Raw genomic sequence first — 67,844 nt, 5'->3', positions numbered from 1 at the left:
TCCCCCAACCCCTGAGTCCCCCCCCTGAGTCCCTCCCCCAACCCCTGAGTCCCTCCCCTGAGTCCCTCCCCCAACCCCTGAGTCCCTCCCCCAACCCCTGAGTCCCCCCCGAGTCCCTCCCCCCAACCCCTGAGTCCCTCCCCCAACCACTGAGTCCCTCCCCCAACCGCTGAGTCCCTCCCCCAACCCCCGAGTCCCTCCCCCAACCCCTGAGTCCCCCCCCAGTCCCTCCCCCAACCCCTGAGTCCCTCCCCCAACCCCGGAGTCCCTCCCCCAACCCCCGAGTCCCTCCCCCAACCCCTGAGTCCCCCCCCTGAGTCCCTCCCCCAACCCCCGAGTCCCTCCCCCAACCCCTGAGTCCCCCCCCTGAGTCCCTCCCCCAACCTCTGAGTCCCTCCCCTGAGTCCCTCCCCCAACCCCTGAGTCCCTCCCCCAACCCCGGAGTCCCTCCCCCAACCCCCGAGTCCCTCCCCCAACCCCTGAGTCCCTCCCCCAACCCCGGAGTCCCTCCCCCAACCCCTGAGTCCCTCCCCCAACCCCCGAGTCCCTCCCCCAACCCCTGAGTCCCCCCCCTGAGTCCCTCCCCCAACCTCTGAGTCCCTCCCCTGAGTCCCTCCCCCAACCCCGGAGTCCCTCCCCCAACCCCGGAGTCCCTCCCCCAACCCCCGAGTCCCTCCCCCAACACCCGAGTCCCTCCCCCCAACCCCCGAGTCCCTCCCCCAACCCCCGAGTCCCTCCCCCAACACCCGAGTCCCTCCCCCCAACCCCTGAGTCCCTCCCCCAACACCTGAGTCCCTCCCCCCAACCCCGGAGTCCCTCCTCCAACCCCCGAGTCCCTCCCCACAACACCCGAGTCCCTCCCCCAACCCCCGAGTCCCTCCCCCAACCCCCGAGTCCCTCCCCACAACACCCGAGTCCCTCCCCCAACCCCCGAGTCCCTCCCCCAACCCCTGAGTCCCCCCCCTGAGTCCCTCCCCCAACCCCTGAGTCCCTCCCCCCACCTCTGAGTCCCTCCCCCAACCTCTGAGTCCCTCCCCTGAGTCCCTCCCCCAACCCCTGAGTCCCTCCCCCAACCCCGGAGTCCCTCCCCCAACCCCTGAGTCATTCCCCCAACCCCTGAGTCCCTCCCCCAACCCCAGAGTCCCTCCCCCAACCTCGGAGTCCCTCCCCCAACCCCTGAGTCCCTCCCCCAACCTCCGAGTCCCTCCCCCAACCCCTGAGTCCCTCCCCTGAGTCCCTCCCCCAACCCCGGAGTCCCTCCCCCAACCCCGGAGTCCCTCCCCCAACCCCCGAGTCCCTCCCCCAACCCCCGAGTCCCTCCCCCAACCTCTCCCCCAACCCCCGAGTCCCTCCCCAAACGTCAGAGTCCCTCCCCCAACCCCTGAGTCCCTCCCCTGAGTCCCTCCCCCAACCTCTGAGTCCCTCCCCCAACCCCTGAGTCCCTCCCCCAACCTCCGAGTCCCTCCCCCAACCCCGGAGTCCCTCCCCCAACCCCCGAGTCCCTCCCCCAACCCCCGAGTCCCTCCCCCAACCCCCGAGTCCCTCCCCCGAACTTCCGAGTCCCTCCCCCCAAACCCCGAGTCCCTCCCCCCAAACCCCGAGTCCCTCCCCCAACCCCCGAGTCCCTCCCCCAACCCCCGAGTCCCTCCCCCAACCCCGGAGTCCCTCCCCCCAACCCCCGAGTCCCTCCCCCAACCCCCGAGTCCCTCCCCCCAACCCCCGAGTCCCTCCCCCAACCCCCGAGTCCCTCCCCCAACCCCCGAGTCCCTCCCCCCAACCCCCGAGTCCCTCCCCCAACCCCCGAGTCCCTCCCCACAACACCCGAGTCCCTCCCCCAACCCCTGAGTCCCTCCCCCAACCCCTGAGTCCCTCCCCCAACCCCTGAGTCCCTCCCCCAACCTCCAAGTCCCTCCCCCAACCCCTGAGTCCCTCCCCCCAACCCCAGGCATCCCTCCCCCAACCCTGGAAGCTGCTCTTTCCAGAATGCTGTGGTGGCATCACCTGATAGGCAGCCTCTCCAGCCTGGCCTTTCTCTTGGAAGTGGGTTTGACAGCTGGCTATCTTTCACTGTTGGGTGGGCCTGTGCGTGTGCCTGTTGTCTGTCCCCTACTGGGGGGCGCCTGGTTGCTCTGGGTTGTGGGGTCCTGCTGTGAACATTCATGCGCAGGTGTCATGTTCACCAAGTTTTCAGATCAGCTGGACGAGTGTCAAGGGGCAGGATGGCTGGATCTCAGGGTAGGAGAGTGCCCTGGGCACTGCCCTTCTGCCTCCCAGCCCCTGGGAGCTGGGGCAGCCCGGGAGCTCGGTGCTGCAGCCTCCCCAGCACTCCGTGGGCCCTGGGCTGTTCTGCTCACCTCACCTGTGTGCAGAGGCATCTCCTTGTTGGAATTAGCAATTCCCTGGTAGCAAGGGCCTGGGCTCTTTTCATATGCTTATCTGCCATCTGTCTGTCTTCTTCCTGGCGGCTGTCTCTTCAGATGTTTTCCATTGTTAATCAGGACATTTGTTTCCTTATTGCTGAGTCCTGAGATTTCTTTGTATATTTTGGACAAAAGTTGAGTGGTGAGTGTAAAAATGAACACAGCCCTATACAAAGAGAGCCTGACCCCCGGCCTGCAGCCGACCACCCGGACAGCAGCCTCGGAGGCTGACCTGCTGGACGCTGGAGCTGCAGAAGCCAGGCCATAGGCTGCAGCAGGCAGCCCAGTGGCCAGCACTGTGATGACCTTCCCTAACCCCTTCCCCTTCTCCCTCAGCCCAACCAGAGGAAGCCCACAGCAGCTGCGGCCACTTCCTGGGCCAGCAGCCCTGTCCACTTCCCTGGGCCACAGCCCTGTCTGGCACCCCAGCCTCTCCTTTGTGTGGTGTCTTGCACAGAGCAGGAGTTGTTGATTTCTTTCTTTCTTTCTTTTTTTTTTTTTTTGGTACTGGGAATTGAACTCAGGGGCACTCGACCACTGAGCCACACCCCCAGCCCTATTTTGTATTGTTTTATTTAGAGACAGGGTCTCACTGAGTTGCTTAGGGCCTCTCTAAGTTGCTGAGGCTGGCTTTGAACTTGCGATCCTCCTGCCCCAGCCTCCCAAGCTGCTGGGATGACAGGCAGCGCCACCACGCCCAGCGAGTCGTTGATTTCTGTGAAGTCCAGCTTCCCGTTTTCTTTCAGGCATCATGATTCTGTGTTGAGAGGCTCATTGCTGAACCTGATATTGGTTTGCGCCTCAACTCGCCGTGTTCCTGGAGTCTGTGGTATTGCACTTTCCGTCAGGCCCGGGGCCCTGGTGCACAGCTTCTGTGAAGGGTGAGGCCTGGGTGCCATCTGCTGGGAAGAGCCCCACCCCAGCCCGCCCTCCACCCCCCACCCCCCACCCTCCACCCTCACCCTCCACCCCTCCACCCTGGGCCTCTGTCAAGACCGCTGCCTGAGTCTGTGTGAGTCTATTTCTGGGATCTTTACTCTTTTCCATTTATAAGTTTTATACCTTGTTGAGTTTGATCAATGTTTTTCTAGAATTTTTGCATCTATGCTCTTGAGAGATTGGGGTCTGGTTTTCCGTCTGCCGTGGGGATCTGGGCAGTGGGGCCACAGAGTGAGTCCGGGAGCTCCTCTGCTTGGCTCTCTGGAGAGGGTGTAGGGATGGCACCACTCCTCCCTGAAGAGGCTGGGAGCTGGCCAGCGGACGCCAGGCCCGGCAGGTCCTCCAGGGAGTTATCACTAGTGGGTGCCGTCTCTTCAATACAGGAACCCCCTTGGCCACCGTCCCCCTTTCCACACTCAGCTCCCAGTCCCTGCAGTTTGAAAACAGTAAATGGAAAATTCCAGAAATAAACAACTTACAAGTTTAAAGTACGCGTCATTCTGAGCACTGTGAAAGCACCCTCAGGCCCTCTGAGTTCCCGCCCAGGGTGCAAAGCGCCCCTTCGTCCCGCGGACCCACACCGCAGACACTGCCTTCCCTTCATGGCCCGGTGGCCAGGGCCACCTGCGGTAGGTGCTCCTCTTCCCGATGCATCCTCAGAGGGGCCATCGCCTGAGCTAGGCCAGATGCCACCCTTCACCTCACCGCACCCCACACTAGCCACAGGAAGGTGAGTGCAGTGACATGGCTTTGCGCTGGGCTGCAGAATCACCTTGAGGCAGCGCGAGGAGGCGGCGGCCGAGCTGCAGCCCAGCACAGTCAGGCGCGGCTGGTGCTCAGCGCTGTCATGGGGGCGACTGCCACCACCTAGGCCTGTCGGGTGACCGTTTTCCCTGGTGCAGGCCTTTGCACCTGTGTCTTCTAAGGTATTGGCCATCTCATCTGAGTTATCTAATTCCAGGGCGCGGAGCTGCTCACGGGCTCCTTCCTGGTCCTCCCCGAGGCCCCAGAAAATGGTAGAGCGGGCGACTTGGCCTCCCGGGACAGCCACGAGAGAGCACCGGCCAGCAGAGGTGAGGCGCTGGGGATACCTTGCCTGCCCCCCGGAGGTGCTCCAGCCTCACCTGGTTGCTGGGTTTGTCCTGATCCTGGACCGCCCTGTCTCGGAGCAGCATCTGGCAGGGGTCTGGGTTAGACCCCCACCCCCGTCTGCTGTATGCAGATCAAGACCCACATTGGGGCCTGGGTCCCAGCACTCTGTGCACTAGGAGCAGAACTGTCCCCAGAGCATGGAGACTTGGGACCCTTGGCAGAGATGGCAAGACTCCTGTGCCCACCATAGTGGCAGGGGACAGACAGGCAGCTGCACTTCCCTGGGGTCCCTGGCCCATGGCAGGAGGTGGACATACAAGACCAGGAGACAGGGCGGCCACACTGGCAGGAACGACTGGAGCTTGGGGACAGTTCTGCAAATAGGAAACCCTGTGCCCAGCCCGGGGCCACCTACTCCGTCAGCTGGGGCAGGGCCCTCAGTTCAGGTCCAGCTCTGGCTCTGCCATGCCCGGCTATCCCACCTGCCCTTTCCCAAATGTGGGACTGTGGGGGTGGGGGTGGGGGGTCCTGCCTCTGAGGCCAGGGCCTCTCATCATGTGCCAACGCCACTGTGACCTGTGAAGCCACCACCTGTCACCCGACTCTGTGGTGTCACCACCACCATGAGGTCCAAGCTACATCATCCCACGCTGCAGAGAGCTGGGCCCCCCTGGCGGCCACTCCCTCTTAACAACAATGATGCCCACAAACCTCCCCTGGAGGCTAGAGGCAGCCTGAGGCCCAGGAGACGGAGGTGGATATCTTCACCGACCACCATCTTTGTTGACAGATCAGCCTCACACACAGGGAGGGGAGCTGTGGCCGGGGTGTTTACATGGGGCTTGAACGTGTCGGAAGGAACCAGGGGCCAGCTCGGGAGTGCCTCAGTGCAGCCAGGTAAGCAGAACCCTCTGACAGGCCTATCCCCCTGAAAAGCCCCAAGGCATGGTAGTAGCTTCAGGCACAGCTGAATCCAGGCACACCCTGCTCTGCCACCAATGTGCCCCATGCCCCCTTCCCTGCAGTGACACTTCCTCCCTCAGGCTTCCATTCAGGTGGAAAGGGTTCCTGTCCTGTCTTCCCAGCCCAGCCCCGGGGACGAGGCACATCAGTGACCTCCTGCCGGTCCATCTCCCTTCCCCACAGTGCAGGCCCCGGTTCCCAGGCGCCCAGCTCCTAGTGTAACAGGGGCCACACAGCAAGGGCCACTGCCTGGCATTAGGGCACCCCACCCAAACAGCCAAGCAGGCCAGGGATGAGCACCCAGGGCATCTGCCCCACCCGTGGACAGGCCGCTTCCTTTAAAGGGATCCTTGACATGTGCCTGAGGACCAAGGGGCCACCCTGTCCGCACGGCACCGCTGGTTGCCCTGTGCTCTGCCTGCCTCTCAGTTCCCGCCTCCCCTGCCCAATGCAGGCCCTGCCAGTGGGTGCCTCTGACAGGCTTCCCACGGGGATGCTGGACGGAGTCAGTCCCTCCACTGAGGACCTGCCCCAGGCGGGGACCCAGGAACGCTGGGGGACAGCGGGTGGGGCTCCTGGTGATGGCCTGGCGGCATCAGCTGGGCTTAGACAGGAGCCAGCGAGACTCCCACGGGGGGCCCTGGTCATGGGTCAGACACCTGGGCCTGGGGCCGCCCGCCAGGTGGAGGAAGTACACGGGGGCTCCTTCCTGTCCCTTGCCAGGACTGCCAGTGCCCTGGGGCTGGACCCAGGTGGCTGGACCCTCAGAGCACTTGGCCCACTGGGCCCCGCAGGGGCCCTTGAAACCCCCATGCTGTGCCTGTCCAGCCTGTGCTGTGCCAGGAGGCTGACCCGGCCCTGCCTCCTGCTAGGCCAGGGAGATGCTCTGGCAAGGAGCTGTGGTCACCTTGTCTAGTCCCTGCGCTGTTGCTGTCCCCCACCACCACGCGCTTCTGAAGGGCTACAGCCAGCCGCCTCTCCATCTGCTTCTCCCCTCCCCGTGGCTGACCCTGGGCAGTGACCAGCCCGAGGTTCCATCTCCTGCCACAGTTACGAGGTGCCACCTGGTTCTCACCTGGCGCTCGTGGGTGCTTCTGCATGGAATGCGATGAGGCCCTGGCCATGGGGGTGGGGGCGGGGGGCAGCTGAAATGACAGGAGAAGCCCGGGGCCCCACCCTGGCCCCTCACTGTGAGCTGATGCCTGGCAGTCAGCTTGGGCACACAGAAAAGAGCAGCGTCCAGGGGTCGGGGACAGTGAAGGCAGCAAGAGCCTGGGCCTCTGAAACTCTAGACCACGGCAGACGAGCCCAACGTTGGACAGGGAAACTCGGGGCCTGTCCCTGCAGCAGGACCCAGATTCCAGCCAGGCAGTGACCTCCTCCTCTCAAAAGCCCTTTCAAGGTCCCAGAATCGTCCCTCTGGGCTGGAGCCACCTTACCACTGTTGCCAGGGAAATGGACAGTCCTGAGTGAGCCCCGGGTCCTCCCAGGAGCTAGAGGGAGGTCATCAGGCCACCCTGCAGCTAGGTGCTAGGGTGGGGCAGCAGCTGGGAGGAGGGTCCGTGCAGGCTCTGCCAGGCACCGGCTCCTGGCACAGTTCTGGAGCTATGTTCTGTGACGCCCTCCAAGCCCTGGCACCTTCCACCCTGCGGCCCTCCTCTCAGCCTTCTGTCCAGGCCTCCTACGGCTATGCAGGCCCATGGGCCTGGCAGGGATGCCCGGGCGCGGGTTCTCATGCAGCTGTCATCTAGAGTGAACGGGCTGAGGTCGAGGAAGGCTCACGGGGCCAGCATCCAAGATGGCGGCCATCACAGGCACCTGCCAGCTGGAGTTGGGCAGGCCCACTGGGGACTAGCATGCCCACACGTGGCCTCTTCATGGGGTCTGTGCATCTGACAGAAAAAGGCTCCCTACGTCATCCCATTTCTCACATGACGGCTGCTTCCAAGAGCAGGAAGAGGAAGTTCTGCAGCCAAGAAGGGCTGTGTCCAGAGCTGGCATGGCCTCTCTTCCACCACATCTTTGGACAAAGCAGTCTCAGGTCACCAGTTTCAAGAGTGGTCAGAAATAGGGTCCTGAGTACAGGGGCAGTGGCCAGCTACACGGCAGAGCGTCGGAGGGCCCCTCTAAGTGTGCATGCTTGATTGCCTGTCAATCACACCTCAAAACACTGCTTAAAGTATGCTTTAAACTTAGAATTTGCCACCAGGAGGACAAACACGAGGACGCGGTCTTCTAGAACAGCAGGGAAACAAAAGTAAACAGCTCTGGAGCCAGAGAAGAAGGGAGGAAGCATAAATAACAGATGAGCCGCCAACACTCCTGCTGACAACAAACAGCGTCTAGAGCCCACGGTCCCCAGACGCTCTCTGCCCAGAGTCCCCTGGAGCAGGGAAGGCAAAGACACCTTGGACCAACCCAAACAGTGAAAACAGAGCTGATAGAATCAACACCGGGTAGCTGGAAGGGACTAAGAGGACCAAGGGTGATTGACATCGAGGAAAGACTGCAGACCCAGGATGACCTTGATCAAATCTTAAGCAGCAAATGCTTCGGCATCCAGATCTGTAAGGGTAAAGCTGCAGGAAATACCCAGCAGATCCTGACCGAAACACAGACGCCGCCCCAAGACTCGGTTATATAGATCACATTGTTGAACTCTGTCAGGTCTATTTTATTTTTATTTTTAGTTGTAGACAGACACGATACCTTTATTTTATCTATTTATTTTATGTGGTGCTGGGGATCAACCCAGGGCCTTGCACATCTAGGCGAGCGCTCCGCCACTGAGCCCCAGCGCCCGACTCTATCAATTCTTGACTTTGAACAGTAGGGTGGGTTTGAATGAGTGGGAACCGTGTATGTCCTCCAGCTGCGTCTGTGGAGTGTCAGGTTGACCTTGGTGTGGACCCTCATGGCCCCCCCACTGGGGTCCTGCACTGTCCCATTCTCCGGCAGGGGCAGCAGAGCAGAGTCAGCCAGTGTCCCTGGAGTGAGGTGGGTGGCATTGGAGCCCCCCTTTCCTCCCTGGAGCCCAGGTCTCTGGCGGAGACTGGGGTCCCCTGCGTCACCCAGGAGGGGCTGGTGGCCGCTTCCCTGCAGCTTCAGGCCCTGGTGACCAGAGCTCCCACACGCTCTGCAGCTCCAGGGCTTTGCCACCAACCCAGATGGCACCCAGCCTGGTTACAGGGTGACTAGACCTGACAGGGAGGCGCCAGACGCCCACCGGGCCCCACACTTCTCCTCCCATATGTCAGCAGAGATGAGTCATGGGCGCTAGAAGCCACCAGGTGCTCAGTCCCTACGCCCACCCCAGGGCACACTTCGAACCCACAGTGACCAGGGGCCTGCCTCGGCTCTCACCTGCCGTCTTCTCCAGAGCCCCAACCCAGACAGGAGCACCGCCTTCCCCTTGCTCTTCCTAGCACAGCCCCTTCCTCCACCCAGGTCTGCTGGGACCCTCCCTCCACCCGGGTCTGCTGGGACCCTCCACCCAGGTCTGCCTGCGCCCATCCCTCCACCCAGGTCTGCTGGGACCCTCCCTCCACCCAGGTCTGCCGCGCCCCTCCCTCCACCCAGGTCTGCCTGCGCCCCTCCCTCCACCCAGGCCTGCTGGGCCCCTCCACCACACGATGCGCCTGGCACAGACTTAAAGTGACACCCTCTCACTCTGCCCCAGGCCTCAGCCTGCCCCCGCCCAAGCCTCCTGCCTCCCTGACCTGCGACTGAACCAAGGCTCAGTGCGGGGGGCACGAGTCCCCAGCCGCCACCCCTACCAAGTGGGGAAACTGAGGCCGGAGAGGCTGAGGGGCTTGGCTGAGATCACAAAGGGAGGTGGATCCAGCATCCAAAGGGGTGTCCCTGGGACACCAATACCAAACGGGAGCCGGGGCTTAGATCCCTGGGCACCTCACACCAAGCCTGAGAACGCCCACTTGGGTCCTTCATTCCAGTTCGAAGAAAAGCAAAGTTCCCGCCCTGAGGGGGCGTCTGCACGGTGTGTGCCTGTGCTCGCGCATCCGTGGGCCCTGTCCTAGGCGTCCATGTAGGCTGTGTGTCTGTCTGTCTGTCTGACCTGGGCCTCCAAGCCGAGCTCCGCCCTCCCCTGAGGCGGCCTAAGGGATGGATCCCCCCACTTTGTCCCTGGCTTAGCTGCCCGTCCTGGGGTGAGGTCCCTCTCCTGCCCTTTCTCCCTCCCTCCTCGGCCCAGGGGAGAAGAGGGCCAGCAGGGGGGCAGCCCCAGCCGCAGGGCTCGGGTGCCAAGGCCTCTTGGAGGTTGTGGGAGGGAAGGGATCAATTTGAAACCTTAAGTATGGCTTTGGAACCAACTTGGCACCTCAGTGACAGCCTGCCTTGTTCCAGATGGTTCCGTGCAGCTCGTGGTTGTTAGCATGCTAATTTATTCTGACTCATCCTGCGGCTCAGTGGGGCTGGCGCTCGCTGGGTGCCAGAGCAGGGCCCGGGGCTGACTCCCAGCCGAGCACGTCCTCCCAGGACTGTCACAGCCGGTGGGGGCTGGCGGGGTGGCCCGGGTGGCACTCCAGCAGCAGAGCTGAAGCTTGCAGGGAGCTGCCGCCTGGGACAGAACTGTCACGCAAGGACAGGACACAGGGCTGGGGACATCCGAGCTGTGGAGTCCCTGGCAGATGCCTGTGCAGCGTCAACCAGCCTCAGAACAGGAGCCTGCGTGAGCCTCCGCTCTCCCCAGGTGTCCCAGGGCTGGTGGGGGCTCAGCACCACGTGGACAGCAGGAGGGGAAGGGCAGCCAGCCCAGTGGGCACCCTGCCCATATCCCCTGTGTCACCTCCCCTGGGCACACAGCCACATGGCTCCCCACAGCCAAGGCTGCAGCTCTCCCCAGGACATTTTCTGGCCACCAGAGTGGGCTTGCCTATGCCAGGGGGCTGGCAGTGCCAGGGAAGGCTGCAGGAAAGCCAGCCTGGAGAGATGGCTGGATACAGGGATCTGACCGCGCCTCCCCCCAGCAGACCAGGCTGAGCGCCCACTGCCTTCAGCAGACTGTCCAGCCCACCCCCAGGACAGCGGGAGGTCTCTGCCCACTGAACAAACTCCTCTTCCCTGTCCTGGACTGAGCTGGCAGACCCATCCCGCAGAGGGCAGGACACTGGCCCCTGACCTCAAGACCCCCCTAGACTGGGACTGCAGTGGCTGCAGCTGGCCGCCAGGAACCCTGGGGAGTGTCTGTGACCTGGCAAGGTTCCCATCCAGTCCCCCCTGGCTGTCCCTCCAGCCTTCAGAACTGGCCTTGGCCTGCACGCTCTCCCCGCCTCTGCCCTTCGCTGCCCCTCACTGCCCTTCCCGTGCCTTGGGCCAGACAAATGGCAGATCCCTGAGCCAGACAGATGGCAACCTGACTGCAGCATCCGCAGCGCCGCACTCACCTGCAAGGCCTCGCCGGCCCCGTTCAGGCAGCGGCCAAGTGCCGGTCAGCAGGGTGCAGGCCTGGACCCAGAGTGCTCGGCACCTGTCTGCACCTCCAGGGCCACTGACATGGAGTCTCTGTCCAGTCCTCGGGAGCCTCCGGGTGGGAGGAGGAAAGCAGGAGGAGGGGTGAAGGGACGGCCACTGTGCTGTACATCCGCATCACCTGGACAGAGCCGGCGCTTCCCTCCCCAGGTCAGGGCCTGCCTGGACAGAGCCGGCGCTCCCCTCCCTAGGACGAGGCCAGCTCAGGTCACCACCATGGGTCAGAGAAGGTGGCCTTCCATCCAGCTGGCCAGGAGGGGCTCGGGGTATGCCTATGGGTCTGGTTGAATATGTTCCACGTGACAGAGAGAAGCTATGTCCCCTGATTCTGAGGACCTACAGGACAAGCCCGTGAAGTGGCAAGGAGACCAATGTGAAGAGTGAGCGTGGGGGGTCAGGTCGGAGAGCAGCCTCGCTGGGCAGCCTTAGCAGGGCCTTGGGGAGAGGCACCGTGGGAGCCTCGCCTGCCAAGCTAAGGGGTGTGGGCCAGGGAGCCAGGGGAGGTCCTTGAGAAATGGCACAAAACCATCAGGGCGACTCTTGGTAAGGTGCATCGGGCAGCCATGGGGGCCTCCTCCAGGAGGGGCTGCCTGTGGTGGGGTCACCTGTTTTGGTCCTGGCCACCTGCCCCCTACCTGTGTGGAGGGATCTCCCATTTGACCAGCTGGGTGAGAAGCACGTGGGGGGGAGCCACGAAATCCCTGCACCAGCAGCAGCACCTCCCAGCTGGTCTCCCCATAACTGGACGGTTCCCCTGGCCAGACTGAGGACTGTTGTGCCACCACAGAACTCCTAGCTCCACGCATTTTCCCAAGCCTGGTTCCCCAACTCCCCGTCCATTCTGTGAGCCACCCGATCCCTTCTCTGCCTGAACAACCCACAGTGGGTGTCTGTCGCTCGCAGAGAGGACCCTTGAAAGCTCAGGTCTTGGTGGCAGGCGTGGAGGGCAGCGGGCTGGGTGAGTTCCCTGCCCAGCAGCGAGCAGGGCATGGAAACCCTGGCCCTCGGAGGGAGGTGCCCTGCCCACTGCGGTGCTGGGTGCCTAAATCACCCGGGGATGCCCAGGGAGGAGCCCTGAGGACATGCACCCTGGGGCGCTGACCAGGCAGGAAAGGGCCTGCAGGACGTGGGTGGCAGGGTGGCTGCAGCTGCCAGCAGGGTCACATGGGGCCAGAGGACACAGAGACCAACACCAAGCAGGGTGGACCCTGCAGGTTGCCACCTTGGTGCCAGCTCAGAACACTTCACATGTGTTGCCAACTCAGTGACCCTAAGAACTGGGGGCATATTGGAGGTCCAGCTCAGGGACCTGGGGATGAGTGGGGCTCTGCCCTGCATCAGCTCAGGGTCAGCCTGAGGCCCCTGCCAGGCCTTGCTAATTCCTGAGGGCAAAGGAAAGTGCATCCCCGGGACCCCCCACCGGCTTGACCCCAGCACTGAGCTGGCCCACGGGGGCCCAGGCCCCTGCCACCACTGCCCAGCGCCTCGCCACTGTCCTGGTGAGTGCACCCCAGCCCCAGCCCCGGCACGGCTTTGATGCGTCCCGGAGAGTGCGACCACAGCAAGCGGCACAGCTGCGCTGTCCAGATGGGGGTCCTCCCGGGAACACCAGGCACAGGGAACACTCAGCCGGCAGCCGCTTCCCTCCTCCTGAGAACCGGAGCCTGAACCCCGGCTTCCGAGCGGCTGTGCGGCCCACCTCTCCTCTAGGGCTCATTGCGGCGCCCCTCCCAGTGCCATAGGATTGGCATTTGCCTCACAGTCGCCCAGGCCACGTGCTGTCCCACGGCGCTCAGGCTGCAGGACCAGAGAGCACGACGTGTGGGCTGCCTGCTGAGGTGGGGATGAGCCTACCAGGTTCCGTGGCCTCCTAGTGAGCGCTGGCAACGGGGCTTTCTAGGCAGCCCCCCAGGAAGAGCCCCACTGTGAACGGCACCCTGGCCACCGAGACAGAGGCGCTGGCTCAGCTGGCCTTTGAGGGTGGGGGGCGGAGACTCCACCGCAGAGGAGCGCACCAGGCCCCACTTCCTGGGCAGACAACCCTGATGACCAGGGGCGTCACTGGTGCCCAAAGGGTGGGACAGAGGGGAATTCTGTGCAAGGGTCCTGTGGGAGAGTCCAGCAGGTGTCCATAGCAGGTAGCATCTTCACCTGGCTTACGTTGGGCACAGGGGTCTGTGACACCTGACATGGGACACAAGTGACCCAGAGGTCCAGGTGGCCCCAAGTAGCCTGAGAGCCACCTGACCCAGGCCGGCTCACCCTCAGGTGGGCAGGAAGGGCCTCCAGAATCTCTCAGGCTGGCTCTGAGCCTGTGGAAGGCAGGGGCTGGGCCCAGCTGCCCCACCACCCCACCTACCCTCCCATGTGGGGTCGGCAACCAGGCCCCCAGCCCCTCAGAGGGCTGAACAGTGTCGGGAGAGACTGTCCAGGGGCTTGCAGCATCCCAGGAACCACCAGGCCATGCCACCTGCCGGGAAGGCACTCTCTATCCAGGAGGACAACCCTGGGCTTCCGGACGGTATGAGAATGTCCACTGCTCCAAGTCACCATGCGTAAGCAGGGCAAGGGCTGAGTTCCGGGCACCCACTGATTGCCTGGAAGGCGCCCTTACTTAATAATAACGAAACCAGCCAGCCACCCAGCCGCTCCGCTGTTGATCACCAGGGCGCCCAGAGAGCGCCCCCCAGCTCCAAGCCTCACTCATCTCTGCGTCTTGGGTTCATGGCAGGCCAGGGGGCAGGTGGATGGTGCCTGCAGCCGAGAGGAGGCCCCAGCTCTGTCCCCTCCCAGGTGCCGGCTGTGCCATTGGTGGCTGGTGGCTCGGTACAGGCTCATCACTTCCCACCCACACCAGGGCCATTCCATGGCCATAGGAACTTGCTGGGAGAATGGGCCAAGGGCAAAGGTGGGCACCGGCCAAGACCAAGATCCTGCCCTGTGGCCCCAAAAGTAAGGGGAGGAGGCAAGGGCCCAGGAGCACAGCTCTCAGGAGGAGCAAGGCTCCAGGCACGTGCAGCAAGACCTCCAGACTGGGCGCCACCCTGACTGGCAACCGGTCACAACGCGCTCAGCTGACATGCGCAGCTGGGTGCGCGACTCCAGTGCGTGCCTGCGGTCAGGCCTGCTCCGGGCTCTGCGGCGGAAAGGAGGGAACAGGAAGGAACTGGAGGCAGGTCCTCCCCAGGGCAGAATGTGAGAACTGTGGGTGTCCTGACCAGAGCCACCTGGGGTCCACTCTGCCTGCTGAGGTCACGACCTGCAGCCCCTAATCTTGTTCCTGGCAGCAATGCAGCCTCCTAGGCACAAAGGATTCTCAGCACCCCTTGAAGCCAGAGATGGCCGAGCAGCACGGCGCTGGGCCAATGGGATATAAGTAGAAGCACTGAGATGGAGCAGCCACCTTGCAACCATGAGGCAAAAGGAGAGTGGAACAGAAGGAGCCAGAACCCCTGGGGCATGATGGAGACCCCACTTCCACCCTGAACTGTGATATCCTCCAGACTTCTTGTTACATAAGACATAGAAAACCATTTTGGTGAATCCATGTTAAATCAGGCCTCACAAAGCACAAAGTTGAATTTATTCCTGATCAATGCACCCAAGAATAATGGATGCTAAAAACAAAACCAAATAAGGCCTCTAGTGCCATTTTAATTGGGCTCATCTGTAAGGGGCAGATCCAGGACCTGGACCTGCGAGCTCCTGGACACTCAGAGGATGGCACCTGCCTGGCCCTGAGGTCAGGCCCAGCTGCCCGCTTGAGGGCAGGAGAGCTGTGTCCCTTCAGGCATGTCCCATCACCAGGGCTCAGCTCTCTCCTGTCCCTCCTGCCCACGGGCACCCCTCCTTGCTGGCCTTCCCAGCTCTCCACGCTTGGGAATCCAGGTGTCCTGGGCAGCACCTGGTCTTCACTGTGCTTCCAACCTCTTTCACACGAGGACCGGCCAGCAGCTGGGTCCAAGTAGCTCTCTGCTCATCCTCACCAACTGCATGGAGCCCTGCCCTTCCTGTGGCCTCCACAGGAGGCCCTGGGACCCAGCTACCTTGGAGAGTGGCCGAGGGGGTGACAGGAGTGAGTCAGTAAGGGTCAGAGGGCGGGTCAGCTGAGGGAGGGCCAGGCCTGCCTTGAGCGGCCCCAGGGTGACCTGTGGGCTGTGCTCCCTCCTCTTGCCGTCTGCACTCCCAGCCACCATCTTCCCCTCTCTCCAGGCCTCACCGCCTGCTCCACAGAAAGGTCCAGTCTCTGCTGGTGGCTTCTGTTGGTGACAGGGACAGAGGACAGGGTCCAGCAGGGGGCATCCTCCAGGCTGCTCTGAATGGCTCCTAATGACAGCCAGCTGTCCTCAGAAAAGCGGCCCTGCCCTCCAGGCCCACGGGGTCTCCCTGTGCCTGTCCCGCCAGTGTGACAGCAGCAGAGAAGAATCTTCCAGAAGAATCTGCGTACCAGGGAGTGTCCAGAGCCCAGAGGGGCCGCAGACGTCCCTCCACCTCTGGCTCACAGGCAGGGCTCCTGAGGACACCGCCACACAGGGTCCTGCCAGCCACAGGCCTGCCTCTGATACACGCCGAGGGCACTCCGGCTGCAGGACACCACCTGAGCACGGCCCCCCACAGCCCTGCTGGCCACTGCCACTGGCCCTCCATCTGCCGTTGCCCAGGCTTGAACTGTACCCCAAGCTGATGGGCTGACGGCCCTGTCACCAGCCAGGCACTCCTGGACAGCAGGGGCCCAGTGGGTGGTGCGGTCAGGGGAGGCAGGTGGCCCGCCCTCCTGTCGCTCTCTGCTCCCCCCTGAGGTCAGCAGGCTCCCTGGGCACTCGTCCCTGCATGGTGTTCTGCCTCGCCACAGGCCCAGCAACAGGCCGGGCAGCCGGGTCAGAAGCTCTGAAACCATGAGCCAGCACTGAGCCCCTCAGGGACACGGGACAAGGACAGAAAGCTGACTGACCCCTGACCAAGGTCAGACCTCGGGGCCCTCCCCCGACGCCAAGGAAACCCTCCCTTCCATCGACAGCTGACCCCGGTTCCACCCTGGTCCCCGGCACGTCAGCCACGCTGCCGGCAGCTGACCCTCCGAGCCACCAACATGGGCCTGGAGTGGGACGGCCCGTCTGCACCCTCCCATGCCCGTCTCGGGGGCTTCGAGGAGGCCACTGGACTTCATCACCATGTCTAGTTCCCCCAGCAGAGCTGCCCAGGCCTTCCGACTGGCCCTGCCCTACCCTCACATGTCACCAGGTCTGCTCCTGCTGCTGTCCACAGGACTGAAGGCCCATGCCCAGGGCTGCCTGCTCTGTCCCCTCCAGTGAGCAGGCCCCATGCTGGCACCCAGCAGCCTCAGCGGGGCGAGCCTGTGTGGCCAGCGATGGATCTGACTGTGGGTCGCGCCCTTGGCCCTACAACTGCTCCTGAGAGGTAGGCCTCTTAAAGGCCGGGCTCTGCAGGGAGTCAGCGTCCACCTCCCTGGGCACCAGAGACGCGGGCTTCGCAGGGCCATGCCCTGCAGCTGGAAGGCTCGGTCGGGGGCAGAGGGGACAGCAGGGGCGTCTCCTGGCCCACAATGAACAGAGGGGAGGACTCACCACCACGCCCACCAGCAACACTTGGCTCCTCTGGGACGGAGGCCAGGGCAATGGGACCCATGTCCTCCCTTCTCACAGGAGCCTTGGGACGCCACGTCACACCCCCCAAAGAGGAGACTCGGGAGCAGCTGGCCGTGGAGCGGCAGGGGTGACCACTGGTGGAGAGGCTGGTCTGGCGTGAGCTCCTGTGTTGGAGGCTCATTTCAGAGGTCTGCACTTCAGGGGGATCTGAGGCCCCCTGTGTGGGGAGGAGCCCCAGCCACAGCGGAACTTCCTGCAGCTCTCCGGGCCAGCAGCCCCTTGCTCTGCGCTGAGCCCTGGCTGGCCTCCCCGCCCACCCTGCCCAGCCCCACTGCAGGCCTGGAGCGAGCAAGCCCTTGGGGCTGCCAAGCCTCGGAGCAGTCGCCTGCTGGCTGGTGGGAGACCACCAGGGACTTCATCTCTCCACTCTCCTGGTCCCTGGACTCTCTTAAGTTGGGTCTGAAAGTGCCGAGGCTGGAGGCCTGGCGGGGCCTCCCTGCGTGTGGCTGCGACGCCACGTGACGGTTGCAGATCTCGAGGAAGATCTCGAGGGGAGCTCCGTGTCCACGGGGCTGCCACCAGGCAGAGCCCGTCCTCCGCTGGATTAAAGAAAGGCACCACTCAGTAGCATCCTGCAGAGCGGAGGCTGCAGGGGCTTCCTTCCGCAGATGGGCTTGGAAACCAAGCCACCCAGTGGTCCCTCAGGGCTCCACGGCCACCTCGACCCGCGTGACAAGCGTGAGCTCTTCTCCAGGTCCCTTACCACACCTAGCACCCTGGGGATGCCACCGGTGGTCCTTACGGGTTGTGTCAGGGGAGGACGACAGGAACAGAGCCTACGCCTTTTCTTTAAAAGTCTTGGATCCTGGATTGGTCGAATCCACCTGGGCAAACCCTTGGCTGCTGAGGGCTGATTGTAACGGCAAACACAGGCCGAGGGTAAGAGGAGCTTCCAAGGCCAGCGGCAGAATAAGGTAAGGGAGCTCACTGGTGTGGACTGCCGGATGACCGCCCAGGAAGGGCCCGCGGTCACGCGGCTCCACGCAGGGGACGGGCCCAGCAAGGGAGCCGCAAACATCTCAGATCCCAGGGCCCTGTCATGCGTGTGGCAGAGGAAATCAGTAACCAGTGGCCTCTGAGGACGCACTTGTCAGCTCCAGGGAAGGGCTGCCGGGGAGCTGGACAGGGCGACGAGGGAACCCCAGTTCTCGAGTCTGCACGTGAGACGTGGCCTGAGCTTGCTGGGACTTGATCTCAACAGACACCTGAGTCAGGGCTTAGGTGTGAGGTGTCTCCACAGACGCAGATCAACTGGGAGATGACCGCAGGGGCCGGCGGGGTGTGGCCTGAGGGGCGTCACTGGGGCGTCCCGCCCGCAGAGCTGTGTTTCCTGGTGCCGGGACCTGAGCAGCTTTCCCCGTCACACCCTTCCCCCGTGATGCTCTGCCCACCTGGCCCCGAGCTATGCAGCTGACCACGGACCGGACCTCTGAAACCACGCGCCAAAAGAATCTTTTCCTCCTTCCAGTTTTGTTCTTGTCACGACGTTTGGTCACAGGGATGTCAAGGTGACCAAAACCACATTCCTTTGCTCTTCAGGAGGCACATGGCCAACCCTGGCTCTGGCTTCTGAAACAGGTCCCCAGATCTCGGGGCCGTGGTTGGCTCCGTAGGGGGTGCGACAGTGCCTGGGTGAGTCTGGAAGCTTCTGTCACAGGCAGACAGTGAGGGCGCTGCCAGAGACATCAGGTTCAAGCCACAGAGGACACAATGGCTTCAAAGAAGGGCCGTGGGACCACGTGAGCTGCCCCACACCAGGCTGGCATGTCTAGACCCACAGCAACCCCCCCAAAAAAAAAAACCAGGCAGGCCACGCGGTTTCCTTGGGAGGGCGCTGGAGTCCAGCTCTCAGACGCCATGAGTGCGGGGAGAACCGAGCTCCGCCCACTTCCCTGGGTGAGCTGAGCCCTCTGGGTCCCGGAGCCTCTGGGGGCACTCAGTTCTGGGTAAAGCCAGATGGGCTGAGGGACCAAGGCAGGGGAAGCTGGAGGACTCCGTGGGCAGCTCCAGGCAGGGAGCCCACAGCGCAAGGAGACAAGCCATGCTGTGGGACCCCTGAGCTGACCCCGACCTGGAGACAAGCAGTGACAGGCACCGCCATGCGGCCAGCACAACTGGACGGAGTCTCTCCTGGACAGGCAGCTGCTTTTAAAGCTGGATTGTGCCATGGAGAAAAGGAGCCCAGGGACAACCCGAGCCGACGAGCACAAGGGCCCCGCGGCTCCCGCCACCCATGCTGCCCGCTGCCCTGGCCCTTCCAGGTGGAGGGAGACGTTCCTCACCCGGGTCACAGCCAAGAGCAGGGCCCTGGACCCAGCCCGAGCTACCCAGGAGGACCCGTTAGCAGCAGGCCGTGCTGGGCAGGAAGGCAGGCTCCTCAGAGTCCTGAGGACCAGGGTCTTACCCCTACGGGGCCCAGCAGCCCTGGGCATTTGGCCACATCCTTGCCCCACCCCTGGGGCTCTGGGGAGAGCTGTCCCCACTAACCAGCTGCAGCTGCCCATCCCGCTATAATTTACAAGACAGCTGGAACACAGGATATTTTTAATAAAAATTAGGTACAATCTGATACAGGGGATTAATAGTTGTATTATGATTTTATAGTTCTCCATATATGGCACCTTGGAAAAGACAATCAGAGAGTGCAGCCATTTCAGGCAGATAAAATGGGGCATTTATTTTTAATGGAAAGAGAATTTCAGAACTCACCCAGCCGTGGAGAAAGCCTGCTATGGGCTTCGTGGGCGGGACAAAGAGGAGGCTGGGGGCTGATGGCCCGGCCTCCGAAGAGCCCCTGAGGGGAGAGGCACCTGGGGCTTGCTGGGAACAGGGGAGGATACACCGAGCTGGGGGGCGGGAGGGGACGGCAGCCCATCAGATGACATGAGGCTCCGCCTGCAGAGAGGCCAGGAGGGAGCCCCTCCCTCCCGCTTGGGGCCTGGCGCGTCTCAGCCTCGGTTTCCCCTCCTGGGCAGAGCTCTCGGGAAGGGTGGCGCCCACCAGCCCGGGAGAGGGTTGGCACCCAGCTGCACAGCCTCCACTCCTCTCCCGGGCAGTGGGAGTGGACGGACAGGCTGCCTGGAATCACCCTCCGCACGCAGAGGCGAGCCGCCGGCTCCCTTCTCAGAAGCCAAGGAGCAGCACTGTCCAGGCATGCCTTGGCCAGGGGCTCCGGCCATGCTCAGCTCAGGGGTGCCCCCAGGTCGCTGCCCCCTTCTCCCCTGGTGTTTGTCAGCATTGGTCTATCCGGTCGTGCAGGGCTGGCTTTGAAGCTTGAAAACCACACTATTGACAGGAAGGAGCCCTCGTGCAGCTTCAGAGCCAGGGGCTGTTACAGCTGGAGCCCTGCCTGGCCTGCTGGGACAGGGCCCACCCCAGGCTCCTACCCCCTCAGGGAGCTCTGAAGGGAACAAGGGGCAGCAGCAGCAGCAGGTGGGTCCCCTGGAGATGGAGAAGCCACACCTTGGCCAGCTTGCAGCTCCAGTGCCGGCAATCTCCTTTGACCCCAGAGCACCCTGTCCAGCCTCCTCCAACATGGAACTTGTCCTTGGCCTCTGAATCCTGCGCTGTGTGGGCTCTGGCAGAGGACTGGCCGGGCCCCCCTCCCAGGAGTGGAGACCAGAAGGCATTTCCCTCAGGGGCTCCCAGCCCTGCTGCTGAGAAACCCCAACCAGAACATGGCTAAAGGCCACAGGGAGCTGGAGAGGGTGGTGGAGGAAGAGCAGGGGAAGGGCCTGCAGAAGCCCCCCCCCCCCCCCCCCCGTGGGGCAGGTGCCTCTCACCTTTCTCACCTGCCCAGGCGTGATGTCCTGAGCCACCACCAGGAGGCAGGCCCTGGGAGGCTGTGGTCTGTTTTGTCCACCCCGCTGGCCACTCATCCTAGAGATGGGCTCTCTCAATTGACGCCCCCCAGCTCCCCCAGAATCTCCCAGAGTCAAAGAAAACCACAGGCTCCACTGTAGTTCCCAGTCCCAGAAACCTGGCCCAGAAGCTCCTGGGTGCTAGGAAACCCCTCCCTAGCCCCAATCAGGGATGGGGACAGGTCCTCCTCACCTCAGGTCCCATGTGAATCCTGGAGATAGCCCCAGGCAGCTCAGAGAGAAGCAGACACAGGAGCTGGAGAAGGCCAGGTGACAGCTGCTTCCTGAGGTGCCCTAGCCCCTCTTGGAGTCCAGCAGGCATGGAGGGGCAGCATGCACCAAGCCTTCCCCCACCCCTCCTCCAGGGACACACCGCGGGCACTGCAGGCAAGAGTCCAGAGTCCCAAGCTTTTCAGGAGTGAGCCACCAAGAACACTGGAGACCACTCCCATAGCCAAATTTGGGGAATCTGTTCAATTCTCTTGGCTTGGCATGTCGAAGCCACCAAACTGAAAAGCCTCTTAGCAAACACTGGCTCCATAGGGATGTGAGCTGGGAATCACCAGGGCCCCTTTCAGGAGGGTTGTCACGAAGCACATCAGGGGACGTGAACCCAGGCTCAGCACAGGAGGTGATCCCAGGCTCAGCACAGGAAGTGATCCCAGGCTCAGCACAGATGAACCCAGGCTCAGCACAGAAGGTTATGTCAGGCTCAGCACAGGAGGTGATCCCAGGCTCAGCACAGGAGGTGGTGTCAGGCTCAGCACAGATGAACCCAGGCTCAGCACAGGAGGTTATGTCAGGCTCAGCACAGGAGGTGATCCCAGGCTCAGCACAGGAGGTGGTGTAAGGCTCAGCACAGATGAACCCAGGCTCAGCACAGGAGGTGGTGTCAGGCTCAGCACAGGAGGTGGTGTCAGGCTCAGCACAAATGAACCCAGGCTCAGCACAGGAGGTGATCCCAGGCTCAGCACAGGAGGTGATCCCAGGCTCAGCACAGGAGGTGATCCCAGGCTCAGCACAGGAGGTGATCCCAGGCTCAGCACAGGAGGTAATATCAGGCTCAGCACAGGAGGTGATCCCAGGCTCAGCACAGGAGGTGATCCCAGGCTCAGCACAGGAGGTAATATCAGGCTCAGCACAGGAGGTGATCCCAGGCTCAGCACAGGAGGTAATATCAGGCTCAGCACAGGAGGTGATCCCAGGCTCAGCACAGGAGGTAATATCAGGCTCAGCACAGGAGGTGATCCCAGGCTCAGCACAGGAGGTGATCCCAGGCTCAGCACAGGAGGTAATATCAGGCTCAGCACAGGAGGTGATCCCAGGCTCAGCACAGGAGGTAATATCAGGCTCAGCACAGGAGGTGATCCCAGGCTCAGCACAGGAGGTAATATCAGGCTCAGCACAGGAGGTAATATCAGGCTCAGCACAGGAGGTGATCCCAGGCTCAGCACAGGAGGTGATCCCAGGCTCAGCACAGGAGGTGATCCCAGGCTCAGAGCAGATGAACCTAGGCTCAGCAGAAGTGGACTCTTATGTCCCCCACTATTTTGCAGCTTCTGGCCTAATGGGATGGTGGCGTGGCCTTTGAAGACTCAGGTGCCGACCAGCTGGGCCAAAATGCTCCTAGGGGCTGGGCAGGGACAACCAGCACGCAGCACCAGCTCCTCACCACTGTCCCCCAGCCAAGTTCATGGTCCTGACATCTGAGGAAATGGGTCGGCTCCTCCCCTGGTTACCCATGTGACCCCTAAGTCATGACACCGTTAGGACCCTCGCTGCTTGGTCCTTAAAGTGCAGATGGGTCAGTCGACCTCAGAGCATGTCTGAGGGCTGTGCTCCCCCACCGGCTGGCCCCTGAAGGCCACCATGCAGGCTCACCCCTCCAGCCCAGGGGTGCTCAGCCAACATCAGCAGGAGGCAGCCGGGAGGTGAGAAGCCAGGCCACACAGCCCCAGCAAGGTGTGGGGTGGGGTTGCCGCAGCCAGGTGGAAGGCAAGAACGGAGCTCAGCAGGGGGCCCTGGGAAGGAAGCATCCATCGCCAATTAGTCAATCAACAAAAACAGAATATACCGGTGAGCCAGCACCAGCAGAGGCCGCCCAACACCGTGGCCACCACAGAAGTGGAGGCTCCTACTTTCTAAATCACACAAATTAATTTAGAAATCAGAGCGGCTCCCGCAGCTAGACTGCAGATTTCAAAACAGCTTAACAAATTACCGAATCCCCTTTAAGAAGACAAATTATTCCGGCTCCTCCACCGCCTGGTTAATTATGCATGCGCTTTGTTAGGCCTCGTTAAATATTCACTAGCTGTGGCTTTGCACTTGTGACCTGAAGCCGCATCTCCTTGTGGGTCAGCAGTGCCCCTCGCTGTCCTAGCAGCTGGGACGCTGGCCTGGGGACCCGGGGCAAGGGCCCCCTCCCCTCTCAGCAGGGGCGGCCTCCCTGGCGCAGCCCACCCTGGCAACCTCAGCCGCCCAGGCCTTGCCCGGCACAGAGCAGACCCCTGCGCCTCTGCGCTGCTGGGTGATCCAGGGCAGGGACTGGAGGCCTCTCGACTCCCCCAGCCCATCTCCCCACCTTTGGCCTCCAGGTGTCCATGTGCAGTGGCCTCCCACCAGGCGGCCACAGTCTCTGTCCCTCTCCCTGCAAGACAGACACCATGTCTTCCAGGCCCAAGTTGAGGCCGTCCCTTCCTGGCCATGCCAGCCACCCCTGCCCCACAGTCAGTGCCGCCCAGAGAGATGGGGTCCCTGCCCAGCTCATGCCACACTGTGGGTATTCAGAGGGTAGGGGAGACCCCGAGGGGTCCAGGCCACCAAGCAGAGCCTTCTTCAGAGAGATTCTCAGGGCCCCTGCATGACCCTTGGGTGGCCCAGGACACCACTCCCCTTCCAGAGGGGCTGAGCCCTCATCTGTGCCCACCGCCTGGGAGTGTCATGGGAAGCTCTGCTCCCAGACATGGTGGCCTGGGGGCTCAGTGTGCCTGCACAGGGAGTCCCAGCTGTCCCTGGAGCCAGCCCTACTGCCCCAGGTGCCCCTTCCACCTGGGCCTCCAGTGTTCTCCACTTGGACAGGTGAAGAATGTCAGAGTTGGGCAGGAGGAACCCAGAGGCCCCAGCCACCAGGGCCACCCCCTCCTGGAGCCCCTGCTCTGCCCACGGGGCCCCCGGCTGTGGGGATGTCCCTGCTCTCCTGCTTCACAACAGGAAGCCCTGACACTACACGGCTGGAGACCAGCTTCGGGTGTCTTCTCAACGTTCCACCTAATTAGGTCCACATTAAGAGGGCCAGAAAGGACGAGACAGCTGCTGCCAGCCAGGGCCACCCTCACGGCCCCAGTGGGCCCCGGGAGACAGGACGGCGCCACCTCCACGCTCCAGGCACCCAACACGGCAACTCACACTCTCAGCTCAGAGGAGCCAGTGGCTCCCAGCACACTCACAAGTGCACGCACACACGTGGGCCACACCCTCGAGCATGCTCAACCACGTGGCGGACACAAGCTTGCACACCCCCACGTGCACCCACATGCCCATGCCACACATAGCGCACACTGGCACCCCGCGGCTTGCAAGCCTGTACGCCCATGTGCACACGGCCACCTGGAGGCCCCAGCATGAAGCAGCACTAGAGCCCAGGAGGGAGGGGCTCATCCAGCCTCCCAGCAAGTGAAGATGGGCAGGCCAGCAGGCAGGGTGCAGGACAGCTCCCCGCCCCCCGTCCCTCACAATGGCCCCAGCTGGAACCTGTGTCCACCACCTCCCAGGACCTCAGGCTGCCCTCCCCCTGTGGCCCAGCCAGCTGCCACACGTCTTCATGGGGCACCCGCATCTTAAAGGTCAGACTCCATATGGGGCTGCAATGTCCAGCCTCACTGGTAAAACAGCCATGTGGGCGCCCTCCCTGAGCGGGTCAGGGAGCCCGAGTGGCCATGGTCTGCAGCCCCTTCCCTGACGTCCCTCCCCAGCTTCCTGCCGGGCCTGTGGGCCAGTGGGAGAGGAGGGCATCCTCCTGGTTGCAGGGAGCAGCTCTGGGAGCTGGGCCTGAGGCTGGACCCCAGCTTCCCTCCCTGTCGAGGCATCCCGCCCGGCCCCATGTCCTGGGCTGCACCCAGAAGCACATGAGGATGGCCACACACACTGCCTCTCTGGGCCACATGTTCCTGCTGTCACTGTCCTCCCCCAGGGGAAAGGAAAAAGGGACCCTGTCCCACAAGTCCCAACACAACCCCCCAGACAGTGCCTTGACCCACCCAGATCTGCCACCCACTCTGGTGGCCTGTAGGTCCCCTGCTCTGAGCGCCAGGGCAGCCTGCAGTCCAGAGGACACCCTCAGCGTCCCCTGCAATGCGCAGGCGGTTCAGCGGGGGTGGGCCGGACAGGGCGGCCAGGGTGCCTTTGCGCTGGCTTGGGAAACTGTCATTTCAGCAGTGCTGCTGGCGACCGCTCACGGTGGCCTTAAACCTGTCCCTGCTCATAAATCACCAGGGTTTGAATAAGCGTCTGTGGCAGGTAATTCTCCAGACTCCCCCACACTCAGGGATGAGGTGGAGTACAAGGGAGAGGACCCCCCCCCCCCGGGGGCTCCGCATCTGCAAGTGGGGGCCAGCAGCCTTCCTCACCCTGTAAGCCCGTCTCCCTCACGCCCACCCACAACTACTACCACCCGCCCACCCCCAGCACAGAGCCTTTGCAGTCTACACGGAGGGAGCGGCTTCCCTCCCCCCGGGGTTCCTTAAGGCTCCCCAGGGTGCAGGCACCAACAGTGGAGCCAGGAAACCCACCCAGAGCCTCAAGGTGCACTCCTCTGCCTGACAGAGCCACGCCCCACGGAACTAGCCAAGGGAAGCAGTCAAATGCCTCCTCAGGACATTACCCAAGACTACCCTGCTCCATGCTTGGGGGTGTTGGCCCAAGTCTGCCCATCACTGGACAACCATCCATCCTCACAGGCCCTTGGAGACCTGCCTGCTCGGACCACAGGCTGAGGACGGTTAGAAGTACAAGTGGGCTGGGGTCACGGCCCAACGTGGGCTGAGACCTAGGCTGTGTGAGCTGGGACCAGGGCTCCACTTGGGGCTGAGACCTAGGCTGTGTGAGCTGGGACCAGGGCTCCACTTGGGGCTGAGACCTAGGCTCTGTGAGCTGGGACCAGGGCTCCACTTGGGGCTGAGACCTAGGCTGTGTGAGCTGGGACCAGGGCTCCACCTGGGGCTGAGACCTAGGCTCTGTGAGCTGGGACCAGGGCTCCACCTGGGGCTGAGACCTAGGCTCTGTGAGCTGGGACCAGGGCTCCACCTGGGGCTGAGACCTAGGCTCTGTGAGCTGGGACCAGGGCTCCACCTGGGGCTGAGACCTAGGCTCTGTGAGCTGGGACCAGGGCTCCACTTGGGGCTGAGACCTAGGCTCTGTGAGCTGGGACCAGGGCTCCACCTGGGGCTGAGATCTAGGCTCTGTGAGCTGGGACCAGGGCTCCACCTGGGGCTGAGATCTAGGCTCTGTGAGCTGGGATCAGGACTTCACTTGGGCTGAGACCTAGGCTCTGTGAGCTGGGACCAGGGCTCCACCTGGGGCTGAGATCTAGGCTCTGTGAGCTGGGACCAGGGCTCCACCTGGGGCTGAGATCTAGGCTCTGTGAGCTGGGACCAGGGCTCCACCTGGGGCTGAGACCTAGGCTCTGTGAGCTGGGATCAGGGCTCCACCTGGGGCTGAGACCTAGGCTCTGTGAGCTGGGACCAGGGCTCCACTTGGGGCTGAGACCTAGGCTGTGTGAGCTGGGACCAGGGCTCCACCTGGGGCTGAGACCTAGGCTCTGTGAGCTGGGATCAGGACTTCACTTGGGCTGAGACCTAGGCTCTGTGAGCTGGGACCAGGGCTCCACCTGGGGCTGAGACCTAGGCTCTGTGAGCTGGGACCAGGGCTCCACCTGGGGCTGAGACCTAGGCTCTGTGTCTAGGACCAGGGTTCCTTGTGGGGCTGAGATCTAGGCTCTGTGACCTAGGATCAGGGCTCCATGTGGGGCAGAGATCTAGGCTCTGTGACCTGGGATCAGGGCTCCATGTGGGGCTGAGATCTAGGCTCTGTGACCTGGGACCAGGGCTCCACGTGGGGCAGAGATCTAGGCTGTGTGAGCTGGGACCAGGGTTTGGTGTTGGGCTGAGAACTTGGCTGAGACCCAGGGGCCTGGGGAGATAGTCCTGAGGCCATGGTGTCCACCAAGGGCACTGTCTGCCTTTCCAGACAGCCCAGACAGGAGGGCCTCCCTGCCAAGGCCAGGCTTTGTCCAAGATCACAGGAACCCTCTGGGGATGTGTCCCTGCGAGGTCTCAACCCGGTGCTGGTGGCTCACATGATCAGCCTGCAAGGCGGGCGTGTGGCTGTTTTCCAAATGGTCACTAAGGCCCCTTTCTTCCTAAGACTGTAGAGCAAAGCCCTGCTCCTGGCCCTGCCTCTGCTCCTCCCCCAGCACCAGCAGGTGTTGCCCTCCCCGAGCCCCAGAGCAGCCCAGGGGATGCGAACCCCTCTCCCTGTCCCTTATTAAGATTCCCGGGAGGGGGACCCCTCCCAGTAGGGAGCAGGGTCACCCCTGACCCACTTCCCTTGCAGTGCCAGCTCTCAGGAAGCGTACCCGCAACCACATGAGGCCTAGTGACGTCCCCAAGGGACCCCAGGGTGGTCTGTAACTGGGCTCTTTCGGGACCCACTCTGATAAAGATGGACGTGGGGGTGGTTTTGGCCGACAAAGTTTTCAGATGCGCCAGGCATCAGGGCACCACAGCCAGCGGCCACTGCCCTTTAGGCTGGGGTCTTCCTCCCCTGTTGTCCCGAGGTCCCAGAAGTGTCTGCAGCCCCTGCCTGTGGATCCCTGACCTGCCGTCCTCCCCTCCAGGCTCAGCTGGATGAAGCCCTTCAGGTGTGAGCAGGTTGGCCCCTGGTGCCTCCAGAGCAGAGCCAGCCCACGAGTCAGGGTGCCCCTGAGGAGGCTGCAATTCCTCCCCGCTGTCCCTAGGCCCCGCACCTTGTGAGTTCAGGGCTTGTCTCAGGATAAAGGAAGCCCGGTGTCCAGGCGACAGTGTGGTCCTCCCCTGCCTGACATTCAGAGGGAGGCTCCTGGGCAGCAGGAGGGCCCCCACCAGCAGAGGCCAGCCTCCCCGCCCTCCTCTGTGCTAGCCCACGTGGGGTGGGATGCACGCTGGCCTCCCTGACTGGTCCTCCATCGCCACCTGGTGGCCCATTGCACCCCTGCTGCCCTCCAACACCAGCTGGGACCTCTCCATAGTCCTCCCCCAGGCCCAGCACCTTCCTGGACCTGAGCATGCCAGGGTCTGCAGAGGCCAGTGTCCAGGAGTCCCCAGCCCCCGCCCTGGGTGGGGAGGGCCCAATCTGGGCAGTTTGCTCTTGAAAAAGAGTTTTGATCATCAGAGGAGCTCTGTCCCCAGAGGGCAAAGGCAATCAACAGCCCATAAATGCAGGCCATTAGGCTGGTCCAGGCAGAGGGGCCCAGCTACTAATCAGAGCCTCTTCCTAAAGCTCCTTAAAACCCTTCCTGAGCCACATTATTGTCTCGAAAGAGCTGTTATTACTCTTATAAAAAAAACTTGTAAAAATTCTAATCAGCAGTGGTCTTAAAACATGCAGTCTCCGCGCCCGGTAGGGAAGGGGCGGCTGGCGGGAGGGGGAAGGAGGGGGGAAGCCAGGAGGGGGGAAGCCAGGGGCTCCGCACCCCAAGGCCACCCTCCGCCTCACTGCCTCTGCCACCATCGAGCTGATGAAAACCATGTTTGGGCTTGAAAGTTGCTTACCGAGCCCCAGTGTCCTCCACCCAGGTCCAGTCCACCAGGATAGGCGGCCCCTGCAAGTGGCCCCCTGGGGTTGGCCTGCCCTGGGGCCCGCCTGGGGCTACTAGAGCACCCCTACCCCCACCCCCGCCCGCCCCGCTGCACTTCTCTCCGCCTCACCTGGAGAACTCCATCAGCACAGCCGGACCCGGTGGAGCCCAGAGTGGGCCAGGTGTGGAAGCCCTGAGCAGACGGTTCCCCTCACGCACCGCCCAGATCAGCCTAGCCGCCCTTGTCCAGCCTGGCACACGGAGTGACCCCTCAGGCTGGCAAGGTGCTCTTGAGTCAGCTCCCTGTGGGCCCCGAGGCTGCCAGTCGGGAGCCTCAGTTTCCCCCTTGGGCACCCCGAGCACGGCACTCCTCCCAGTCAGGCTGGGTGACCGAGCCTCAGGGGCCCACAGGTGAGTCTGCGAGGGCCTGGCAGGGAGCAGCCTTGGGCTTGGGCAGGCCTTGCTGTGGGCAGCACCACCGCAGCCCCCAGTGCTCCTGGAGCAGCATCCCCACCCTCTGACGCCCTCACCAGGGCCACCCTGCCCTCCTGTCCTCCAACTCATCTTTGCCTCCCTGGCAGGGCCTGCCCTGGTGCAGCCAGGCTCACAGGGTGGCAGAAGCGGGCAAGATGGACAACAAGATGCTGATGGGGGGCCTGCCCAGCCTGCAGCCCGAGGGCCACAGGGTCCTGACTCCACACAGAGGCAGTCTGAGGCACCCAGGAGGGAGAGTCAGGGGTGCAGTTGACACAGGATGTTGCCAGGTTCCCCCCCCCAGGCCTCCCAGCTTGTGCCAATCACTTGCCCAGTGGAGCTGCTTCCAGGAGGGAGGTGCCCATGAGAACTGGGTGGCCCTGGGGGGTCGCAGGCCCCACATACCTTCATCTCAGCCCCTGCAGAATGAGCAGCTCCTTCATGGCATGTGGGCCCACATCCCTCCCACCCCTGGGGACCACCCCAAAGAGGTTTCTTGCCCCTCACCAGGAGGATGCGAGGTGAGAACCCACAGTGCCAGGGTTCAAGCCCCAGGGGAAGGGGGCAGCTGAGCTCTGCCAGGTGCCCGGGCTGTGTAGCCGCTGAACAGGGAGGACACCCCATTCCCTTTCCCTAAGCCAGTTGGTCATGTGCGTGACCTGAGCTCCCAGACCACAAGAGAAGGGCACCTTCCAGGGACGCCCCAATCGGAGGAGGACTTGGAGGGGCCAATGTTGTGGAAGGACCAGCTGGGGGCTGGTTTTCGCAGGGAGGGGCGTCTACAGGCTCAGACAGCTTCCACAACAGAAATCAGAGGACGATCTGGGGATGACTGGGCCGCCTGACATTTGGCTCCACTGAGACAGTCTGCACGGGAGGTGCTGGGAAGGGGGCTGAAAGTGCGGGGGTGGGCCTGGAAAGCTGGGGGGTGTGGGGGTGGGCCTGGAAAGCTGGGGCGTGGGGGTGGGCCTGGAAAGCTGGGGGGCGTGGGGGTGGGCCTGGAAAGCTGGGGGGGCGTGGGGGTGGGCCTGGAAAGCTGGGGGGCGTGGGGGTGGGCCTGGAAAGCTGGGGGGGTGTGGGGGTGGGCCTGGAAAGCTGGGGGGCGTGGGGGTGGGCCTGGAAAGCTGGGGGGGTGTGGGGGTGGGCCTGGAAAGCTGGGGGGTGTGGGGGTGGGCCTGGAAAGCTGGGGGGTGTGGGGGTGGGCCTGGAAAGCTGGGGTGTGGGGGTGGGCCTGGAAAGCTGGGGGGCGTGGGGGTGGGCCTGGAAAGCTGGGGGGCGTGGGGGTGGGCCTGGAAAGCTGGGGTGTGGGGGTGGGCCTGGAAAGCTGGGGGGCGTGGGGGTGGGCCTGGAAAGCTGGGGGGCGTGGGGGTGGGCCTGGAAAGCTGGGGGGCGTGGGGGTGGGCCTGGAAAGCTGGGGGGCGTGGGGGTGGGCCTGGAAAGCTGGGGGGGTGTGGGGGTGGGCCTGGAAAGCTGGGGGGTGTGGGGGTGGGCCTGGAAAGCTGGGGGGGTGTGGGGGTGGGCCTGGAAAGCTGGGGGGGTGTGGGGGTGGGCCTGGAAAGCTGGGGGGGTGTGGGGGTGGGCCTGGAAAGCTGGGGGGGTGTGGGGGTGGGCCTGGAAAGCTGGGGGGTGTGGGGGTGGGCCTGGAAAGCTGGGGGGGTGTGGGGGTGGGCCTGGAAAGCTGGGGGGTGTGGGGGTGGGCCTGGAAAGCTGGGGGGTGTGGGGGTGGGCCTGGAAAGCTGGGGGGTGTGGGGGTGGGCCTGGAAAGCTGGGGGGGTGTGGGGGTGGGCCTGGAAAGCTGGGGGGTGTGGGGGTGGGCCTGGAAAGCTGGGGGGGTGTGGGGGTGGGCCTGGAAAGCTGGGGGGGTGTGGGGGTGGGCCTGGAAAGCTGGGGGGGTGTGGGGGTGGGCCTGGAAAGCTGGGGGGGTGTGGGGGTGGGCCTGGAAAGCTGGGGGGTGTGGGGGTGAGCCTGGAAAGCTGGGGGGTGTGGGGGTGGGCCTGGAAAGCTGGGGCGTGGGGGGGTGGGCCTGGAAAGCTGGGGGGTGTGGGGGTGGGCCTGGAAAGCTGGGGGGTGTGGGGGTGGGCCTGGAAAGCTGGGGGGTGTGGGGGTGGGCCTGGAAAGCTGGGGGGTGTGGGGGTAGGCCTGGAAAGCTGGGGTGTGGGGGTGGGCCTGGAAAGCTGGGGGGTGTGGGGGTGAGCCTGGAAAGCTGGGGGGTGTGGGGGTGGGCCTGGAAAGCTGGGGCGTGGGGGGGTGGGCCTGGAAAGCTGGGGGGTGTGGGGGTGGGCCTGGAAAGCTGGGGGGCGTGGGGGTGGGCCTGGAAAGCTGGGGGGCGTGGGGGTGGGCCTGGAAAGCTGGGGGGTGCAGGAGCAGGGGCTCAGCGCTCCTGGCCTCCCCTCCTGTTTCTTGTTCTTCTCCAACTGAGACAGATGGGCTCCACTCAAAGCACCTGCGCACAACCCTCCAGGGTTTCTCAGACTCCCGGAGCCTCCTCCAGCCAAGCCTGCCCCGTGCAGGGTGCAGTGGACGGGCCTTGCCCCCGGAGCCTCTGACCCGAGGAAGACTTGCCCAAGAAGGAATCCAGGAAGAGACCTGTAGGAATGCTGGGGCCCAGGCCAGGGGGTCCCAGAGAGGAAGCTCCAGGCAGGCACTCAGGGCTGAGCAGGGGAGGGCAGGCACACCTGGGCGGGGGACGGGGAGTTGGGAGGCGTGCTGGGCAGGAGGGGTGCGAGGGGGGCGTCAGAGACCCTCCGTCCCTGGCTGTGCCCAGAACTCATCCAGAAGTGCCTGGGATCCAAACTGCCCCCACAGCTGCTGGGAGATGGTGCCCGACCAAGATGAGCGCCCTCCTTGAGAGGCACTGGGACGAAGACAGGCCCAGAGAATCCATCCAGCTGGCCTCCCGGGGCCAGCGCCGAGATTAAAATGCATGATCCTTGATATGGGGCTGATAAAGTGAGCTGTCCCTCAGCTGCAGAAATAGAACCATAACTCAGCGAGGAAAAGTACAGATAAGCTCCCAGATAAATGCTGAGGAGCCCAAGGTGTGGGCCCTCGGGGCATCCCCCACGGCCTGCTTAGGAGGCTGGACAAAGAGCTGAGCAGGCCCCAGGCCGGTGCCCACGGTAGCTCAGGAAGCTCAGGGACGGTAGCCAGGCCAACAGGGTGCATCCCAGGGCCCTTGCCAACCTGCCTGCTTCCCTGGTCTACAGAAGGCAGCACAGGGCTTGCCAGACTTTGCCACATCCAGGCGTGGACAGAACCTGATGACCCAGCACAGAAGGCTGTGCAGGGGCACCTGTGGTCAGTGGTCCTGAGGAAGGAGGAGCTGTGGTCACCCAGGTCCCACCTAACGGAGGTCAGCACCTCTGCCGGCAGACCTGGCCAGGACCTCCAGACCCAACTTCACTATTCAAAGCACCTCCTGTCTGACACGCAGCAGCACCAGCTTCCCCAGGAACATTCTAGTCACGAGACCCCTGGGCCCACCCAGACCTCCGGAACCCAGATGCTGTGAGCTCACTAGTGGGAGCCTCCTGCTCCGCGTCCAGGTGGCTCCCATTGCACATGGAAGCTAAGTCACCGAGGCCACCTGTGGCCCTGGAGCACCTCTGTCTCGCTGGTAAACTGCGAGGCCCGGCTTCTGGGGGGTGTGGCCTGCGAGGTGCCCGCAGGCTGCACAGAGGAGACCGGGGAGCGTGGGTGCTGCTGCATGCCTGGGGTGGGTCTCCGGGGCCCCTCCGCTCTCCTTCCCCATGACGGAGGTCCTGCTCCTGGGGGCCAAGCCAGGAGTAATGTCAGAAAGCCGTGGCACCACCAGCGGGGCTTTGGGGCACGTTCTGTGCAGCACAAAAGGAGCCCACGGAGCAGGAGGCTGCTTTACCTCCAAGTCAGTCCACCTCTAATTTTAAAGCTCTGAAAAGGTATTTTTCTTAACGACTCTATTACTTTTTCACATGGTGAGCATTAAGCCCCCTCCTGCCCCCTCCGTGCTGCCTTGCCCTCTCTGCCCAGGCCCGAGCATTACAGCAGCTCTGTTGAGTGGTGGTAGAGGATCCTGGGTCCTATGAATGTCCCCAGCCTGTTTCCGCACATGCCGAGAGCCCCTGGGGCCTGGACTCATCAGCAGAGGCCCTGAGCTAAGAGCAACACACCCCAAATGACAAGCTGAGCGGTTCTGGACCAGGGAGAGTGCTCAGGACCCCAGGGCTCCCGGCTCCTGCCACCTTCTGCCATGTCCCCACCAGGGCAGAGGCCTGTGTGCAGCCACACCCGAGTGATCCCACAGGAGGGGAGGCCACAGAGGGAGTGACTGGGGTGGCTCAGCCCCAGGGACCAGACGCTTCCTCTGCCTCACAGGGCACAGGCTCACCGGGGCAGAGGTGCTGAGGGTGGCACAGAGCAGGGAGGGCGAGTCGGAGCAGCAAGCCGCAGCCAGGCTGAAGTAGCCAGGGGCCTGCAGTGCTCCAGCGCACCCCCGGGGCGGCCTGGTCCTGGCCTGCTGGGTCCTGAGGCCCTCAGGGGACATGGGGCCAGAACTGCTGGGGACCATGAGGTCAGAGGGGCGAGGGTAAGCCGGGCTGGACACAGGTCCCCTGAGAGGGCTTGGGCCTGGACATCTCTCTGTGTCCTCCAGACAGGCTCTTCTGCTCCTTCCTCTGGGGGGTCTAAGTTAGTCCCTTGTTGTGCCACCTGGACTCCTGGGTAGGCCTCTGTCCAAGGCTCCCCAGGCAAACTTCCTGGCAAGCGGAGGCCAGAGCCTGCGTTCCCTGAGGGGGGTTAGGCGAGGCCAAACGTGGCCCTCTGTGCCTGGCCGTCCCCACCCCTGCCACAGACACCGGACTGCTCACTGCTCGCCCCCAGTCAAAGGATCAAAGGCTGTGGGGTGGGGGAGTCAGCCTCAGGGACACCCTAAGTGCTGTGAACACAGGCGCAGGGCGGAGTGTGCCCGGCCCCCCTCGCCCTCAGCTGCACACTCAGCCTCTCGGTGGGAGGTGCCTCGGCCAGCCTCAGCATAGTGGCCATTTGCAGACCTGCTTGCCCACAGCCCCTGAGGAGTCACTGGGCTGAATGTAACAGGAGTCGCACCCACTGCCCAGCTGGGCTTGCAGAGGGGACGTCCCAAAGCAACACCATGTGGCCCGTGGGTATGTGGCCTGTGGGGCATGTGCTGGGCAGTGCCCAATAACACCCATAACAGCCCTAGTGACAACATTGGCCCACTGTCACCTGCACCTGTCCTGTTCACTCAGAAAGTCCCTAGAGGTGGGCACATCTCAGTCCCCACCTGCAAGTAAGGAGACCCATGGTCCTGTGTAGCTCTGGAGATGGGGCCCTCCTCAGAGCATCACCCACATCCATTGAAGGACCCTGGTGGTCACCATCCATGCAAGGCTGTGTGCCCATCAGAGCCCCTGGAGACTCTGCCTGGACTCTCGGGCTCTCAGTGCAGGTGTGAACTGGGGCTGTCTGCCCTGAGGGCCAGGGCTTCCTGGGGCACCTTTGGGGTGAGAGGAAGGATGTGGGGTGTGCGCAGGACTGAGCGAGAGAGCGCAGGCTCCTTGGTCAGCCTTGGAAACCCTGGGACTGACCTAACAGGGGCCAGTTTCTCTCAGGGATTCTCAGCTCAGGCTCAGAAAGGCTCTAGGTCCTCACATCCAGACCTGTTGGTTCCCCTGACGAGGAACACAGCCAGCCGTCCCTGCCCAGCTGCCCTGGCCTGGCAGGCCTCCCCTCCTGGTCTGGACCCTAGCCTCCAGTGCTCAGCTGGGCCTGTCGGACCTCCTGCAGGCTCCGGACCTCGGGGAATCAGTAGGGAAGGGCTGAGCCCCCTGCCCCCGCCTGCCCTGCACCCCCAGCATGGGTGTGGGGGAGAGGAGAGGGGGGCTAGGGTCAGAGAGCCACTGTTCCCTCCTCATCTGTAGCCCAGGAACTTGGCCAGCCTGGTCACCCTCCCTCTTTCAGGCTGTGCCCTCTCCACTGTCCAGCAGGCAGGAGACAGAGCCACACGCTCTGCGCCCACCCTGCGTGTCCATCCTGGGACCTCCTCGTCCTCTCCTCCCAACCTGCTCCCCCGGACTCCCCCAGGCTGGTTGCTGCGGCCCAGGAGTTTGTGTCCATCACCCCCTTGGGCTGCGGGGCTCACACCCTGCCACTGGAAGGTGCCCACCCTGGCCCTCAGGCCATGGCTGAGGGGCCCCTTGTGTGTTGGTCACTGCCCTCTGCTGGGGCAGCCACCTGAGGCCGGAGCTTCTCCTCCTTAGCAGCGAGTCATGACTGTCCACGGGGTGGGTGGCCGAGGTTCCGGGCTGTGCAGGCCCAGTCCCCTGACAATTCCTGGCCTGTGAGGGGCGAATCCCGTGGCTTATCTAGCATCTCGTGACATTAGAACTTGGCAGCAGCAGGGAGATCCTGGTGGCAGGCACTGTGCCAGGTCCTGGAGGCTTCATGCCCTGGGTCTCCCTTGGGGGCCAGTAGTGGACGCCACACAGTTGTGATATCAGCCCTGATATCTCCAGCATTGACTGGGTCAAGCACCGTGTCATGAAGACCGTTGGCCCCTGGGCCTTCTGGGAAACTGAGGCAGCGTGAAGACCCCCCCATCCCTGATTGTTGAGACCAAGTCAGAAAGATTTCAGCCACGTCCCTCAGGGTAACAGGAATGAGTTTACCGAAGGGAAGGAAAGGGAAAGGGGACACTCCCAAGAGATACAGTGGGTCCTCAGGGAGGAGAGGGACATGGTGCCTCCCCTGCACTCCAGTGTTATTGGGGATCCCTGGGAAGAGTGTCCCACCCAGAGTGTCCCACCCAGGTCCCCCTCTTGACTTCTGACAGACAGCAGGAAGACGTCAGGTTGTAAGTCCCCATTGCCATGGCCACTGTAGGTCACCTGGCCCACACTGACTGGTTCTAACTGGATTCTTAACCATACATTCTTGCAGACTTTATGATTAGGAGGAAGTACCCTGATCTCCCAGAGTTTCAGGATCTGGTCAGCTTCAGGGTGACTTGGGTTCCTCCCATTGACATTATTTTGGGCCTGCGTTTCTCCTGCAGTTAACAGGTAGTTTGCTGAGGAATGTGACTTAGCCTGTCACCAGACCAGGCCAGGCTGCAGGTAAATGGCTTCTTGGAAAAGAAAGCCCGTGGGGGTCAGCACCGTGGGTCATCTACAGAATCCCTCTCTCACCTCGTGTCCTGACCCGGCTCCTCTGTCTGGCCCCTAACAGTGCAAGGTCGTGCATGGGTACTGCTGGGCCCAGGGGTGTGGCTCCTGACCATGCACCGAGGCCACTCAGGCCCGAGCTCCAACAGCTCTCAGAAGATCTGGACACCTCTCCTTCCCAGTGGGCGGTTCCCATCAAGTCCAGAGACTTATCTGCCAAGAGCCCAGGAGGCTCCCGGCAGAGGGTAGAAAGGTCCGGGAAGCTGCAGGCCATACCTGGGTGCAGAGCCTCAAGATGCCCAGGCCAGGCCAGACCACCTGGGCTGCAAGGCCACAGGGCACTCAGGCTGGGCTGTCCAGTTGCTGACATGATAGCAATGAGGAGGACCAGTCCTACTTGACCCCCTGCTGCCCCGCCTGCCATCTCAACGTGAAGTCCCCCATCCCTTTACAACCTGCATGGATGGAGAGGGGTCACTATGCTCAGCTGGAACCAACAGCCCAGGTCAGAGGCCAGCAGGGGGCCCTACCAGGCTCCCAGCTCTTCCTAGTGAGTCTCCTGACCTGCTCCCAGCAGCCAGGTGCACAGGGGCGGGGCAAGGCCACACCCCCTGCCCTGGTCCTCTTCAGGCTCAGCAGGAGCCTCCTCTGGCCAGGTGCAGGTTCCTGCCTCTAAGAGCCCTCTGCAGCCCACGAGGCCAAAACGCAGGCTTGGTGGGGCAGAGAGGGGCATGCAGGGGTGCCCACTGGGCACCCGCGAACACGCCCTGCTATGCCACCGAGGCGCCTGGGCCCTGCCTATACCTGAGCCCTGCACAGGGGACACACCTCTGGTGTGAGAACTCAGGGTGTGTGCAGTGTGCAAGCTCAGCTGGGAGCAGCCAAAGCCAGGCCCCCTCAGTGGGTCCTCAGGCCCAGGGACCAAGGGCAGGGGGCAAGGGCACCCGCCACGGGGCCCAGGTCCACTGTCCCCCAGGCTGGACCCAGAACCCACCCTGTGATTGCCCCTGTAGCCAAACGGACCCCACACCGCCCCCTCCGCAGGTCAGGGGACAGACGGAGACCCCTGCCCTGGCATTCCCTGCCTGCTCCTGCAGCCCCCAAGGCCCAGCCGGAGAAACAGCTGTCGCGGCAGGTTTCGGGGCGTCTCGGTTATGGCTTATGTACAGCCCCCCAGGCATCCGGCTCGCGGGAGGCACTGACTTCATAAATAAAATTTATCATTGTAATTATGGCCCCTGTAGAGAGCCGCGGACATTTACGGCCTCTTGGAGGTCATGAATAATTCAGCAGGAGAGAAAGGGGCCCTTTTGTGAGTGCCAACGGGGTCCAGTGCTCCGGCTGGTCTGGGCTGAGCGGGACGTCGGGCCTCCCGCTCTGGCCAGGCGCTGCTGGCATCCTGGCCTCCTTAAGGGCCTGGCTCTGCAGGGGTGGCCAGACACAGCCCTAACTGTCAAAGGTCCCTGCTTCAGTCAGAATGACGAGCTGCCCGCTCCAGAGTAGAGGGAGTTGACCCCACGGCCAGTGGTCATCAAGCAGGACCCTTAGCTGAAGCTGAAAGCCAGAAGAGTGCCACAGCTCTGGCCGTGTGCCAGGCAAGCTACGGGGCAGCAGGGAGAGCAGCAGGCACATGCTCCCCGCCCTGCATGCCCTCCCACACCGTGCACTGTCCCCGAGAGTCCAGCCTCATCCTTTGCCTGCCGGCGGCAGAGGACTCACTGCCCACAATCCGAGATCCTTCCTTGGCCGCCTGCTGGGACGGTGCCTCTGCCCTCCAACCCAAAGCCTACGCTGTCCCACTTCCTCCCCCTCCTTCTCTCCTGGACCCCAGCCCTCAGGCTACACTCCTCCCACCCACCAAGGTATGCTGGTGGGGCCACTTGTGACCAGGTGGCCATGGCCGGTGGTGACTTTTGGCCCCTTGTCCCTTTGGGCCTGGTGACTGGCAGTGAGAGTCCTCTCCCTTCTCTGCCAGCCCCAGGGGCCCTAGGACCCCATCTACCAGCCCCAGCTCCATCCCTGTCCTCTCACCAGCTCCACCTCCTCGCACCAGAGGGTCCACTGCTCTGCAGAGACCTCCATGTGCCTCTGGAGACCTCTGTGTGCTCTGTCCCTGGGGCTGGCTTGCTGCCCCCCAGGAGACTTAACAGGAAACCCCTCCACTGAGGGGTGCAGGCTGGCGTGGGACTCCAGTCATTCCCCCGGCACAGGGGACAGCTCGGGTCACCTGGCTGGACAGTGGCAGAGTCAGGACCAAATCTGGGGCTCCTCATCCTTGATGGTGTGGCTGCCCAGGCATGGGAACCCTTCCCTGGCCATGGGCAGGCCTGAGATGGCAGGGCCTGGCCCCTCACCCCTCCCTGGCACACAACAGGGGCATCTCTGAGTGTCTGTGGGCACCCTGAAGCTCAGAGTCCAGGCCACCTCTGCCCACCCTGAGGAGCCCGGCGGTGTCCTGATGGAGCAGGCATCGGTGGAGGGCACAGACCTTGTCAGATGGGGCTGGGGATACGGCTGGCGGGGGCCAGAGGCCTCGAGGGGATCAAGAGCTGCTGGGCCCTTGTGGGCATAATAAATCACCCAGAGCAGATGGCCCCGGGACAGTGGTGGCTTCCCTTTCCAGAGAGAGCAGGCAGTAGGCAGCTTCCAAGGCCTGGGCCAGCCCTCCCTTCTCTGGTCACGGGACAGGACAGGAAGGAGCTTCCCAGAGCTCCCCACTCTGTGCCCAGTGGGAACAGCTCCGGCTTTGGTGGGTCAGAGCTGAGCCGGGATCTGGGCTTTGTTGGCGTCAAGACCTTGGCCCTCCTACATGTCCCTGCTGCATAGGACTCCCTCTGCCCCCACCCTCCTAAGGCTCCTAGGCAGTCTCTCTGGAACAAGGGTCAGTAAGTCATCCTGGGCCAGCCGGACACCTGGTCTTTGTGAATAAAGCTTTATTGGGACACAGACATGCCAGATCCCCAGTGTCTGAGGGCAGAGTTCAGCGTGGCCCAGGGAGCAAGGAACTGACCACCTGCCCTTACAGGGGAAGTTGCATCTGCCCCAGAGTTAGCCAGGGAGTGACCCCCAGCACCCCTGCATGGGCATGGGTGGTACCTCCAGGCTTCTGTGGCCATTGTGGCCCCTGGTGGCCTGGCCATCGTCCCTCCCCTCACCCTGCCCCTCCCATCCTGCACACCCAGGCTCAGGGATCCCGTAGCTGTACCCAAGCAGGATATGCCTCCAGGGAACATTATGAGACAGGTGTCTCCGCCGTCCTTCGACTGTCCCTCAAAACAGTTGAACCCCATAAGCCACCCAGAGGTCTGCCCACTTGCAGACCTCATGCCTGTGGCAGCCCACAAAGCCCCCTCAGATCCAATTCCCCTGGGGATGCCATGCTCACCTGCAGATGGGGCTACTGAGCAGCAGCCACTGAGCCTGAGCCAGCACCTCCTCCTGGCTGTGTGACACTAGGTGGGTTGCCTGACCTCTCTGAGCTGCACTTTCCTCATCTATAAATGAGGAGCCAATTACACCTGCCAAGCAGGGCAGCTGCAAGCAGCAGATACAAAGGAGAGCCCTGTGTGCCCCACTGGGCAGACCCTGGACACTGGTCCCCTCACTCCCACTGTGCCTCCCTGGCCCAGATGCTGTTCCTCCTGCCAGGCACTACTGGGACTCCGACAGCATGCCCCAAACCCACAGCTTGGGACTTGTCCTTTGCCCTTTTCCCCTGAAACCTCAGGGCTTGGGGCCATGTGGGGCAGAGGAAATGGGCCCAAGGGGGCCCCTCCCGAGCCCAGGGCTCCGCCCTGCAGCGGGGCCTCGTCAGGGCTGGGCTCCCTACAGCCCACACGACCCTCACTTATCCCCTCATTCAAGCCCTGGGCTTTCTGTAAGCTACAGCTCTGGAGCTAGCCTGGGAGGACACATTTGGGCCAAGGGGGAGGGAACAGTGGCCCTGACCCCTGGCCTTGTCTGCAGGCCTGGCCTGCTGTCCACCAGGGGCCTGGGGAACAGCCACCTCCCACCCAATCTGAGGCCAGAGGCCTATCCTCGGGTTGTTGCTATTCCTGCCAAAGGGGAGAGGTGACTGCAGCTCAGCCCTTGAGAGCTGGACAGACTCCACAACAGAGCAGAGGGGCCAGGCTCAGGGACACAGCTCGCACCAGCTGGGTCCTGTGGATAAGCCGGTGGCCCCTCCAGGCCAGAGCCAGAGGGAGGCAACAGGCCCTTCACCTGTGTGCCCTACGGGGCTGCCCCTGGCCCCCCTCCTCAGTGGGCAGGAGGGGCTCTGCCATCCCTGACGCAGCGGACACTGCTGGCACCTGCAGAGCAGGCCTGATTCTGAGCTACGAGGACCCCGGAGGGAGCCAGGTGAGAGAGCCAGCTCCGGGAGCAGGCGGACGCAGCTTCCTGCCCTGGAACAGACGACGGTGCAGGCCAGGAACCCGCCGGGTGGACAGCAGACAGAGGCAGGGGCTAGCAGGCCACCTCCCCTTGCTTTCCACCCAATCTGAGGGGCTCCCTAAAGGGGACAGTTCAGGAAAACCAGGGCTGGTGGCCCCAGAAACACCCAGCCCCTCTGAACCCCATCTGCATGGGGAACCTGAGAGTGGACTCAGGGACATCCTAGCCCCTGGTGTTCTGAGACTCCTGGGCCGCCAGGACTGGCCCAAGGCTGTGCCCTTCACCCACACCCCCAGCCTGTGCCCTTCACCCACACCCCCAGCCTGTGCCCTTCACATACACCCTGCCTGAGGCTGTGCCCTTCACGCACACCCCCAGCCTGTGCCCTTCACCTACACCCCCAGCCTGTGCCCTTCACGCACACCCCCAGCCTGTGCCCTTCACCTAACCCCCAGCCTGTGCCCTTCACATACACCCTGCCTGAGGCTGTGCCCTTCACGCACACCCCCAGCCTGTGCCCTTCACCTACACCCCCAGCCTGTGCCCTTCACCTACACCCTGCCCGAGCCTCGCCATCTTGGGGAGGCGGGAGCCAGCCCACTGGGGGCAGAAGCTGGATAAGGGCCTCTCAGCCACAGAGAGGCTCCAGACACCCCTGGATGGTGAGAGCTGCTCCAGGCCAGCCCTGCTCCCTGTCCCCCAAGCCAGGGCCATTAGGTGTCTGAGTGAGCGCAGCCATGGACCCTGCAGCCAGGGGCTCCCCAGTTCTGCCTCTGGCTTAAGTTGGAAGCGTGTGTCTGGGGAGCTGCCTGCAGGTTCTGCCTGCCTCTGGGAGCCCTGTGCCCCGCACCCCAGCTTGGCCCCCCACCTACAGAGAGAAGGTCAGTGGGGCGCCCTGGCTTCCTGCTTCTTTCCAGCAGGGAGAAGGCACAGCTTGGCTCTGCAGCTTCAGCTCGTCTAGCCAAACTGCTTAGGTGACTGGGACAGTGGGGCCCCCAAGCCCCGTGGTGACAGCCTCCCACAATCCCCTGCTCAGAGGCCCCCGGGCAGCCAGGCCCTCAGGGCTGCTGAGGCCACTGCCTGTGTTTCTGTAATGGAAACTTCTCCGCCCGCCTGTGAGCGGCCTCACAGCTCCGGTTCCGCCCGGGTGAGGCTCTGGTGATCAGCAGCTTGTGGGACGCAGCAGGTGGGCCAGCTCCCCTGAGACAGGTGCGACACTGCCGGAGCCCAGGTGGGGTGTGTGTGTGTGTGTGTGTGTATGTGTGTGTGTGTGTGGCTCACGAGCCTCCTAACTCTCCCAGGAGGTCTCCAAGGAGGCTGGCCTGTTCCCAGCCCCCGTAGAGTGCCGTGGAGGTGGTGCAGCAGGAAAGCCCACTACTCACCGGGCTCCGAGTGCCTGCCCTCCAGGACTGTGGGCCTGGGTCCTGTATGCCCACGGGCTCAGCTTCGGAGTGGGGGTACACGAGGAGCAGCTGTGGGTGCCAAACAGGGTGTCCATCGGTGGTCAGAGCCGAGGAGGAGCCCACTGGCAGCACCGGCTGGGCACTGGGGCCTGCACAGGCTAGCCACTGGACCTGGGCCCGGCCAGTGCCCTGGGCAAGGATGTAGACGCAGGTGACAGGCTGTGGGGGTAGGCGGGCAGCACGGAGGGAGCAGAGCAGCCAGTGGGCTCCTTCCTCCACAGGCCCTGGAGGCCGGGGAGGGGCCGGGGCTTAGAGGAGGGATGGCAGGTGGAGAGACGTGGCATTGGGCTGTCACCAGCTCCCAACAGCTTCAAGATGAGGTGGGGCACTTGGACAAGCCCCAAGAATGCTCAGAGGGTCTTTGGGGCCCCACTTGGCCCAGAGCGAGGGGCAGCACCCTCCCCAGCAGTGTGGCATGGCGGTGACACTCCCCAGGCCCAGGCCCCAGGAACTATGTTCTACCCTTTATCACCCATCTGTCACGAGCCAGCCCCAGAGCAAGTACACTCGAGTTACATCCTGTCCCTGCCACCAAGGCCTCTGCTGGGGGGCGGGGACAAGCAGGCCTCCCCTGCTACTGTGCATACCAGGGCCACCTCTCTGCTGCGTCACTTGGGGACATGAGCCCCCAGGAGCTCAGTCACATGACCAAGGTCACAGAGACCAGAACCCCGCCAGGCCTGGGGACACCAAAAGCCCTGCTTCCTGAGGAAGCTTCCCTCCTGGAGGGGAATCTGGGCCCAGGCAGCACCTGCCTGTACAGGGGTGGGTGGCCTCCTGGGAGCAGGGACAAGGGCAGCCAGGTGAAGTGCCCAGCTCCAGAGGGGCCGCAGGCCAAGGGGGAGGGGCTGTCCCCGTGCCTGGCATCCTCTCTCCCAGGAGGGACGACGGGGCAGATGCACCAGCTGGGATCTGCTGTGACACAGCCCACCTGCACCCGGCAGGGTCCAGGCGCAGCTGCCGGGGCTGCTGGCACCAAGCAGGGAGCAGGTCAAGGCCAGGGAGGCTGAGTCTCCCTCAAGGTCACAGGTGGCCACATGAGGAGCTCCAGAGCCCAACCCCCAACCAGCAAGGTCACAGCCCAGCACTCGCACAACACGCTGCACACACTCATCACGTGCTTACACACCACGTGTGCACACCACACAGACACACCCACAGGCACACACAGTCACATCTGCATGCACAGGCACACATGCACACACAAATAAGACACACACAATCACTTCCGTGCACACATGCACACACAGTTGCAGATAGGAACACCTGAGTGTGCATTCAATCCCGGCAGGTGTACGCTCTCCCACATCAACATACACCATCACATTCACTCACATGTACACACATGTGGGCACTCCCAGGGACACACACGCTCTCCCATGTGTGGCTACTGTCATAATCACACATATGACACAGACATGCTCACACGCACGTGTCGTCCTGCAATCCCCCAAAGAGCCCTGTCCAAGGACAGCGCACCACAGATCTCCTGACCATGCGGCAAAGGGGCTGAGTCTCGATGTGGCCCTGCCCGGTGTGGCCCTGCCTGGGGTGGCCCTGGCCTACCCAGCCTGCTCTCCAAGGCAGTGCAGGGCGTGACCTGGGCAAGCTGGCTGCAGGGTTGGGGTGCCCAGTCTGTGCAGCCACAGGAGAAGCCAAAGAGCCCATAGCTCCCCCTTCCGGGCCCAGGAGACTGACAGGGTCCCTGCCCACCCTTGACCCCAGCCTCTGACAACCTGGCAGGGCTTCAGCAGTTCCCGGCCCTCCCAAGTGTGAACTGGGTCCAGCACCCTCTCTGCAGATGCTGCCCAGGCTGCCCGCCAGGCAGTGTCCCCAAACAGAACAGCCTGGTGCTCTGTGACAGCACTGGCCTGGAGGCTACGTGGGCCTGAATTCCGGTGGCCTCTACCCTGGGCACTGAGGCCGCACAGCCTCTTAGCAGAACGCCCTGAGCGTGGGTAGACATGCTGGCTCCTGCCACCGGCTCCTTGCTCAGCCCTGTTGGCAGTAAAACCTGACGCCACCTTGGGAGAAAGCGCTCCCCGTGAGGTCACCGAGCCTGGCGGGCCTTGTGGTGTGGATGTCAGGGCGTGGGCTCACCCCATGCTCAGGTCCCACGGGGCTCCAGGAGCCGGCTCTCTCCCAGAAGGAAGGCTGCAGGCAGCCCAGCCTCACCCCTCCAGGCAGCTGGGGACAGGGCCCGGGAGGGTCCACAGAAACCAGGACGCTTCTCATGAAATTCAAACTTTTGCCACCACCCGGAGGGCAATAATGCCCACCAAATGCCCCTCATCAGGGCCCTGGGAGAGCCTGGGGCAGGGTGGAGGAGGGCAGATGGCCCCAAGCCACCCATCTAACTGGGAAGGAGCCGGGAGGACCAGCCTGCCAGCAGCCCTGTGTCCTGCCCTCTGTCTCCTGCCCTCTCTGACCTCACTTCCCCTGAGAAGGCAGCGGGGGTGCTCAGCAGCCCCAGGCCTGGGAGGGCTGGTGTCCGGCTGCCCCTGCTGAGATGCCCAGTGGCGTCCGCACCTGGAGCAGGACAGGAGACCTTAGAGGTCAAGGCCCAGCCAAGGCCATGGAAGAAGGAAATCTGTGCTGGGCAGCCACCCCGAGCAAGGCACAGGGGACAGGCACAGCTCCTGGCAACCTGGGACACACTGGTGGAACTAGAGGTGCCTCTGTACCAGGAAGTGAGCAGCGTGACCCAGGGAGGGACAGGTCAGAGACAGAGAGGCAGAGAGAGAATCAGACATTGACCAAGAGAGAGAGATGTGCTTAGAGACAAAGAACCAGAGACAAAGACAGAAGGACAGAGGGTAGAGGGACAGACAGCAGCAGGGACAAACCTGGCCAGTGCAGGGGTGGGCTCAGGAGCTCAGGGGCACAGCAGGACGGCTGCAGGACCCTCTGGAAGAGCCTTTCCCAGGGCCCGCTGAGCCCTGGCATTGCAAAGCTCCCACCCTTCGTGGGAGCCAGAGCCACCCCTGCTGAGCAGAGGCAATGCAGAGAGACACACAGTGACAATGACAGAAGGCACACTGCCAGGCGGGTAGGTGCACATCAGGGCAGTATTATGCCCTGAGGAGTATTATACAGCCATGAAAGACAAGGGTGATGGAGACCGGGCAGCAGCGGAGGAGACTGCCGGCAGGAGTGGTTCTGAGCACACAGGGCCCAGGCTTCGTCTGCGCTGGGCAGGAGGGCCGCGGCCACGCTAGGCGAGGCCGGCCGGAGCTGGAAGCCAACCTGGCTTCCCGGGAGTCGTCTCCTCATCCCTTTGTCTTTAACGGGGGGCGCTGCTCATGCAGTGAACCATCTCCTGTCCTAGGACCATGTTCCAGTAAATGAAGACCACGGTGCCAGCCTCGCACCCCGACCCCCGGCCAGGGCCCCGTCAGCCCAGAAGAAATGAGGCCACGTGGGGCTCACAGGTGCCCAGGGCGGAAAGGGGGAGGCGGGCTGCCAGAGATGTCCCGCTGCACACACTGTGTCCCCTGGGGGGGGCAGTGAGGAAGGCAGGTGCCCACTCTTGCTCTGAAGGTGTCCTCTGCCCCAGGGACGGCAGGAGGGGAACTCTGGGGCCTGGTGGGGTAGGGAGGCCACCTTGAAGGGCGTGGTCTGGTGAGGAGGCACCAGGTGGGCACACAGCATCAGGCCAGGGTCCCAGGCATGGAAGCAGCACGGGGGTGGGAGATGGCCAGGCTGAGGAGGTCAGCGGCAGGGGGCTGGTTACTGCCCTGCCTGCTCAGCACTGATCGGTTCCATGTAAGAGCAACTGGCAGGGTGGGGGACCGGGTGGAGGCAGGGGACGCGGGAGCCATGGAAGGTGACAGAGCTGAGGAGTGCAGAAAGGCCAGTGCTGGAGCGAGGGAGCAGGTGGAGACAGGACACCTGAGGCTGTCACCGAGCGTCCTCCAGGATGAACAGGGAGGGGACCTGGAGGGGGTCAGCAAGGGAGTCCTCCCCAGAGCAGGATCCGGAGCGTGGAAGCAGGAGGACCCAGACCTCAGCCCTGAGGCCAATGGAGGCTCTAAGCTCACTGCCAGGTCCAGTGCCCTGAGGGCAGCCTCCCTCACCCCAGAGCAGCAGGCTGTGTGCGGAGGTGGTGCCCAGCTGGGAGAACCTGGGGATGGCCCTCAGACAGCCTGTTGTCCCTGCCACAGACAAAGACACTGGGCCCACAGAGGCCAGGAGCTCATCTTTCAACCTGGGGCTGGGCAGATGAGCTGGTAACGGAGCAGGTGGGCGGCAGCCCCGGGTGGGCACGTGGGTGCACAGCAGCCTGGGAACATGCTGACCCAGAAAGGGAGGCCGAGATCCTCGAGGGAAGAGACCCCAGTGGCCAGGCAAGGCCACAGCCAGCCCCGTGGAGCTGGGTGGAACTTGTTACCTTGGCCCCCTAAGCCAGGGCCCCTCCCCACACCATCCCCAGTCCCACGTCCCCCGAGTCCCTCCTGGGGCCAGAACAGCAGCCAGAGATAATGCATCTCCCCTCAGGGAGGAGGTGCCTCGCGCCTTGCTGGTGGGTCCCCAAGCCCTGTCCAGGCCCTGCCCCTCATCTGTATGAGGGGGTTCTGGGCAGGGTAGAGCTCTGCACCCCCATCCCTCCCCGCCTGATCCCTGGTCACCAGCCTTTCCATGCCTGGTTTTTGGGGCCCCACGACAGACCCTGCAGGGACTCAGTGGGACTCAGGGCAGGCTCCCAACCCTGAGGCGGAGAGTCCTCCGTCAGTGGGCGGTTACCATGGTGTCACCTTAGGGTGGGTTATTCCTCTTATTAACATGCAAACATCACTGTGCCCCGCTCGGACTGGGAGGCACAGAGTGTGGGCTGGACAGGGGCCTGCTGGTTACTGCCCTGCCTGCTCAGCACTGTCCGGGTTCCATGTAAGAGCAACTGGCAGGGTGGGGGGCCGAGGGCAGCTCTGGGGTCTCCACACCTGTCCCTCTGCATAAAGCCCAGGGGACAGTGAGGACTCTGCTGGAATGTGCTCACTGCTGCCTGCTTCCCACTCTTGGCCAGGACAGTGACAGGAAGCAGCCCCGCTCCATCCTGAGACGCGGCCAGCCCAAGCAAGGGCCTCACGGGGCCGACCCACAGAGGATTTCCAGGCACGTACGGTTCCGAGAGCCCTTGGAGGCGGCCATTCATTGTAAGAGGGCATGTGGGCCAGCATCAGGGTCTGGGAGAGGGTGGTGCCCGCAGTGCCCACACAGCTCTGGCAGGACTCTGGACCACCAGAAGGGACCACAGTCCCTGTTCTGTTTTCCCAGGTAGACCCCCAGTAAAACCTGGGCAATAGGTCACATGGACACAGGGTCGTGGTCAGAGGGGCAGCTGCTGATGGGCGAGGACTGTTCTCCATCCCGCTGTGCTCGAGGGTCAGGGCCCTGAGGAGTGGGCCCTGTCTGGGGCTGGGTGGCTGCTGGTCCTCTGGGCCGGGGTGGGGGAGAGACAAGCAGGGCTGGGCGCCCTGCAGGCTGAGGGACCTGTGCTCTCCCTCCTAGACATCGCCAGCAGGGACACCAGGGCCACCGCCAAGGGTGAGTTCTGAGCCCAAGCCCCATCTGCCCAGCGCTCGGGGCCTCCCCCCACAAGGAGTTCCTGCACGTCCCGGCCCCACACCTTGTCCCCATGCCCCATCTCCCCGGGCCCCACAGTGCCACCCCTGTCTGCTCCAAAGCTGAGGCTCCACATTGGGGCCCTTGGTGCACACAGCTGGGGAGCAGTGTCCCCCCGATGGTGCAGTTTGCCTCTGGCCAGGAGTGGGGATCCCCATCCCATAGGGACTCTGGGAGTCACCCCCAACCCTCCCAAATGTCCATCCTGATGGGCACAGGACAGTGGCCCGACAGCCTGGGTCTCCTTCCATCCCTTTCCCTCCGAGGGGAAGCCCCTGGCCAGTCCTCACCCGAGAGGGTCAGGGCACAGGCCACAACTGACCCGCCCCGCCTCGGCCCACAGTGTCGGGCCGGCGCCTGCCCCGCCGCAGATCCCTGCTCCAGCGCCTGCCGGGCGGCAGCTCCCTGCTCCTGCGGCTCTCCGTGTGCGTCCTGCTCGGGGCAGCTCTGGGCCTGTGCTGTGGCCGGGCCAAATCCATTGCCACACCCCTGGAGGACCTCCGAGCCCGGCTCCTTGTCCTCCTCATGCGCCTGTGGCACGTGCTCCTGGCCTGCTGGCACTGCCTCCTGGGTGTCTGGCCAGTGGCCAGCCAGGACGTCCCCTCTGGACAGCCCTGGGTAGATGAGGGTTAGGGTAGAGCGTCAGGCCGTCCTCGGGCCCCAGGACCAGGAGACAGCCCTGCCAGCTTGCTTGGCAAACCCAGGACTCATGGCAGGGGGACCTAGGGACAGTGACCGCCTTGTCTGGAGGCCAGTCGGGAGACGCACTGCCCCGCCCAGCGTCACCTCCCCGCCATTTTATGTGTTGGGGTCCACTGTGAGAGTCCGTCAGAGGACGGATCCAACTGCCAGCTGTTGGGCCTCACCTCCCTCGACCCAGTGGGGACCCTGGCCTGAATGGGGGGATACACGGAGGCAAGTCCTACCTGGACACCCAGCTCACTCTCTTCTACTGCTTAGGGGACGGATCCCCCAGGCCTCAGAGACCATGGGTAGGGGTCTCCAGGGTTTCCTGCAGCTTCAGGGTCAGGGGACCCCAGGATGGGGGAACCCTGCAGAGAGGCCCTGTTCCCAGAAGTGGCCTCCAGAGGACCATGGTGGGGTCAGGGGACCCCTGGTTACCACTTCCCTGCACCAGCCCAGCCGCCCCCAGACCCTGCCACCTCACTCACCCTGGGAGGAGGACAGGCAGGTCCCCCCTACTGCAGATGAGAAGGAGGCTCTGAGAGGAGGCTCACGGCCCAGGCTCAGCCCCTGGGCAGGGGCTGCCTCTCAACCTGGTTCTGGGTCAGGGCTGGAAGGGGGCTGGGCCCCCTCCCCACCACCAGCTGTCTACTGCAAAGATGGCAGAGAGAAGTGTCCAGCTCTCAGGCCCACAGAACGGCCATCCCAGCTGTTTTTGTAATAAATGTTGCTCAAACAAGGACCTAGAGGAATCCCTCAAATCTGTCCAAACACCCAAGGGGTCACCCGGGGGCCGTGAGACTCGGACCCCTGAAATGCAGGCGTGAGGCCCACTGTGCCCAGAAGGCCGTTCCTGATAAGCCCCTGAAACTGACAGAACAAGCCCAGGATGCAGCGGTTCAAATCAGACTGGAGGCAGTCAGAGCCACGGGAACAGGGAGGCTGAGGGAGGCTGGGGGAGGCAGCCAGGAGACGGGACAAGCCCTCATCCGCAGTGGAGACAGGGTTTGCTTTTATTTTGACTTGGAGAAAGAGACACGTGGAGGTTCAAGATCTTCACTTTCAGTTTAGCCAGAAGGAAAATTAAAATAAGGTGCCCCCCTGAAAACAGCAGGGAGGAGTCCAGGCATCTCAACAGCATTCTGCAGCGGAGCCACTGTGGGGACCCACACCACAGCCCCCAGGGGACCTGGGGCCCACGGCAGGCCAGCACCCAGGTCAAAGGCCCCCTCCTGGAGCCCCCAGGGCCTAGGTGTCTGGGGAGCCAGGCACAGCCCCCGAGGAGCTCCAGTGCAGGCGGACATAGGTCCACACAGCGCTGACAGCGGCTGCCCTTGGCCAGCTGCCCTGTCCCCTGCCCTGTCCCTCTCTCCTCCTTCCAGGGTCCCGGGGGCTGTACCCGGGGCAGAGTGAGGCAGGAGCCACTCCACTCTGTGTTGGGGAGACAGACCAGGACCCTTGGGGTTGGGAAGGGTCTTTGTTTCCAGTGGACTAGGGCTGGTGTGAGGGGTCCAGGAGGAGAGCAGCGTTGGGAACCTCAGACTGTCACAATACTGTCCCGAGTACCTGCGGGAAACTCCCAGCTGAACCCTGGGCTGGCAGCAACCTGCCCCACCTGGCCTGGACTTCCCCTGGACTGGCATCTGCCTTCAGAGTGTCCTGACAAGTCCCTGCTGGCCTTGCTTCCCAGGGCCAGCTGACCACGCTCACCAAGCCCCCCCAGGTTGGCCTGAGCTACCCTTCGCCTGAAACACAGCAGTCGCTGGTGGACAGCAGAGAGCTGGACACAGCTGGGCTCTCCCTTCCAGAAGGGCATGGCAGTGCAGGGGGAGCCTGTGGACTAGCTCAGGACAACTGGCTCATGGAGGCCAGGGCGGGGGGTTCTTCCATGTGGGGTCCCAGCCCCTAGAACAAGGTCACAGAGGAACATGCCCTCCAGGGAGGACCGGGCTCTCCTGCAGGGCTGCGCAGCCACCGCCAGCGCTCACCACCGAGCGCAGCGTGGAGCCAGGGCTCCCTGCCCACGTCCTGCTCCTGCGGGCAGCTCTGAGGCCTGGGCTGCAGTCTGCAGGAGGGGACAGCAGCACCCTCCTGGGCAGCTGGTCTGCACTTGCACCTCCCTGTCCACACGCCCACAGGCACACACAGTCACACAGAGGCGGAGCGTGGACCAGCCGCCCCAGTGGCAAAGGGACCCGGGGACCTGGCCAAGAGGAGAGCCGAGTGCTGCGTGAAGCCTGGCAGCCCCTGGCCCTTTGCTGCCTAGCCAGCCGCTGCCAGGCTCTGGGTGGGAATCGGGGTGCTCACCTCACAGCAGGCAGGGCGGGGGACACATGCAGGGCAGCACTGGCAGGGGTGGGGGCCCGGGCAGGGATCCCCAGCTGCTCCCCCAGGACAGGACGATGGGCAAGGATCCTGGGGTCAGCGCCCCCACCAGCGGGGAGCCTAGATGACAGCGCTCTTCTCCCCCTGGAAGGAGGCGCGGGGGCCCGGCCTGGCCAGCAGCAGCTCCTTCTCGTGGACCAGGCTGTCCAGCAGGTCCTCCTGGCGGCAGTTGTGGTAGACCTTCAGGAAGGCCAGGATGGTGATGGCCAGCCAGGCCAGCCAGGATGCCCAGAGGCCAAACTGCACAGAGAGCAGGGCAGCGTCAGGGCACAGCCCGCACCCACCCTGCCGAGTGTCCCACTCTGTGAGCGAGGACATGTGCTGAGAGGCCTAGGGACCTCAGGCTCCTCTCTGCAGCCCCCTCCAGAGCCAAGTTTGTGAAGGAGCCTGTGGATTCCATTCTCTCCCCCAGGAGGGGGTCCCTGGGGGGGAGCCAGGGCCACGTCCCCCCAGCAGCTGGGGCTGCTCAGCTCCAAGGAGCTTGCACATGGCAGGACCCCCTCCAGCCACTGGAATAAACTGACCTTTATCTGCTGTTTCCAAACAGTTGAAAGAGAGCAATTTAATCAGCTCCAGGCCAGCTCCACGTCTACCGGATTCCCCTTTGAGCACGTCTGTCCCCACACCATCTAACTGGCACAAATTAGGCCCGGAGCACCTTCTGCTGGATTTACATGTCACTGTCTGTGACTGTTTCAGGTCACCTCAGAAAGATCCTCACCTCCAGACTCTGCCTGGGGCCCCCCTGACCACCAATGTGTCCAGCCAACAGGATGCCCAGCATGGAGCCCAGTGAGGACTGGCAGGGCAGACAGGCAGAGTAAGAGCCTCCCGTGCACAGGGACACCTGGGACACCACAGTGGCCTCCTGTTCTGCTCCAGGATGACCCTGGGCCTTGCACCACCCACCTGCACAGGGCGCTCTGAGGCCTGTCCAGAACACAGACCCCTCCCTTCAAACGCAGGGCGTGACGCCCCTTTCCAGTCCCACCCCCTCACACCCCATCCAGCCACGGGGAACCTTGCCCTCCCCTCCAGGTGCACCGTCTGCTTCTGCAGGCTGCCCTGGGCCTGCTCCTCCCTGGGGGAGACCCGCGAGTAACCGGCAGTGACGGCCCCATCCTACCTGGGCGATGGCAAACTGGTCATAGAAGGCAGAATTGTCCACACTCAGCTCCAAGTCGATGTCCTGCAGCTCCTCACAGCTAAAACGCAAGGCGTGGGTGTGGAGGGGGAGCCTCTAGGTCCCCACCCCCATCAGCACAGCAGGACTGGCTCTGGGAGAGGAACCCGCAAACCCACCCCAGCCTGGCCTGGGATAACCACTGGACACACAGAGGTCAGGCAGGCAATGTGCCCAGGTCTGCGTCACCTAGTTAGACATCAGGTTCCAGAGAAAGAATGTGGAGCCTCCGGAAGAGGTGACCTGAGGTCCTGCTTCCCAGGCCTGGGCCTTCTTAGGGTGGGCAGAAGTCTCCCGGAAGGATATGGGCAGTCACATGCTCCACTTTGGGCACCCTGATAGTCAGAGGCTGCCCCAGGTCACAGCCAAGTGGCCGCCCTGATCACAGAGGTCCCTGACTCGCCAGGGAGCCACCTTGCCCCACCAGAGCCTTCTGCTCTATTCTCCAACCCCACCAGGACCCAAGCCTCCATCCCAACGCTTCCTGGGGCCTCTGCCCCCACAGGCAGCTCAGGGCAAGACCCCAGGGTCTCGGACTGCATGGCCACCTTGAGCTTTCCAGGGTCCTCCAAGCCCTGGTGGCTCTCCTAGCCAGGAAGGAGGGGGTGGGCTCCCAGAAGGGGCGACCAGGTGTGCACAGGTGGGGGCATAGGGGAGGGAGGGCCCAGCTGCAGACCAGGACAGGATTCAGAGGGAAGATCCCTGGGGCACAGGCAGGGCTGGGGAAGGGTCTTCCAGGGACACAGAAGGGGGCAGCATACCTGTGGGGCACAGTGCCCTTCTCAGTGACAGTGTCACACCACATGGTGAAGCCCACGCTCACAATAGTGCTGGCAATGAAGACCAGGAAGACCACGAAGGCGCTGACCAGGAGGTTCACGAAGGCATAGAAGAAGGAGCTGCAGCCAAGGACAGGAGATGGACGCAGGGGGCACTCAGCACCCCCAGCCCTCTGGACTTCCTGGTTGGCATCTGGGCCCCAGATGGGTCCCAGAGGGCTCAGGAGCTGCTCTCCTTCTACAGCCATCCCTCGGTCCTGGTCCACACGCAGCCCCGAGCTGCCATCTCACCTTCCCAAAGACCCAGAGCTGGAACCACGGGCCCGTCACTGCACAGGGGAGGCAGGGCCAGCAGGAGGCCAGCACAGGGACGAGACGGCTGTTCCAAGGCATGGGAGACAGTGTGCACTGGCACTCAAGGTGCCCTCCTGAGGCTGTGCAGCACAAGGCCACGGCCCAGGCCACCCCCTCGGTCACCCACTACTGTGGGCTGAATGCCCACGCCAAAGTTCACCCGTGGAAATCCCAACCCATGGGGATGGCATGAGGGACGGGCCTTGGGGAGCAGATGGGCCATGGAGTGGAGCCCCAGGAACTGGGTTACTGCCTCGTAAAAGGGACTCATCATGTGTCCACCACATGAGGACACAGCAAGAAGGTGCTGGGCACAAACGACGAAGCAGGCCTCCTCAGACCCAACCTGAGAGCACCCTGGCCGCGGACATGCAGCTTCCAGGACTGGAGCAGGACACCCAGGTCAGGGTACTTTGCTTTAGCATCTCAAACAGCCTAAGACACTAAGGAGGGTCTTCTACCTTCACGGTCTCCAAAGCACTGGGGACTGGCTGCATTAGGGACTTGCCAAAGGTGCTGACTGACCTATTTAAAGCTAAAAGGACGAGCTGTGAGGAGAACTGGCACAGGCCAGGCCAACCAGGGCCAAGCTGGGAGCCCAGGTCAGGGGGCCATCAGGGGGCTGGCTCAGGCCTGGGCCCACTGCCCCGTGGGCCCCAGGGCCTCCGCCAGGTGCACAGAGCCACAGCACCCAGGGTGCCACTGCCTCCTTGTCTGCCACACAGGGGACCTGTGTGGGGTCACCCACGCCACCAGACCTCTGCCTTGCCCAGAACATCCACCATCCAGAAGCCCCTGAGATTCAAAGTCCCTGAGGCAAGCCTCAGGTCGGCTGCCCACTAAGGTGCCAGGGGGTGGGGGACAGGGACGGTCCCCAGTGGGGCCCTCACAGGCAATACCCTCATGTAGGACAGCAGCAAGGAGCAGGGTGGCCAGAAAGGGCCCTGTCCACCTCCAAACTGCCACAGGCTTATAGCCCACTGGTGCTGCCAATGTGTGGACTCTAAGCAACCTGGCTTTGGGATCACCTGGAAACCAGTGGCCTCCCAGCCAGGAAGTCGGGCTGTGGCCCCCAGCGTGGCACATGCCCCTGGGAGCCTGCTTTGTGCCCTCCCTCCCCGTGCCCTCCCCTTGCCTCTGCCAGGCCCTGTGCTGGAACAGGAGCCCGTGGTCCTGCCCAGGAGGCGACACACCAGTGACAAACCCAGTCCCTGTGCCCAGCTCAAGGCAGGTATCACCAGGCTTATGAAGTCTTGGCAACGATCCCACAGCACTGCTACCAGGGGCCACCCGCATCAGTGGCTCCTGGGCCAGCAGCCGAGCCCCAGGATGGGAGGCTTGGACCCCAGCCCTGAGGAGACAGGGGCCCGAGGACGCAGTGCTCTTAAAGCCACAGGCTGTGACCCAGCAGTCACAGCAGCAAGAGCAGGGCAAGCAGGACTGGCAGGCACCCAGGTGGGAGACCAGGCCTCCACCCAGGCTTCCGGCCAAGGGCCCAGCGAGTCAAGTCCCATCCCACCTGCAGGTGCACAATGGACATTGGCAGGAGACAGACCCCACCCTGGGTGGACGCTGCCCTGTGGCCCCGCTCTGCACAGGACCCTGTGCCCTGCCCAGCCTGCTCACCCCACGATGGCTCTTCACTTGCCTTCCCACCCCTGCTGGGAGGCAGGTGCTGTCCACCAGGTAACCCAGGAACCCACTCCCAGGGACACTCACTCCCTGCCCATGCCTCCCAAGACAGATCCCCTGCTGTGAATGGCCCACTGCCCTCCCAGCCCTCAGTGCTCATCTGGAGCTATGTCCAGGGCTAAGGTCAGTGCTGCGGTCAGTGCTGCCACCAAGAAACTGGGCTTCAGGAAGTGCAGTCACCCATGGGCACCAGGTGCCTGGAGACTGGGGCTCAGAACTGCTGCACCCCTGTGCAGAGCAGCCTGGGACTGAGCAAGCTGGGGGAGCAGGGGCCTGGCCCGCTGGAGGACGGCTCGTGGAGGACAGTAGGACAGTCACCCAGGGCTCACCCCCATGCAGACCTGCACTGGCTATTCTGCTCCAGCCAAGGAGGACAGGGTGGCCGGGGGCAGGCAGGGACTTGGCCTCCACAGGCAGAGCCAAGCAAGAGCCCTGCCTTTGGCACAAAAATCCAGCTCAGTGGACAGCAGGAGGGTGAGGACTCAGCCTGTGCCAGGACACACTCGTCCCTCCACCTGCTGGACAGCACTCTGCGGTCCTCCCAAGGACCACCAAGGTACCTGGCCTTCCCAATTCCCAGACAGGTCATCCCAGCTGCTGCTGCCCCCTGCTGGTCTCTGCAGGGCTGGGCTGGCCACAGTGCAGTCAGTAGGCCAGACAAACTGACAGACCAACACCACATCTGTGCCTCCCTAGCGGGGGTGGGCCAGCGGCCCCTGAGCTGTGCAGGGTGGGAAGTAGGCATGGAGAGCACTTCCCACGGGCTGGAGCTCCTGCGCAGGGTCTTCCTGGGCCCGTCCCCGAATCCCCTGGTACAACACATCTGGGACGCACAGGGGCCCTGCAGTCCCTGCCCCTGTCCCTTGCCAACACTGAGGATGCTCACACACAGGCTCCAACAGCCAGAGACTCTAATGATCTGCAGACGCCAGACACTTCAGCATCAGGGTTTTCTCCTGCCATGGCCGGACACGGAGCCCCCAGGAGGCAAGGAAGGCCCAGTCAGAGCCACTGCTGACGGCCTCCTCCGCTGTCTTGCGACTCCTGGTGGGTTCCCACGGACCCTGCTGGGCTTTCCAGATTTTTGAAGAATTGGATATATGTGAAGCCTCATCTGGATGGAGCCCTCCAGGGTCACCATGACACCCCACCCTGTCCCCCAACACACAAACCCAGGACAGGACACCGTGGAAGGAGGAGTGTAGCACACACAGGGTTAACATATCTTCTCCCCCTGCCTCTCAGGGTGCCCAGCCTAGGATGTGCCGTCTCCATGGTGACGGCTTCCCTGGGAAGCCGGGAGCAATTTGAAGGCTGAGCGACAGGTGTGGGCAGGCAGATGGGTTGTCTTAACCCCCTGCTCCCCAGCCAGTCACAGGCTGCTGCCAAGCCTGGCGCAAAGGATTCCTCTCGGCCAGAGCTGCCCCAGTCCAGGCCCACAGCCCACATCAGCCCTGCCATTGGCCTGCAGGCAAGACGCCCAAAGATACAGGTGCCACCGACTCAGCCCAGAGCTCCGGGGTGATGCTCCAGACCCACAGCTCAGGACCAACCCAGGGCCCCTCAACAGGCCCCAGGCTCTGCCTCGGTGCTGACAGAGGGAAGCCAGGGCCTCAAGGTTGCTGCCTCGCCTTGGGAGAAGCACAGCGTGTGCTGACCTCAGAAACCAGAGACTGACAGAGTACTGATGGCCCTGAGAGCCTTGCCCACCACACGAGCTCATTGTAGATGCCTGCCCTAGCCCCTTAGCTGTCCCAAGTCCCTTTGCTGACCCAGCGCTTGTGCTCGCCTGCATTGGAGGTGCTGCTCTAGGTTGACCACCTCGTCCTTTGCTGGCCTCTGCAGACCCAAACTGTTCAGGAGGCCAGAACTTACTGATACGGCAGGTCTGACGGGCTGACCCCTAGGCTAGCTAAATCATGAATCTACAAGGACTACAGGACCAGCTGTGTGCCCCCAGGGCAGGACACCTCAGGACCCAAGCATCTTGCTGATACCTCTCAGCAAACATCATTTGATGACTCCCACACACCAGGCCCTGCACCCAGCCCCGAGGACACAGAAACAAATAAGATGCCTGCCCTGAGTTCACCCCACCAGGATCCCCTCAGACGGATGCCCTCAGCCTCAAATGGCTTGCAAGAGCTTTACCCAAGTCCTAGAGAACTCAGATGAGTACTGACATCACAGCTGACCACCATCTAGATTGTGCACTAGGCCAAGAGGAGGGCAGGCAGCCAAAAGCCCTGTGGCCTTAGCCAATAGCTCCTGATGGGACATTATGTGCTGGAGGAAAGAAGCTGGACCAACCATGGCTGCCCACACAAAACTGGAGAGGGGTCATTCCAGGCAGGACACGAATCCAACCACTGGAGCAGAGAGGCCCCAAGATTCTACCAGCAAAAGCTGCCTGGCTCTGACCCCCGGTGCACTCGAGCCATGTGGTCCTCCTCGGAGTGCCCTGACCACCCAGCCATCTGTTTCCTAAATCCCACTGTGGGCTGGTCAGCTTGCCTTTCAGCCAGTGATGCTACTCAGGACCTCAGGAATGACACCATGCAAGAGCCCGGGAGAACCTGGAAACTCATGCCTCAGTTTCCACATTTAAAGTGGGCGATGCTGGCCATTCCACAGGGCAGGTGGACATCTTCTACAAGATGACAAGACAGAGGCCGGGGCTCCCGAGGTCCACTGCCTAGGTCATGCAGAATGAGCTTCACTGTGTGACAGATCCCTGCCCTGCAAGCTCTGGGTCTCTTCACTCCCTCGCCTGTCCCTCAGCCTCAGGTGGTCGCCCCGCCTCTCTGAAATCACCCATTGCTGTGGCCACAAAGCTGAGTCCCGTCTAGAGACCTGCTCTCCTGTCAGCCCTGGCCAGCCCATGAGCATCCTGGGGCCACTTCTCCTGCAGAGGTCCAGAAGGCTGCCAGGATGTGCTTAAGCAGTGGCTGACCCCCCATGGCCTGTACCCTCCACCTCCAGAGGCCCAGGCAGGAGGGACCCCAGGACCTGGGGCATCCCCTCCTCTGACTATTCCCATGTCCCCGCTTCAGCCCCGGGTCCTGTCCAGAGACGTTTCTACCCCCTGGACCTGCAGAAGGCTGATGGGGTAAGGCTTGGTTTGGTGATGTGGGTGAAGGTGACATCTCCTCGGGACCCTAGCCATTGAGGAATTGAGAGAGAAGGAGACCTGCCAGGCTCACCCTGGGCAGACCCCAGCCTCATAGCCCAGAGTTTGGGGCCCCAAACCCTCAGCACTTGGAGGCCTCCCCAGCTGACACCTGGCTTCCTGTAGGCCCTGTGTGCAGAATCTTAGTGGAGTGAACTGTGTCTCCAGAAAGCTAGGTCCAAGTCCTAGCCCCAGGTACCTGTGACTACTTGGAAATAGGGTCTTTAAAAGTGTCATTAAGTTGAGGATTGAGAATGAGATCATCCTGGGTACTAAATCCAGTGACCATGTCCTCATGAGAAGAAGGGAAGACCAAGAAACGGAGAGAAAGCCATGTGAAGACAGACGCAGAAAGGAGTGACAGCCCCAAGCCAAGGAACAAGGAGGGCTGCTGAGCAGCCGAAGCTGGAAGGCACTTAGGAAGGACCCTCCTAAGGAAAGGGGCTCTGCAGACACCTTGACTGTGGACATCCAGCCTCCAGACCCTGGAGAGAGGAAGGGCCTGAAGCCCCCAGTTTGTGGTACTTGGTTACAGCGGCTCCAGGACACTCCCACACCTGGGGTCCTAGGACCTGCACCCCTCCTCCAGGTCCTGCAGCCCCACCCAGGCACAGCCTGCTGGCCCTCTCTGCCCCAGGAGGCCCCTGCATCCCCTCTCTGCCTCTCTGTGTGACAGCCACACTGACAGCTCTCAGGGTGGGCAGCAGGAGTCCTGCTGGCCCCACTCCTGTCCACCCCCACATCCTCAGAGTCCTTGCCCATCTCCCACCTCCCTGCAGAGGAAGAAGCCACTAAAACCTGCCAACAAGTGACAGATGGGGGCGGGGCAAAGTTTGAAGGCCTGGATCTCACTGTCCCTCACACAGAGGCGCCCTGGCTCCTCCCAGGCCCAGCAGGCCTCAAGTGGGTGGGGGTTAATAAGATGCCACTGGTTGAGGAACCCACCCAGCCCCGGTGAACCTCCTCCCCCAGCTCCAGGGTAGTGCCTGGGCAGGACAGGGTGACCAGGACAATGGTAGCAGAGGAAGGGAGGTAGTGGAACCAGGAAGCAGGGCCTTCCCTCATTGCCCTGCCCCCAGCCAAGGGTGTGCCTGCCCAGGATTCCCCCAGACATGCTTCTGTCCCAGGATGATGGGGAGTGCTGGAGGGCACCCCCACTCTCCTGGTCATCAAGGCCTGGGCCCTTCCCCCATTCCGGAGAGAGCAGAGCAGAGCGCAGGCCCAGAATCTGGCTGGGAGCTGTCCCCAGTTCTGGAGAGTGGGAGCCTGGCTGCGCCAGCAGAGGAAGGCCTGGAAGGCCCTGGCCAGCTCGGCCATGACTGTGCAACATCTGCACCACAAGGGGGTCGATGCCCGGCTCGTGGGGAGGGGAAGGAGGCACTGGCCTTGTACCGATGACCATCATGGCCCCTGTGTTTGCGTGCGTAGGTGTTGAGGGCCCAGTGTTGACACCTGCAGGTCTCTGGGCTGCGGGAACCCTGGAAGTGCTCGTGCTCCTGTGGGTAGGAGGGCCTGGGACGCTGAGGGCACGGAAGGGACACCTGCGCGGCCTGAGGGCTGCGTCTGTTGGGGCCGAGCGCCCCCACTTACCCCTCGTGTCCCTTGCACAGGAAGAAGAGCGTGCGCCAGGCGTGCGCGGCGGCCAGCAGCAGCGAGAGGAGGCTGGCGAGCAGGCTGAAGCGGCAGGCGGCCGGCGGGCCCCACTCCTGCACGGTGAAGCGCTCGCGCTCCTGCACCGTCAGGTTGGCGCTCAGCCACATGCCTTCGGTGAAGAGCAAGCAGCGGCCGCGGAAGTCGTGGCCATTCTCGGACAGCGGCACCACCACCACGAAGCTGAACAGGAAGGCCAGGAAGTAGCAGACGCACTGCGCGAAGAGGAAATTGTTGAGCGCCATGGCCGGGCGCGGGTGAGAGGTGGCTGGAGGAGGCCGCAGGCCCGGGAGTCTGCGGGCGCTGGCCCGAGGGGCGCTCGGCGGGGCCGGGAGCCGGGCAGCGAGATTCTCCCGGCGCAGCGCGCAGGCCGGACCGCGCGGGAGGCTGCGCAGTGGAGGCGCTGCCGAGTCCCGCGCGCCCCGCCCGGACGCGTGCGCATCGGCCAAACGCCGGGCGCGCCCGCGGTCAGCACCGCGGACAGCTCCTGGCGCGCGCACAGGGGAAGGAGCTGGAGGTTAGGTGGGTTAGGTGAGGACCACGCTGGACCAGGCCAAGCTACATTGATGGAGATGCTGCACGGAAACCGGGGGAGGGAGCGGGAGTACAGCCAGTCGGCTTATGGAGACCAGACTCTGCCAGTAGCTGTGCCACGAGCAACATTTGTGAGCGCTAAGGAAAGGAGGTGGGGGGTGAGTTTGAAGTCTGAGCTAGAGTGAGGATCCACTTGCCAGGATCCCGGAGCAGAGCGCAGGAAGCCTGGGGTGGGGGAGGGGCGCGGAGCGAGGAGCTGGGTTAATGAGAATGGGACGGAGGTCACCCCCGGGGAGAGGGGAGGGCCCTGCTGCCAGCCAGGAGTGTGTGCTGTTTGTGATCTCAGCACCCAGCCCTCAGCCTGACACAGCAGGGCCTGGAGCTGTTTATAAGATAAATAATGGATGCCCCAGGCACCTCATTAAGACATCTTTGCTGAGGTGGATTCCACTGATGCATTAATTAATAGAATTAATGCCTTTTCTAGTTTCCCTGAAGACTAAGTCACATTTAGTCCGATTCCCAGAGTGAAGAAGCCCCACACTTTTGTTGCAAGCACTAAAACTCTTTGTTTTATTGCCAAAGTAATATATGCTTGTTTCTAAATCCCAGCTGTATAGATATGTATCACGGAAAGGTGAAATTCTCCTCTCCCCACCCCTACACCAGGGTGACCACCTTAACAATCTGACATCCACACTTGCAGACACCTTGCACTTTACCACACACGCCTTCCACAGCAACCTTCATGCTGTACCTGGGTTCTGCCAGTCCTGTCACTCAGCAATATGGGCGGTTTCCTGCCTGCAAACACAGGTCTATTTTATTCTTTTTAATAACAGCATAACACTCCACAATAATGATGATCCAACAACGTGCATAACTGTTCCTCTTTGGGTGGACACTTGCCCTTGAATCCGAGACCATCCTCCGTCCCCTGGCATCCCGGGCACCCAGCATCTGTCCTCCAGTCCAGTCCGTGCTCCTGCACTTCCTGCTCTGCCCCCGCCCCTCAGGCTCCTGAGGTGAGTGCCACCTAGGGCACTTCCTTCCCTTGACATGGTACTCAAGTGCCCCAAGGGAGGGGCAATCATTCTGTGCCAACCACCAGCAAGGTGGCCCCGATACTTACCTGCCCTGGTCCAGCCCCTAATCTCCTGCCCAGTGTCTTGAAGCCCAGTGTGTGTCTCCCAGAAAACCTGACCTGGGCTGGTGCTGAGGAACAGACACGAATGTGGGGGTCCTCTGGGAACAACACCTACTAGCCACCAAGAGCAGCAGGACTGGCCAGGGAGAAGTGCCCAGTGACTCAGGCAGGTAAGGACAGTCCCGCAGGAATGGCCCTTCAGAATCACCCCACACTGGGTAGGGGCTAGACTTCTGCACCCCCAAATCGACCAGGAGCTGGATGGGGGCTGCTCCCACTGCTTCACTCCTGCACCGGTTCACGGCTCATGGCCCAGGAACGGTGTCACAGTGTGGATCTGCAAGTCTCCCAGAGGCTCCTGTGTGAAAGCCTGGCCCCCAGTGCAGCAGTGTCCAGAGAAGGAGCTTTTAGGAAATGGACTGTGAGGCTCCACGCTCATGCATGGGTTAATCCTTTGTGGCTGAATGGATTATGGGGAGGGAAAGAAACTAGAGCAGGGGACATGGTTGGAAGAAGTGGGTCACTGGGAGTGAGTCTGGAAGGGTTTTCCTGTCCCCCACCACCCTCTCCCTCCCACCAGGATGTCCTGCCTCACCTCAGCCCCAGAGCAAGGCAGCCAACCAACCATGGACTGAATCCTCTGAAGCTGTGAGCCACAGTAAATCTTTCCTCTTCTAAGTGGTTCTTGTTGGATGTTTTACCCAGAGCATCAAAAGCTGACTAACACAAACAGCCTCACAGGCACACACAGAATTATGTTAGATGAAAACCGGCCTGGGCAGGTGGGCACACACTCAGGCCCAAGGCAGAGCAAACCCGCTGTGTTCCCACAGCCAGAACTGAGAGTGAAAGACGACAACAATTGAGGAAGAAAACCTAAGACTTATTTTTTCACAATCAGAGGTGAGGGAACCACTTCTCAGCAGGACAGAAAATCCCGTGACAATAGAGACAAGACAGGGCTGGGGCTGTGGCTCAAGCGGTAGCGCGCTCGCCTGGCATGCGTGCAGTCCAGGTTCGATCCTCAGCACCACATACAAACAAAGACGTTGTGTCCGCTGAGAACTAAAAAATAAATATTAACATTCTCGCTCTCTCTCTCTCTCCCTCTCTCTAAAAAAAAAAGAGAGAGAGAGAGAAAAGACAGAAAGTCGAAACTATGTAAAATTTCAAATCCTTTGTGGCAAAATAAAGTGTATCATTATCAAAGTCAAGAGGGAAACAGAGAGTGAAAGAAAACATGGGCAGTCACGTCACCAGGGCGGCGAGGTTTCACTGCACACCCCCGACCCACGGGCAGGTTGGTAAGATAAAGGACAGGTCAGGTAACCCCGTGCTGCTCTGGGAAGATGCAAACAGACAGAAACAAGCCCACGGCCATCTCCGGCTGACTCTGCGAGGCTGAGCCTTGGCCTGGCCGGGGGGGCTGTGCTGTTCCAGGAGAGACCCTGGCAGCACTTGTGGGAGCCACAGCCGGCACCTCTCCTTGGCCCTGGCTCTGCCACCTCTGCAAAGCCACAGCTCCAAGGAGAAAGTCTGTTCATAAGGACACGTGCACATGCATGTTGGTTCCTCTGCTTGTTCCAGCCAAGAGCAAAAACAGCCAGGACGCTGGCACACCAGGCAGCGGTGGGAGCCTGGTCACTTTTATGATGCAGAGCCAAGCGCCAGTGAGCAGGAGCCAGAACTGCGGGCTGGGCTGGAATGAGTGTCTGCTCGGGCCGAGCCCTGTGCGTGCACTCGTGTGGGGGATGCCATGTGTGAGCGGGGAGGAGGTCTGACTCCACGCAGCTAGCTGCACTCCCACCCTGCCTGGCAAGGCACCAAGCCACCCGCGCCCAGGTCAGTGTGGTCCGCGGACCCACAGGTGAGCCTCGGGGCTGGCTTTTAAGAGACAAGCCTAGAAGCTAGAGGTGGCAGTCACCTGTCTTTCTGTCACCTGCTTTGGGGGCTGGACTGTCCCTCCTCCTCTGGGTTGGTGGGGCAGAGGGGAGGCTGGGAGTTCCCTGTGGTCCCCAAAGTGGCTAGGCTTCCACTTGGGAGGCTCACCTTGGGGTATGGCTACACCTGAGTGTCCCCATCCTTGCTTCTGGGTGAGGACCTCTCCCAGGGAGCAACTGTGTGCCCTGCTCCAGAGGGCCAAGGGAAGAGGGAGCCCAGCCCTCTCCAAAGGCAGTGGGGGTCGGGGACAGGACCCAGAGCTGTTGCCCCCTGTGGAGTAAGGGCCTGGCAGCTCTTTGAAGAGGCACTGAGCAAAGCACCTGGGGAGTGGGGAAGGAGGGCAGGGCAGTGGAGGGACAGTGACGGCTCAGCTGGGAAAGCCACGAGAACCTCCAGAGGCCAAGCAGCAACCCCAGGGCTGCCCAGAGGGGCTGAGGCCCAGGCACCCCACAAGTTGACCCCTGCACTCCTCCCTGTGGCCCCGGCCTCCTGTGCCCAAGGGGCCTCTGCTTCCAGGGGTCCCGCAGAGGGGCCGAGGGCAGACGGGATGTGGGAGGCCCTGAGCAGGTAATCTGAACTGTCGAGCTGATTGGATCCCGAGGCTTCTGGGTGTGAGTGAGGGTGTGTCGAGGAATGCCTGGCACGGGGCACAGCAAGGGAAGAGGAGACCCTTCTAAGCGTGGGCAGCACCTTCCAGGAGGCCGGAGGCTTGGATGGAATGAAAGTTGAAGAGCAGGGAGCCGCAGCAGAGGCAAGCTGGGTTCTCCCTGACAGGTTCTTGACTGCGGCTGCCACCTCCTAAGGACGCTGGACTCTGACCTCTTCACTCTCCTGAAGCGAGAGTCACTCTGCAGTGATTCTCCAGGGAGCTCCCAGAGGCCTTGGTCTCAGAGGAGGGTCGCACCCTTGATCCCTCTTGTTCTGAGGCTTCAGCGTCTTGGGCTGAGCAGTGCTGTTCCTCCAGCTCTGCAGCCCCCAGATGATAACCTGGGCGCTGTCCAGCCTCTGGTTAGGAAGCCAACCCAGTAAATCCCCTTTGATCATCATGCTTCCTGTTGATCCGGTTCCTGTAGAGAACGCTGACCAATACAGTCCCCTCAGTCCTCATTCTGCTGGATCCCAGAGCTCTGGGGGAGGACAGGCACCTTCTGAGGCCCAGAGGCCCTGCCTCCGTCCTCTGCCCATCTGCCCTCTGTGGGGCTCCCTGGCCTCCTGTCTGCTGCGCCCCCACCTTTGCTGGCTCCTCTGGCTCCTGCCCATGCCCACTCCACAGCAGGGCCTGCCTGTCCTTTCCACACTGTGACCCTTGTCCCTTACCTGCAGGTGGCTGGCATCCCGTAATCCACTCTCCACCACAGTCTCCGCCCTCCTCCAGGCTCCCTCCAGGGCTGGAAACCAAACCAGGCCACACACCTGCCTAGTCCCCACTAACAAGGGCACAGCAATGAAGCCCAGGTGTGGCTGATGGGCACCTGCCAAGCAGCAGTCCCTGTTCCCTGCTCACCACCCAGGGCTTGTGGGCAGGTCAGGGACCCTGCCTCATTCTCCCCTCCTCCCTCCATGGACAGAGGCCACCTGCCCTGCCACATGGGTCCAAGAGGACACAGCAGCACTCCCTCCAGGCACCATGCCCATGGATGGAGGACAGACACGCAGAGGCCAGGTGGCAGGGGTGCCAGGGGGAGGAAGCTGCCAACCTGATGGGACCTGGAGAGCTGGAGGGGGCGGGGGACACTAGCAAAGGGCCAGGGTGCCCTGAGGGACCTCAAGTAGGCGGGATAGAGGGAGAAGACTTGGGAAAGAGCCTCCTCCTGGGGCGCTCCCCGCCCCTCCGTGTCCCTGCATGGAGCCATGGCTGTGGCCGGCCACAGGGCTATGCAGGGGGGTGCCACACAGACGGGGGGGGGGGGACAGACTTGGTCTGCGAGGCCTCCAGCTGAGGGAGGGGCTGGCAGGGAGAAATCCAGGCTGAGAGAGGCCAGCGTGAGAAGTGGCCCAGGAACAAACAGAAGGTCCAGAGCCACCTCTTCACTCTGAGGGTGGACACAGGGAAGGTGACACAGAGAGAAGAGCCCTCTCTTCTCAAGACAAAGTCCACAGTTCCTTCCCCCTCTGCCTGCTGTGCTCCACCTGAGACCTGCAGGCAGTTCTCCCTGGACCTGGGAGAGAGAGGAGCACTCCCCGGAAGAATGGCCAGGTGGGGGCTGCCCAGAGGCGTAAGGGGTAGAGGGCGGCAGGGCAGATGGGGAACGAGCGGGCGGATTAGTGGGCTGGTGCATCATCGGGGGCTCTAAATGAATGAGGGTGAGTGGATGGGTGGGTTGGTGAGTGGGTGGATGAGCAGATGGGTGGGTGGATGGATGGGTGGATGGGTGAGTGGGTGGGTGGGCAGATGGATGCGTTGGTGAGGGGGTGGGTGAGTGGATGGGTGGGCATGGGTGAGAGGGAGAGTAGATGGATGGATTGATGAATGGGAGGGGATGAGGGTTAATAAACGCATTGACGGAGTGGCCAGGGTGGAGGGATGGGTGGATGGGTGAGTGGGTAGGTAGGTGGATCACTGGGTGGGGAGGGGAGGGATAGAGAATGGTTGGCAAGTCCTGGAGCCACACTTTGGAAAGCACCACAGGCTGACTCTGGTGCAGTCTCGTGGGATGTGATCGAGTTTACCCTCTGCGGGCGAGGGCTTCAGTACAGCAGGCTCAGAACACAGGCTCGTGGTTCTAAGAGGACACAGCAGCACTCCCTAAGCTGATTCAGAGTCTGATAGAGAAATCCCAAGGGTCAGTGTTCTGATTGACCCTGGGAGGTGACTGTCAGCAGGACCAGAACAGCCATCCATACCCCACCTGTGAGTGCATTTGCTTCTGGTCAGCAGTGCCCGGGGGAGGCACCATGGAGAGCAGATCATGGAGCACAGACGAGAGGCTTACTGGAGAGCAGAGTCAGCAAAGGACAGAGGTCATCGCATGACAAGGAGCTCAGCCTAAGTGGAGATGGCACCTGCATCTCCAACAGTGTCCACCTGCCCAGCTGACTGGGAGCACTTGAGATCCAAAAGGAGCTGGGGGACTCTGTCCCTGGGCAGTGCTGGGAAGGACATGGCCAACACTAGGTTCTGGGCCATGGACTGCTGTTTTGATTAATACACCATTTCTCTTGAGTGTACTTTGTTTCTTTTCTAGCTTTTCAAGACAATGGGTTCAATCCCCAACATCAAAAAGGAAAAAATCTTCACCTACTATTTTTCAATTTTAATAAATAAAATAGGGCTATATATTTTCCTCTTAGTAACACTTTGGCCATATCTGATAGGTTTATTTTGTTTGTCTTGTTTTTGAGTACTAGGGACTGGACACACAGACGCTTAACCACTGAGCCACATCCCCAGCCTTTTATATTTAATTTAGAGACAGGGTCTCACTGAGTTGCACAGGGCTTCACTAAGTTGCTGAGGCTGGCTTTGAACATGTGATCCTGCTTCAACCCTCCCAAGCCGCTGGGGTGACAGGCATATGCCACTGTGCCTGTGTATCTGATAGGTTTTGATGTGAAATATTCTCATAGTCATCAGTTACGAATGGTTTACAATTTCTATTTTAGTCTGTCTTCAATACCTGCTGAAATTAACAGTGCATTTCCAGATGCACACAATTTGAAGGACTTTCTTTTTGTTGTTGATTTCTATTTTATTGCATTGTGATTGTTGAATTTAGCCTGCACAATGTCATTTTTTAACTTGCTGAAATCTTGTCACCTAGTACAGTGTTTGAATGTTCTTTCTGTGTTAAAAAATATATTCTGTTTCTTGGCCATAAATTCCTATATGACTATCAGGTCAACCTCTAGTTGCGTTACTGAAATCTTGGGTAGACTTATTTACAGAGTTTTCAATTCTTCAGTGTCCAGGGAAGGTCTCCCACCATGAATGGCAATTCACAAATCACCCTTTGCTTTATATATTTTCATTGCACATCTCAGTTTATGACTCTCTGTATTCTTCGTGAGTTGCTCCATTTGTCTATATGAAATATTGCCCTTTTCTCCATTAAATATTTTGCCTCAGATTGCATTTTTTATCATGTAAATATTGCTGGGACTGCTTGATTTTTGTTAGCCTTTTTAAAAACTGTTCATCTCTTTGTGTTCTAATCTCCTAGCTTACTTTTAATGAATTTTTTTTTTTAATATTTATTTTTTAGTTTTTCGGCAGGCACAACATCTTTGCTTGTATGTGGTGCTGAGGATCGAACCCGGGCCGCACGCATGGCAGGCGAGCGCGCTACCGCTTGAGCCACATCCCCAGCCCCCTAGCTTACTTTTAGATGTGTGTATATCTTTTGTAACATTTTATTTAGAATTTATTTGTCCTGATTAAATCAAGAGTCTCCATCTTTTGACACATTTATTTAAACCATTGACATTTATTGTGGTTTCCAATAACATTAATCTTACTATTTTTAGTTTTGCTTTTCCCTTTTCTTGCCCTACTTTAGAGAAAAAGGTTTATTTTATTCTGTATTTTTTTTTCTTAACCAGCTTTGACATATTTATATTGTTTCCAATTTACTCTTCATTACATGTGGATTTTCAAGAATTAGGATCTGGATAATGTCCATACAAGACAAGGCCCTCCACACAATTCTCCTTTGCTCTATTCCCTGCGTCTCCCTCAACGCCCCATGCTCCTCCTATGTGGACTTTCAGTTCTAGAGTGTTCACTCTTTTAAGAATTAACACTTGGTTGAACTTACTAACACTCTTGTGCTTCACTTCCTCACCTGTGAAATGGGAACAGCTCCTGACCCACAGCATTAATATGAAGATGCCCTAGTCCGTCTTCTGCTGCTGTAACAGAATACCCCAAACTGGGTTATTTGTAAAGAAAAGAAATTTCTTCTCAGCATTCTGGAGCCTGGGGGTGCATGGGTGAAGGGGCTGTGCCCGGTGAGGG

The 67,844-nt window shown here is 62.1% G+C and overlaps 3 protein-coding genes across 3 annotated transcripts; 1 reads left to right on the top strand and 2 right to left on the bottom strand.

Annotated features, from left to right (window-relative positions):
* Positions 1–19,145: 19,145 nt before the first annotated feature.
* Positions 19,146–33,257, bottom strand: LOC143393528 (uncharacterized). The gene is made up of 4 exons (XM_077109007.1): positions 33,102–33,257; positions 20,801–21,957; positions 20,350–20,683; positions 19,146–19,852 (listed from the first exon to the last, which is right to left on the bottom strand). The coding sequence occupies exons 1-3, from the start codon at positions 33,255–33,257 to the stop codon at positions 20,617–20,619; spliced, it is 1,380 nt and encodes a 459-aa protein (XP_076965122.1). The 3' UTR covers positions 19,146–19,852; positions 20,350–20,616.
* Positions 33,258–37,541: 4,284 nt separating this feature from the next.
* Positions 37,542–48,798, top strand: C3H14orf180 (chromosome 3 C14orf180 homolog). Its single transcript, XM_076847899.1, has 6 exons — positions 37,542–37,757; positions 40,799–40,949; positions 41,071–41,168; positions 46,774–46,903; positions 47,259–47,294; positions 47,716–48,798. Exons 1-6 carry the CDS (start codon positions 37,542–37,544, stop codon positions 48,003–48,005), a joined length of 921 nt encoding a protein of 306 aa, XP_076704014.1. The 3' UTR covers positions 48,006–48,798.
* Positions 48,799–50,360: 1,562 nt separating this feature from the next.
* On the bottom strand, positions 50,361–59,545 carry Tmem179 (transmembrane protein 179). The gene is made up of 4 exons (XM_076849546.2): positions 59,209–59,545; positions 52,386–52,523; positions 51,568–51,646; positions 50,361–50,681 (listed from the first exon to the last, which is right to left on the bottom strand). Exons 1-4 carry the CDS (start codon positions 59,511–59,513, stop codon positions 50,502–50,504), a joined length of 702 nt encoding a protein of 233 aa, XP_076705661.1. The 5' UTR covers positions 59,514–59,545; the 3' UTR covers positions 50,361–50,501.
* Positions 59,546–67,844: the final 8,299 nt, after the last annotated feature.

The sequence above is a fragment of the Callospermophilus lateralis genome, chromosome 3 (assembly GCF_048772815.1).
Source record: "Callospermophilus lateralis isolate mCalLat2 chromosome 3, mCalLat2.hap1, whole genome shotgun sequence".
Taxonomy (NCBI): Eukaryota; Metazoa; Chordata; class Mammalia; order Rodentia; family Sciuridae; genus Callospermophilus; species Callospermophilus lateralis.
This window is presented reverse-complemented; position numbering and strand designations above follow the sequence as displayed.

Coding starts and splice junctions, on each gene's coding strand:
- Tmem179 (XM_076849546.2), bottom strand. CDS start 59,513: ATGGCGCTCAACAATTTCCTCTTCGCGCAGTGCGTCTGCTACTTCCTG. Junction 52,524..59,208: donor CTGTGCAAGGGACACGAGGG/GTAAGTGGGGGC, acceptor CCTTGGCTGCAG/CTCCTTCTTCTATGCCTTCG. Junction 50,682..51,567: donor ACCAGTTTGCCATCGCCCAG/GTAGGATGGGGC, acceptor CTCTCTGTGCAG/TTTGGCCTCTGGGCATCCTG.
- C3H14orf180 (XM_076847899.1), top strand. CDS start 37,542: ATGCCCTCCCACACCGTGCACTGTCCCCGAGAGTCCAGCCTCATCCTT. Junction 40,950..41,070: donor GCTCCAGACACCCCTGGATG/GTGAGAGCTGCT, acceptor CTCTGGCTTAAG/TTGGAAGCGTGTGTCTGGGG. Junction 41,169..46,773: donor CCCCCACCTACAGAGAGAAG/GTCAGTGGGGCG, acceptor ACTCTTGGCCAG/GACAGTGACAGGAAGCAGCC.
- LOC143393528 (XM_077109007.1), bottom strand. CDS start 33,257: ATGTCCCCTGAGGGCCTCAGGACCCAGCAGGCCAGGACCAGGCCGCCC. Junction 21,958..33,101: donor CCCTCAGCACCTCTGCCCCG/GTGAGCCTGTGC, acceptor GGGACATAAGAG/TCCACTTCTGCTGAGCCTAG. Junction 20,684..20,800: donor TCTTGCCTGCAGTGCCCGCG/GTGTGTCCCTGG, acceptor GGCCTTCTCCAG/CTCCTGTGTCTGCTTCTCTC.